Here is a 62058-nt window from a genome sequence, read left to right as displayed (position 1 = left end):
TCTGTAAATTAAAACCACCTGTTATTTCAGATTAGATAATTTCTTCTTTTACATAAGGAACCTTGGACATTTATTTTTAGACAAATAACATGGAAACTTGTACATCTTTAAAAGTCTGGTAGATTATTTATATCATTTCAACCAGAAAAAGACACTAAATAAATACAAATGTTTATTATAAATGCAACAGGAAATAATTTAACAATGACTGCAGTGTGATTGTAAAGTAGGATTTCTGTGACATAAACCTCATGATGATTTTTTTATATATATATATATATATATATATATATATATATAGTCATTTAAACTTGTAATTTCGTCAAAATATGTAATTGCCTTTAATGTTATCAGGACAGAGTCATTTCTAAAATATGAATTTGAGCACAATAAGTGCTGAGCTTCTACCTGTGAAAATGTCTTTTGATTTTGATTCGTGGACATTTTTAATGATCCGTTCATTTATTGTTAAAATATAAAATGAAACAGCTTTTTAAAAAATAATAAAATAGTTGCTGTTGAAAGAGCCTTTTATTTAGAAGCAGGTGATGTTCTGCTGGATTCTCGGGACCAGATGAAGGTCTCTTCTGCAGCTTTGACTTCTGGTGGTGTTGCTGAAGACACGTTTGTGCTATTTTGAAGAGCAGAGATGTTTTCTTTCGACTGGACTTCATGGTGTTCAGCTCATCAATGGAAGTTTGGTTGTCTGCACAGCAAATGTTCTTGATTGGGACAAATAAAAATATTTTTTAAATATAAAGAAACACTAAACAGTTTATATATAAAAAAGGAAAAAAACGGCAAAAAAAAAAAGATGGAAAAAAACACCCCAAAAAATAAGTTATTAAAAGTTAAGCTTTTGTGGTGTCTGAAAAAAGCTGTAGCTTTATTTGGTAAAAAAATAAGAAAGACTGAACCATCTACAAATTAAAGTGTTCACTCAGATCAACTGTGCTAAAAGGCTAAGCTAACGTTAGCTGATCATTAAACTTTCACAGCATTACAGAAACGTCATGTTTTACTTTTATTTTATCCTCACCTCGATAAAGCTGCAGAACTAAACTCCGATGGGCAAACTGGGACTTCACATATATCCAAAAAGTGGGAGATTTCAGACTGAGTGGGTTTGCTTCATCACACCGGCTGCCTGCCTCGCTCTGCCCAGTGATGATGCCTGAAGGCCGGCTTCTCTGTGTGGGTCGGCCCGCTGTCGCGGTTCGATCGATATCCCACCAAGTCGTCAGTCCTCCCTCGGTCGGCGTCACTCCGAAAAGTACCTGAAAAAAAGCTTCTCCCAGCAGGGTGATGGGAGAATCGTTCTACTGCTGTTTTTTAAAGCTTTTTTGTGGTTCAGGTGACGCAAATTCAAGAAGGCGATCGCTGAACTTTTTTCAGGTTGTGGAAACAGCCAGAGTGTGACGTAGCCGCAATCTCTGCCCCCTTGCTGCTTCCGAAGCAACGCATCTGACATCACGATGCGTTGGAACGCATCGGCCTGACGCGCTAGGGGGCGTTAAAGCGTCACGCTAAAGCTTGCAGTGTGAAGGGCCCTTTCGGCTTGAAGCATTTGATGCTATTAGACTCGTGTGTTGCAACCAAAGTCCATATATGAGCATTTTGCTGTGTAAGACACACCCACTGAGTTGGTTTAAACTCCACAGACTGTTCAGCCAATAGATTTTTGCTGCACCCTGTTGCTTAGCAACATGCACATGTAGTTTTAGTGTCACCATTTTCTCCTCCGAATGTTAATGTCTCTTAAATTTGATTGATTACTTATGGTCTCTGGGACACTGGCGAGGGACATTTGTAGTGTCATATGACCAGCAAAGAAAGTAATATCTACAGTCAAATAGGAAATGTCGCTATGAGAACGATTGACCTTACATTTATGGCTACGTGATAAGTGAGTGTTTACAGTGCATTAGAACTTCACAGACATGCAACCAGTGACTAAGGCACAGTTGAGTATTGTGTTTGAGTATGGAAAGGATTGGGCAAAATCAAACTCTAACAAACCTTTGTATTTTACCCACATTAAGCTAATAGTAATAATCGTAATAATGCCAGCCAAGATACAGTATTGTATATTTTTATTGGACTACCCAGCAGTGGGGAATAAGTTTCATTACAGTAGAAGTCTTTCAGAAAGCGCTGTAACTAGGTTAAAGGATAAGATTCCTTCTTTATGTTCTCCAATGCCATATACCAACACAGGGCAGAGTAGCTACCTAAACTCTGTGAGTCTATCTATCTCGTCAATAGTTTTATATCCTCATTGAGGACAACTTTGGATGCTGTAGCTCCTCTGAAAAAGAGAGCCTTAAATCAGAAGTGCCTGACTCCGTGGTATAACTCACAAACTCGCAGCTTAAAGCAGATAACCCGTAAGTTGGAGAGGAAATGGCGTCTCACTAATTTAATAAGAACAACCCCAGGTTTCTTTTCAGCACTGTAACCAGGCTGACAAAGAGTCAGAGCTCTATTGAGCTGAGTATTCCTTTAACTTTAACTAGTAATGACTTCATGACTTTCTTTGCTAATAAAATTTTAACTATTAGAAAAAAAATTACTCATAACCATCCCAAAGACATATCGTTATCTTTGGCTGCTTTCAGTGATGCCGGTATTTGGTTAGACTCTTTCTCTCCAATTGTTCTGTCTGAGTTATTTTCATTAGTTACTTCCTCCAAACCATCAACATGTCTATTAGACCCCATTCCTACCAGGCTGCTCAAGGAAGCCCTACCATTATTTAATGCTTTGATCTTAAATATGATCAATCTATCTTTGTTAGTTGGCTATGTACCACAGGCTTTTAAGGTGGCAGTAATTAAACCATTACTTAAAAAGCCATCACTTGACCCAGCTATCTTAGCTAATTATAGGCCAATCTCCAACCTTCCTTTTCTCTCAAAAATTCTTGAAAGGGTAGTTGTAAAACAGCTAACTGATCATCTGCAGAGGAATGGTCTATTTGAAGAGTTTCAGTCAGGTTTCAGAATTCATCATAGTACAGAAACAGCATTAGTGAAGGTTACAAATGATCTTCTTATGGCCTCAGACAGTGGACTCATCTCTGTGCTTGTTCTGTTAGACCTCAGTGCTGCTTTTGATACTGTTGACCATAAAATTTTATTACAGAGATTAGAGCATGCCATAGGTATTAAAGGCACTGCGATGCAGTGGTTTGAATCATATTTATCTAATAGATTACAATTTGTTCATGTAAATGGGGAGTCTTCTTCACAAACTAAGGTTAATTATGGAGTTCCACAAGGTTCTGTGCTAGGACCAATTTTATTCACTTTATACATGCTTCCCTTAGGCAGTATTATTAGACAGCATTGCTTAAATTTTCATTGTTACGCAGATGATACCCAGCTTTATCTATCCATAAAGCCAGAGGACACACACCAATTAGCTAAACTGCAGGATTGTCTTACAGACATAAAGACATGGATGACCTCTAATTTCCTGCTTTTAAACTCAGATAAAACTGAAGTTATTGTACTTGGCCCCACAAATCTTAGAAACATGGTGTCTAACCAGATCCGTACTCTGGATGGCATTACCCTGACCTCTAGTAATACTGTGAGAAATCTTGGAGTCATTTTTGATCAGGATATGTCATTCAATGCGCATATTAAACAAATATGTAGGACTGCTTTTTTGCATTTGCGCAATATCTCTAAAATTAGAAAGGTCTTGTCTCAGAGTGATGCTGAAAAACTAATTCATCCATTTATTTCCTCTAGGCTGGACTATTGTAATTCATTATTATCAGGTTGTCCTAAAAGTTCCCTAAAAAGCCTTCAGTTAATTCAAAATGCTGCAGCTACAGTACTGACGGGGACTAGAAGGAGAGAGCATATCTCACCCATATTGGCCTCTCTTCATTGGCTTCCTGTTAATTCTAGAATAGAATTTAAAATTCTTCTTCTTATTTTACAGGCTCCTCTCCTGTGGAACCAGCTCCCAATTCGGATCAGGGAGACAGACACCCTCTCTACTTTTAAGATTAGACTTAAAACTTTCCTTTTTGCTAAAGCTTATAGTTAGGGCTGGATCAGGTGACCCTGAACCATCTCTTAGTTATGCTGCTATAGACTTAGACTGCTGGGGGGTTCCCATGATGCACTGAGTGTTTCTTTCTCTTTTTGCTCTGTATGCACCACTCTGCATTTAATCATTAGTGATTGATCTCTGCTCCCCTCCACAGCATGTCTTTTTCCTGATTCTCTCCCCTCAGCCCCAACCAGTCCCAGCAGAAGACTGCCCCTCCCTGAGCCTGGTTCTGCTGGAGGTTTCTTCCTGTTAAAAGGGAGTTTTTCCTTTCCACTGTCGCCAAGTGCTTGCTCACAGGGGGTCGTTTTGACCATTGGGGTTTTTACGTAATTATTGTATGGCCTTGCCTTACAATATAAAGCGCCTTGGGGCAACTGTTTGTTGTGATTTGGCGCTATATAAATAAAACTGATTAAAAAAAAGATTGATTATATTACAAAAATGACAATGTACCACAGAGAAAAAAGAAATGGGGATAAACATAATATATGGTTAACTTGCTTAAGAGAAACTTATGTTAGCAGTCAAGGCTAAGTACCAAATATTGGCAGCCATGTTGACACCTTCAGCATCTGTGTTAATGAATTAATATTTAGAGGGAGTTTTGTTTATCAGTCTCCCATCATTACTTCAGACATGGACTTCTGTGACATATGTTGTGCAAGTCCAAAACAAGTCATTTTAGGCCTAAAGTTTGCTTATGGCACGGTAGCATCTACATACACAGATGTAGGCTTGTGGGACTTGGAGAAAATGTAAGCTCAAACCCCAACCATATTTAACTTTCTAAGGCAGAAAAAGCTGATTTTACACCAAATGGCCTCTTTAAAAAATCATTTTACTTTATAAATAAAGAAAAACTATTTAAAAATACATGCGTAAGCCTCTGTGAAAGACTGGCAGCCTGTCCAGGGTATACACCATCACCCCAATCACCTCTAGGATAGGTGTCAACATCCCCATGACCCCTATGCGGAATAAGCAGCACTAGAAATTGAATGAATGAATGTCTGAATAAATGAGTATGTCAGCCTTTATCTGTTATCTTGATGAAAAGGTGCATGATATGACATATTTAATGCATGTTTATGTTTAAAGCATGTTATTTGCTATTTCTACCATTAAGACTCAGGAGACTGGAGACTGTTAAACATTTATTCCATAGATATAAATTTTTACAAATGAAAGACATTTGCTGTGGCCAGTCACACTCCTGACAACATCGAGGTACATCAAACTCAAATCCTGCCATTGGAAGAGGGCAGGGTGGAGTCTAAAATCCAGCATCAGACAGGGACCAACTGGTGGTAGGGTGGAGGAAGCAAAGTCCCAGGCAGCGACTACAAACTGCAGAGAAGTGAGTTAGGAGTGACATCTTTAAATGGTTTTAACATTTCCTTTTGGTTGCAGTCAGTTACTAAATTATGGACCACATGCTTCTGATTAGAGATATAGTTGTTACTGATTGGCAGATGTGAATGAAACATGAGTCTTAATGATAGAACTTGCACTATGCTACATTTGTCATACAACTCATTTCATTTTTTGTTTACTTTAAAAATGGCATTGACTTTTTCTGTGTATGAATGTTTCATCTATAAAAATAGTTAATTTCTTTAAATTGTCAAACCTAATTAAAATACAGCAATGCTGAATTCACCCCTTGTGCACGGACAGAGTTCAATGACAAAAGACATAAAAAGAAAATTAATTTATATTACGTTTGCAACAGCAAGACAGTGGGAAATTGATATAAGATGTTCAGAGGAATTGATCAAAATCAAAGGCAGTAAAAATAATCTCTGGTCTTGCAAAAATATCTTCCTTATGACACAACTACAGGATTCAATCTAGAGCATGAATGCCCTTACCAGCACAAACATGTTGCCTTGTGATTGTTTAAGGACCCTTCACACATAGCACGAATAAGTAGGAATCAGGGCGAATCACAGCGAAACAGCTCGAATGAACCACGAAAACATTGAGCCTATAACAGGAGCATAAAATGCCTAAATTCAACAAGGAGATAAACATATTTGCAAAAAGAGAAAAGAGCACCGCATTTTATTGAATCCTTCTTGAGCGGACAATACAAGTATGAACCATCTGTTCCTCTGTAGATGACCCATGGTCACAGACGTACAGTCATGTAATGACATGAATGAAGCAGTGTGCTCCTATCATGTCCACATCTGCTGGCCCGGCGTCTCCAGCTGGCCCCACACACATGTCCAACCCGACACGCATGTCCTGTGGATGGCACGCTGCAGGACAGACACCGCATTATGTGCAACAGAGCTCACGTGAGTGATGTGACATTCAGATCGCCCGTTGCGTGTTATGATCTGACGGTCCATTTCACGTGGGACAGCCTGTCAATGGGCGCGCTGTGCGCTCGCTCGCTGCAGCCCGTCGCAACAGCGATATATGTTTTTATGTATGTCCATGTGAGAACAGCAAGCAGACAGATGCGCCACAGTGGACAGCTGTAAGTTCATATCCTTCAAAACATGGTACGTGTTCCCCAGCTGGGACGTCCAGAACCAGAGATCTCAGCTGCTGCTGTCAGTGGACACGCCCCCTGTCAGTTCAACGCACACACCAATGTGCCACTCTGTTTCTGTGTTATGTGATCATTAGTTTTTAGTTATTTGTTATGTAATTGTGTATGTAGGTAGTGTTGTACTTGATATACCTGTCCTGGCTGTGGTCTCTGTGTTTTTAATGTGACACGTCGTGTGCACTGAGCTGGCATTTGCAGCAGTCATTGAGTCTCTGGTCAGCAGCTGGGAGGCGGCTCGCTGTGCTGTGTGCGCTCTGACATGGTTGCCCGCTCCCCATCTATACATCCATATCAGCAGTTCATGCAAGTGCACTCCCACCCCCCTTCCCCAGCATGCCACATGTATTGCGGATGGGGGGGAGTGCAACGCACACGCACTGTACATGTGTTGCGGGGGGAGCCGACACTCTGGTACACCACGTGTGTGGCTTTTTGCAACACCACACACGGGGGCACTTAGACAAATTTCACATCCAGCTCGAACGTGATCGTCTGCTCACTATTTTCATGCTAACAGTGCGAATGGCCACAAATTTTCTAAGTGTCCAGTGAGCGGTGTTGGATGTTCATTTGTGTCACCTGGAATTTGGCTGACACCTGCCGCGAGAGGGATCGAATGGGCTCTCACAGGGCACTCTCTGTCTTTTGGCTGGTGGTGTGTGTGAATAGTTGTAGCGACAGGTGTACGAGGCGTTGGAGGCAGGTCCGATTTTTCATGAATGGCATGTAATTCCTCCTTTGTGCGCTAGTCGGCTTCAATCATGTGTGAAGGGGCCCTTAGATTTGTTTGTCTCATTAAGTTTTCCATTTATTTATGAAATGATTTTCATTATTTTTTTGTAGTTGCTGTCAGTGAAGGTGCATCATCACGGTCAAACAAAAGGGAAACAGATGTTGAATCTAGAGATAAAAGTTATTTTGAACTGTTTTTCTTCTTTCCTAGCAGGGTTTCTGTGTAGCTTTTCTTTTTCAGATCCAAGTTGAGTGAAAGGTTGTTCTGCACTGAATGTGAAAACTGCTTTATTGTACATACTGTATGTATAATATTTTTTAAAATTCTTGTTTATCACACTAACCAAATTTGTATGTGTCATTTTATGTATTTGCTGGCGTCTAACATTTCTTGTCATTTGGATTATTTTTAAGGGGAAAAAAGTTGAATATATATATACGAGGGCTGTCCGTAAAGTATAGGTCCTTTTTATTTTTTTCAAAAACTATATGGATTTCATTCATATGTTTTTACGTCAGACATGCTTGAACCCTCGTGCGCATGTGTGAGTTTTTCCATGCCTGTCGGTGACGTCATTCACCTGTGAGCACTCCTTGTGGGAGGAGTCATCCAGCCCCTCGTCGGAATTCCTTTGTCTGAGAAGTTGCTGAGAGACTGCCGCTTTGTTTGATCAAAATTTTTTCTAAACCTGTGAGACACATCGAAGTGGACATGGTTCAAAAAATTAAGCTGGTTTTCAGTGAAAATTTTAACAGCTGATGAGAGATTTTGAGGTGATTCTGTCGCTTTAAGGACTTTTCACGGTGCGAGACGTCGCTCAGCACTCTCAGGCAGCGTCATCAGCCTGTTTCAAGCTTAAAACCTCAAGCTTAAAACCTCCACATGGACGTCCTGGCTCTATTGATCCAGGACGTCGTGAGAGAACAGAGAAGTTTCAGAAGAAGTCGGTTTCAGCATTTTATCCGGATATTCCACTGTTAAAGGAGATTTTTTTAATGAAAGACGTGCGGACGGGTCCGCGCGTCGGGACGCAGCCGACGCGGTGCGGCGGCACAGGAAAAACACCTCCGTGTTGATAACCATTTGTAAAATCCAGGCGGCTTTTGATGGCTTTCAGTGGAGTGAGTATATGAGAAATTGTTTATCAGCTGGAGATGTTCCAACTTTTCCTCAAGTCTTCCAACAGAGGTGTTTTTCCTGTGGCGGAGCGTCGTGGCGGCTGTGAGCCGACGCTGCAATCCGCGTCTCCCTTCCGGATCCGAGAATGACAGCCTCAACACTGCATTTAATCTATTATTAGACTCTATTGGCTTTGCTCAAAAAGTAAATGAGTCCACCCACCACTTTAATCATATCTTAGATCTTGTTCTGACTTATGGTATGGAAATAGAAGACTTAACAGTATTCCCTGAAAACTCCCTTCTGTCTGATCATTTCTTAATAACATTTACATTTACTCTGATGGACTACCCAGCAGTGGGGAATAAGTTTCATTACACTAGAAGTCTTTCAGAAAGCGCTGTAACTAGGTTTAAGGATATGATTCCTTCTTTATGTTCTCTAATGCCATATACCAACACAGTGCAGAGTAGCTACCTAAACTCTGTAAGTGAGATAGAGTATCTCATCAATAGTTTTACATCCTCATTGAAGACAACTTTGGATGCTGTAGCTCCTCTAAAAAAGAGAGCTTTAAATCAGAAGTGCCTGACTCCGTGGTATAACTCACAAACTCATAGCTTAAAGCAGATAACCCGTAAGTTGGAGAGGAAATGGCGTCTAATTTAGAAGATCTTCACTTAGCCTGGAAAAAGAGTCTGTTGCTCTATAAAAAAGCCCTCCGTAAAGCTAGGACATCTTTCTACTCATCACTAATTGAAGAAAATAAGAACAACCCCAGGTTTCTTTTCAGCACTGTAGCCAGGCTGACAAAGAGTCAGAGCTCTATTGAGCTGAGTATTCCATTAACTTTAACTAGTAATGACTTCATGACTTTCTTTGCTAACAAAATTTTAACTATTAGAGAAAAAATTACTCATAACCATCCCAAAGACGTATCGTTATCTTTGGCTGCTTTCAGTGATGCCGGTATTTGGTTAGACTCTTTCTCTCCGATTGTTCTGTCTGAGTTATTTTCATTAGTTACTTCATCCAAACCATCAACATGTTTATTAGACCCCATTCCTACCAGGCTGCTCAAGGAAGCCCTACCATTATTTAATGCTTCGATCTTAAATATGATCAATCTATCTTTGTTAGTTGGCTATGTACCACAGGCTTTTAAGGTGGCAGTAATTAAACCATTACTTAAAAAGCCATCACTTGACCCAGCTATCTTAGCTAATTATAGGCCAATCTCCAACCTTCCTTTTCTCTCAAAAATTCTTGAAAGGGTAGTTGTAAAACAGCTAACTGATCATCTGCAGAGGAATGGTCTATTTGAAGAGTTTCAGTCAGGTTTTAGAATTCATCATAGTACAGAAACAGCATTAGTGAAGGTTACAAATGATCTTCTTATGGCCTCGGACAGTGGACTCATCTCTGTGCTTGTTCTGTTAGACCTCAGTGCTGCTTTTGATACTGTTGACCATAAAATTTTATTACAGAGATTAGAGCATGTCATAGGTATTAAAGGCACTGCGCTGCGGTGGTTTGAATCATATTTGTCTAATAGATTACAATTTGTTCATGTAAATGGGGAATCTTCTTCACAGACTAAAGTTAATTATGGAGTTCCACAAGGTCACATTTGGGTCACCTTTCTGTCTTTTTCCGAGTATACCGTTGGCACCAGCCTACTGGTGGTTGGCTCTCACTGCGGTATTGTATCACTTCCTGTTCCGGAGCACAGCGGTGTTTTTCTGTATCTGTTAGCTGTTTAATCTGCACAGTTAGATTGATCTAGTTATCTAGATTACGATTTGTTTCCCAGTGTAATCTTTACGTGCCTTAACTAAAGCACTCCTTCTGCTGAATCACCTCTAAATTATTTACACATTATTCACTTTGCGTGTTTTTAGGAATCCGCTAGCTTAGCGTAGCTACTAGCTCTTAGCCGATTTAGCATGGCGGCTTCTCCTGTCTCTCCCGCACTTTTCTGCTCTGGGTGTGAAATGTTTAGTTATTCCTTGGCCTCCTTTAGCAGTAACGGTACTTGTAATAAGTGTAGCTTATTTGTAGCTTTGGAGGCCAGGCTGGGCGAATTGGAGACTCGGCTCCGCACCGTGGAAAATTCTACAGGTAGCCAGGCCCCTGTAGTCGGTGCGGACCAAGGTAGCTTAGCCGCCGTTAGTTCCCCCCTGGCAGATCCCGAGCAGCCGGGAAAGCAGGCTGACTGGGTGACTGTGAGGAGGAAGCGTAGCCCTAAACAGAAGCCCCGTGTACACCGCCAACCCGTTCACATCTCTAACCGTTTTTCCCCACTTGACGACACACCCGCCGAGGATCAAATTCTGGTTATTGGCGACTCTGTTTTGCGAAATGTGAAGTTAGCGACACCAGCAACCATAGTCAATTGTCTTCCGGGGGCCAGAGCAGGCGACATTGAAGGAAATTTGAAACTGCTGGCTAAGGCTAAGCGTAAATTTGGTAAGATTGTAATTCACGTTGGCAGTAATGACACCCGGTTACGCCAATCGGAGGTCACTAAAATTAACATTAAATCGGTGTGTAACTTTGCAAAAACAATGTCGGACTCTGTAGTTTTCTCTGGGCGGGAGTGACATGTTTAGCCGCATGTTCTCCTTGAATTGCTGGCTGTCTGAGTGGTGTCCAAAAAATGTGGTGGGCTTCATAGATAATTGGCAAAGCTTCTGGGGAAAACCTGGTCTTGTTAGGAGAGACGGCATCCATCCCACTTTGGATGGAGCAGCTCTCATTTCTAGAAATCTGGCCAATTTTCTTAAATCCTCCAAACCGTGACTATCCAGGGTTGGGACCAGGAAGCAGAGTTGTAGTCTTACACACCTCTCTGCAGCTTCTCTCCCCCTGCCATCCCCTCATTACCCCATCCCCGTAGAGACGGTGCCTGCTCCCAGACTACCAATAACCAGCAAAAATCTATTTAAGCATAAAAATTCAAAAAGAAAAAATAATATAGCACCTTCAACTGCACAACAGACTAAAACAGTTAAATGTGGTCTATTAAACATTAGGTCTCTCTCTTCTAAGTCCCTGTTGGTAAATGATATAATAATTGATCAACATATTGATTTATTCTGCCTTACAGAAACCTGGTTACAGCAGGATGAATATGTTAGTTTAAATGAGTCAACACCCCCGAGTCACACTAACTGTCAGAATGCTCGTAGCACGGGCTGGGGCGGAGGATTAGCAGCAATCTTCCATTCCAGCTTATTAATTAATCAAAAACCCAGACAGAGCTTTAATTCATTTGAAAGCTTGACTCTTAGTCTTGTCCATCCAAATTGGAAGTCCCAAAAACCAGTTTTATTTGTTATTATCTATCGTCCACCTGGTCGTTACTGTGAGTTTCTCTGTGAATTTTCAGACCTTTTGTCTGACTTAGTGCTTAGCTCAGATAAGATAATTATAGTGGGCGATTTTAACATCCACACAGATGCTGAGAATGACAGCCTCAACACTGCATTTAATCTATTATTAGACTCTATTGGCTTTGCTCAAAAAGTAAATGAGTCCACCCACCACTTTAATCATATCTTAGATCTTGTTCTGACTTATGGTATGGAAATAGAAGACTTAACAGTATTCCCTGAAAACTCCCTTCTGTCTGATCATTTCTTAATAACATTTACATTTACTCTGATGGACTACCCAGCAGTGGGGAATAAGTTTCATTACACTAGAAGTCTTTCAGAAAGCGCTGTAACTAGGTTTAAGGATATGATTCCTTCTTTATGTTCTCTAATGCCATATACCAACACAGTGCAGAGTAGCTACCTAAACTCTGTAAGTGAGATAGAGTATCTTGTCAATAGTTTTACATCCTCATTGAAGACAACTTTGGATGCTGTAGCTCCTCTAAAAAAGAGAGCTTTAAATCAGAAGTGCCTGACTCCATGGTATAACTCACAAACTCGTAGCTTAAAGCAGATAACCCGTAAGTTGGAGAGGAAATGGCGTCTCACTAATTTAGAAGATCTTCACTTAGCCTGGAAAAAGAGTCTGTTGCTCTATAAAAAAGCCCTCCGTAAAGCTAGGACATCTTTCTACTCATCACTAATTGAAGAAAATAAGAACAACTCCAGGTTTCTTTTCAGCACTGTAGCCAGGCTGACAAAGAGTCAGAGCTCTATTGAGCTGAGTATTCCATTAACTTTAACTATTAATGACTTCATGACTTTCTTTGCTAACAAAATTTTAACTATTAGAGAAAAAATTACTCATAACCATCCCAAAGACGTATCGTTATCTTTGGCTGCTTTCAGTGATGCCGGTATTTGGTTAGACTCTTTCTCTCCGATTGTTCTGTCTGAGTTATTTTCATTAGTTACTTCATCCAAACCATCGACATGTTTATTAGACCCCATTCCTACCAGGCTGCTCAAGGAAGCCCTACCATTATTTAATGCTTCGATCTTAAATAAAATAACCATAAAATTTTATTACAGAGATTAGAGCATGTCATAGGTATTAAAGGCATTGCGCTGCGGTGGTTTGAATCATATTTGTCTAATAGATTACAGTTTGTTCATGTAAATGGGGAATCTTCTTCACAGACTAAAGTTAATTATGGAGTACCACAAGGTTCTGTGCTAGGACCAATTTTATTCACTTTATACATGCTTCCCTTGGGCAGTATTATTAGACGGTATTGCTTAAATTTTCATTGTTACGCAGATGATACCCAGCTTTATCTATCCATGAAGCCAGAGGATACACACCAATTAGCTAAACTGCAGGATTGTCTTACAGACATAAAGACATGGATGACCTCTAATTTCCTGCTTTTAAACTCAGATAAAACTGAAGTTATTGTACTTGGCCCCACAAATCTTAGAAGCATGGTGTCTAACCAGATCGTTACTCTGGATGGCATTTCCCTGATCTCTAGTAATACTGTGAGAAATCTTGGAGTTATTTTTGATCAGGATATGTCATTCAAAGCGCATATTAAACAAATATGTAGGACTGCCTTTTTGCATTTACGCAATATCTCTAAAATCAGAAAGGTCTTGTCTCAGAGTGATGCTGAAAAACTAATTCATGCATTTATTTCCTGTAGGCTGGACTATTGTAATTCATTATTATCAGGTTGTCCTAAAAGTTCCCTAAAAAGCCTTCAGTTGGTTCAGAATGCTGCAGCTAGAGTACTGACGGGGACTAGCAGGAGAGAGCATATCTCACCCGTGTTGGCCTCTCTTCATTGGCTTCCTGTTAATTCTAGAATAGAATTTAAAATTCTTCTTCTTACTTATAAGGTTTTGAATAATCAGGTCCCATCTTATCTTAGGGACCTCGTAGTACCATATTACCCCATTAGAGCGCTTCGCTCTCAGACTGCGGGCTTACTTGTAGTTCCTAGGGTTTGTAAGAGTAGAATGGGAGGCAGAGCCTTCAGCTTTCAGGCTCCTCTCCTGTGGAACCAGCTCCCAATTCAGATCAGGGAGACAGATACCCTCTCTACTTTTAAGATTAGGCTTAAAACTTTCCTTTTCGCTAAGGCTTATAGTTAGGGCTGGATCGGGTGACCCTGGACCATCCCTTGGTTATGTTGCTTTAGACGTAGACTGTGGGGGGTTCCCATGATGCACTGTTTCTTTCTTTTTTTGCTCCGTATGCATCACTCTGCATTTAATCATTAGTGATCGATCTCTGCCCCCCTTCTCGGCATGTCTTTTTCCTGGTTCTTTCCCTCAGCCCCAACCAGTCTCAGCAGATGACTGCCCCTCCCTGAGCCTGGTTCTGCTGGAGGTTTCTTCCTGTTAAAAGGGAGTTTTTCCTTCCCACTGTGGCCAAGTGCTTGCTCATAGGGGGTCGTTTTGACCGTTGGGGTTTTTCATGGTTATTGTATGGCCTTGCATTGCAATATGGAGCGCCTTGGGCAACTGTTGGTTGTGATTTGGCGCTATATAAGAAAAAAGTTGATTGATTGATTGATTGATTAAATATGATCAATCTATCTTTGTTAGTTGGCTATGTACCACAGGCTTTTAAGGTGGCAGTAATTAAACCATTACTTAAAAAGCCATCACTTGACCCAGCTATCTTAGCTAATTATAGGCCGATCTCCAACCTTCCTTTTCTCTCCAAAATTCTTGAAAGGGTAGTTGTAAAACAGCTAACTGATCATCTGCAGAGGAATGGTCTATTTGAAGAGTTTCAGTCAGGTTTTAGAATTCATCATAGTACAGAAACAGCATTAGTGAAGGTTGCAAATGATCTTCTTATGGCCTCAGACAGTGGACTCATCTCTGTGCTTGTTCTGTTAGACCTCAGTGCTGCTTTTGATACTGTTGACCATAAAATTTTATTACAGAGATTAGAGCATGCCATAGGTATTAAAGGCACTGCGCTGCGGTGGTTTGAATCATATTTGTCTAATAGATTACAATTTGTTCATGTAAATGGGGAATCTTCTTCACAGACTAAAGTTAATTATGGAGTTCCACAAGGTTCTGTGCTAGGACCAATTTTATTCACTTTATACATGCTTCCCTTAGGCAGTATTATTAGACGGTATTGCTTAAATTTTCATTGTTACGCAGATGATACCCAGCTTTATCTATCCATGAAGCCAGAGGACACACACCAATTAGCTAAACTGCAGGATTGTCTTACAGACATAAAGACATGGATGACCTCTAATTTCCTGCTTTTAAACTCAGATAAAACTGAAGTTATTGTACTTGGCCCCACAAATCTTAGAAACATGGTGTCTAACCAGATCCTTACTCTGGATGGCATTACCCTGACCTCTAGTAATACTGTGAGAAATCTTGGAGTCATTTTTGATCAGGATATGTCATTCAAAGCGCATATTAAACAAATATGTAGGACTGCTTTTTTGCATTTACGCAATATCTCTAAAATTAGAAAGGTCTTGTTTCAGAGTGATGCTGAAAAACTAATTCATGCATTTATTTCCTCTAGGCTGGACTATTGTAATTCATTATTATCAGGTTGTCCTAAAAGTTCCCTAAAAAGCCTTCAGTTAATTCAAAATGCTGCAGCTAGAGTACTAACGGGGACTAGAAGGAGAGAGCATATCTCACCCATATTGGCCTCTCTTCATTGGCTTCCTGTTAATTCTAGAATAGAATTTAAAATTCTTCTTCTTACTTATAAGGTTTTGAATAATCAGGTCCCATCTTATCTTAGGGACCTTGTAGTACCATATCACCCCAATAGAGCGCTTCGCTCTCAGACTGCAGGCTTACTTGTAGTTCCTAGGGTTTGTAAGAGTAGAATGGGAAGCAGAGCCTTCAGCTTTCAGGCTCCTCTCCTGTGGAACCAGCTCCCAATTCAGATCAGGGAGACAGACACCCTCTCTACTTTTAAGATTAGGCTTAAAACTTTCCTTTTTGCTAAAGCTTATAGTTAGGGCTGGATCAGGTGACCCTGAACCATCCCTTAGTTATGCTGCTATAGACGTAGACTGCTGGGGGGTTCCCATGATGCACTGTTTCTTTCTCTTTTTGCTCTGTATGCACCACTCTGCATTTAATCATTAGTGATCGATCTCTGCTCCCCTCCACAGCATGTCTTTTTCCTGGTTCTCTCCCTCAGCCCCAACCAGTCCCAGCAGAAGACTGCCCCTCCCTGAGCCTGGTTCTGCTGGAGGTTTCTTCCTGTTAAATGGGAGTTTTTCCTTCCCACTGTAGCCAAGTGCTTGCTCATAGGGGGTCGTTTTGACCGTTGGGGTTTTACATAATTATTGTATGGCCTTGCCTTACAATATAAAGCGCCTTGGGGCAACTGTTTGTTGTGATTTGGCGCTATATAAAAAAATTGATTGATTGATTGATTGATTGACTTGCGCCAGGGAAATTGATGACGATCTCCCATCAGTTTCCAGCTCTGCCTGTATTACAGAGGGCGCTCCAGTCTGATGCAGGAATTCCTCTAAGTGCTCCTTCGAGTGCCCAATTACCTCCTCAGCTGAAATCAACAGAGTCCCATCCTTACTGTACACAACTTGGATGGTTCCATGTTGTCCTCTCCTGAGATGCCTCACGGTCCTCAGGAAGCACCTTAGTGGCGACCAAAAGTCGTTGGTCACCACCCCTGCTGCATGAGTGAAAAAAATATGTTAATTAATAAACTAGAGAGGCACTCAGTTCACCAGGAGGAGAAGAGGGAGGCCAAAGGCAAGGTTTATGGATGTGCGACAGGTTGAGATGGAAATGACTGATTTGCTCTGGCGACTCCTGAAAAAGTAGATGAAATTTGCATGGTAAGATCTTCATTAACTGAGAATATTTGTGGTACCATCTTTGATTTGGAATGTTCATCCATAAATCAGTGGTACACCTCAACGTGTGCACCACCTTTTATAGCAACCAAGCCACCGTTTCATGCATGCCTGACCAACATCTGACAACGTTTCGGGAGTCACCGAAGCACACGCATTTCTGTTGCGTTCTTCAAGCGTTGGGAGATCCCGAGACCTTCTTCCTTAGACTTTCAACTTGATGTAACCCCAGAAGAAAAAATTACAATGGTGGGAAATCAGGTGAACAGGGAGCCCATTCCACAGGACCACGATGACCAGCCCGCTGATCCGGGAACTGCTCATCCAGGAACACACGAACTTGACGCGAATAATTCACACAAACAAATTACTTGCTGAATGTTAGCTACAGCTGACAGTTCGGAATCACAGAATTCCTGAAGCATACGGAGGTAAATGTTGCCATTGACATTCACAGAAGAAGAAAGGGCCAATTAAGCCAGCTGAGGAGAAAGCACACCAGAGGATTAACTTAGGCGTATTCTGCTCATGCTTGTGGATTTGCACAGCATTGGCAGGTCCCCATATGCGAGTATTATGGCAATTGCAATGACCAGAAAGGTGGAAGACAGCTTCGATGCTGAACCACATCTGCTCCAGTATGGAAGCGTCTCTCTGGAAAGGATCCAACAGAGTTTCACACACTTCCACGCGGCTGTCGTAGTCTTGCGGTTCAAACTTTTGGACAACATGGATCTTGGAAGGAAAGAGCCTGAGCTCACGCTGCAAGATCCTTTGGATAGAAGTAATTCTGAAGATGCTCCCCGATTGATTTCCTTGACTGAGATCAAAAGTCTCCCAGAGAGCTGCAACATTCTCCTCACTCTGCTGACTTTAGGGTCTTCCTGAACGAAGTCTGTCTATCATGGATCCAATCTCTATGAACTTCCTGTGGGTGTTGAGGATGGTGTTTCGGTCTGGTGCGTAATAAGGTCCACAGAGTGCCCGAAATCATCGTTGCACTGCCGTCACAGATTGAAGCACCTCCATCCAAACAGTGATTTTGCACCTCTGTTCTAAAGTAAGCATGAAAACAACAGAACCCTACAAATTTGCACTTGAAAAAATTCTCAGTCACTGAAGAGGGCAACAGCACAAGATTAATATCCTACATCATATACCTGCAAAGAAAAGAGAAAATAAAAACAATGAGTGACTTTTGAAACACCCTGTATACACACAGGTGCTGGTCAGATAATTAGAATATCATGAAAAAGTTGATTTATTTCAGTAATTCCATTCAAAAAGTGAAACTTGTACATTATATTCATTCATTACATTACACACAGACTGATATATTTCAAATGTTTATTTCTTTTAATTTTGATGATTATAACTGACAACTAATGAAAATCCCAAATTCAGTATCTCAGAAAATTAGAATATTACTTAAGACCAATACAAAAAAAGGATTTTTAGAAATGTTGGCCAACTGAAAGGTATGAACATGAAAGGTAGGAGCATGTACAGCACTCAATACGTAATTGTTGCTCCTTTTGCCTGAATTAGTGCAGCAATGCAGCATGGCATGGAGTCGATCAGTCTGTGGCACTGCTCAGGTGGTATGAGAGCCCAGGTTGCTCTGATAGTGACCTTCAGCTCTTCTGCATTATTGGGTCTGGCATGTCGCATCTACAATACCCCATAGATTTTCTATGGGGTTAAGGTCAGGGGAGTTTGCTGGCCAATTAAGAACAGGGATACCATGGTCCTTAAACCAGGTACTGGTAGCTTTGGCACTGTGTGCAGGTGCCAAGTCCTGTTGGAAAATGAACTCTGCATCTCCATAAAGTTGGTCAGCAGCAGGAAGCATGAAGTGGTCTACAACTTCCTGGTAGATGGCTGCGTTGTCCTTGGACCCAAAAACACAGTGGACCAACACCAGCAGATGACATGGCACCCAAACCATCACTGACTGTGGAAACTTTACACTGGACCTCAAGCAATGTGGATTCTGTGCCTCTCCTCTCTTCCTCCAGACTCTGGGACCTTGATTTCCAAAGAAAATGCAAAATTTACTTTCATCAGAGAACATAACTTTGGAGCACTGAGCAGCAGTCCAGTCCTTTTTGTCTTTAGCCCAGGCAAGGCGTCAAGTCAGCAGTCTTCTCCATGATTGTGTAGTCTACAGAACTAGACTGAGAGACTAGTTAAAGACCTTTGCAGGTGTTTTGAGTTAATTAGCTGATTAGAGTCTGACACCAGGTGTCTTCAATATTGAACCTTTTCACAATATTCAAATTTTCTGAGATACTGAATTTGGGTTTTCATTCGTTGTCAGTTATAATCATCAAAATTAAAAGAAATAAACACTTGAAATATATCAGTCTGTGTCGAATGAATGTATACATTATAAAAGGTTCACTTTTTGAATGGAATCAGTGAAATAAATAAACTTTTTCATGATATTCTAATTATGTGACCAGCACCTATATTATATATATACGAGGTCTGTGATGAAAAAAGCGTTCCTTTTTATTTTTTTCAAAAAATAAATGGATTTGATTCATATGTTTTTACGTCAGACAAGCTTGAACCCTCGTGCGCATGCGTGAGTTTTTTCACGCGTGTCGGTGACGTCATTCACCTGTGGGCAGGCCTTGAGTGAGGAGTGCTCCACCACGCCCGTCGGAATCTCTTTGTCTGAATAGCCGCTGCGGACGACGCGCGTTGCTTTATCAACATTTTTTCTGGACCTGTGAGGAATATCCGAGTGGATACTATTCGAGAAATTAAGCTGGTTTTCGGTGAAAAGTTTAACGGCTGATGAGAGATTATGGGGTGTTTCTGTCGGTGTAAGGACTTCCCACGGAGCGGGACGTCGCACAGCGCTTCCAGGCGCCGTCGTCGTCCTGTTTCGACCTGAAAACATCCTAATTTAAGGCTTAATTCACCCAGGACATCGTGAGAGAACAGAGAAGATTCAGAAGAGGCCGGCATGAGGACTTTATGCGGACATTCCACTGTTTAAGGACATTTTTTAATGAAAGACGTGTGCGCAAATTTGCCGAGTCGTTTCCGTGACGACTCGGCGAATCTGTGTGCGCCGCGACAGGAAAAACACCTCCGTGTTGAAAACCATTTGTAAAATTCAGGCAGCTTTTGATGGTTTTCAACAAGTGAGTAACTGAGAAATTGTTTAACAGCTGGGCATGTTCCAACTTGCCCGTTAAGGTTTCCAACGGAGGTGTTTTTCCTGTCGCGACCCCCCGCGGTCGGGTCCGGCCCGACATGCGACTCTGCCCACACGTTCTTTCATTACAAAATGTCCGTTAACAATGGAATGTCCGAATAAACTCCTCATGCCGACTTCTTCTGAAAGTTCTCTGTTCTCTGATGACTTACTGGATCAACAGAGCCTGAAATGTGGAAGTTTTCAACTTGAAACGGCGAGACGCTGCCGCCTCGAAGCGCAGATCGCCGTCAGGCGCCGTGGGCCATCCTTACGGCGACACTACCAGACCAAAATATCTCATCAGCCGTTAAAATTTTTAGCGAAAACCAGCTGAATTTAACGAATGGTGTCTACAGTTTTGAAAAAATTTTGATCAAACAAAGCAGCAGTCTCTGAGCCATTCCTAAACAATGAAAAAATCGATGAGAGGGTGGGCGACTCCTCACTCAAAGACTGCCCACAGGCGAATGACGTAACCGACAGGCGTGAAAAAACTCTCGCATGCCCACGAGGGTTCAAGCATGTCTGATGTAATCACACGTGATTCAAATCCATATGGTTTTTGAAAAAAATAATAAGGTCCATTACTTTTATCACAGACCTCGTATATATATTTGAAATTACTGTAAAAAAGCAAAATCTAATCAGATTTCTAAGGCGAAAGTATAGTAATTGGGTCTCCAGAATGCATCAATTAGGGTCTATTGTTTTTTTTTGTTTGTTTTTTTTTGCAAAATTTTCAAAGCTTTGAAAAAATTATAGGCTTCTGTGGATGTGAGTGGGAATGGTGCAACATTTGCATGTTGGAGTAGAGAAGGATTGCAAAAAACTAAAACAGGTCAAATTTAGGCTTATGTTTCCCTACGTGCTTTCCGGCAAACAGCAGCTGAAATTTCACACCTTATTCTTAAGGAAATCCTCCTCTGTGTCACTTAATCATGAAGCTGTAAAACCAGAGATGTAAGTAGCAAAAGTTGCACCGTGCAGTTTTTCCAACCACAAACACAGAAGCCTGTAACTACTTCAGTGTTCTCAGCATGTCTGTCAATGTCATGGTAATTTTGGGCTTTTAATGATGTCTTTGATTGTACAGCATCAATCATTAATGAGTTTAAAAAACAAGAATTGGGTGCACAAGTTTGCATACAAGTAAACATACCACTGTCCCAGCTTTTTTGAAACTTGTTGCAAGCATCCATTTCAAAATGAGCAAAAACAATGTTTATCAGTTTGAACATGAAATATCTTGTCTTTGTGGTGTATTCAATTGAATATAGATTGAAGAGGATTTGCAAATCATCGTATTCTATTTTTATTTACATTTTATACAATGTCCCAACTTCATTGTAACTGGGGTTGTATAATAAGTGGTGCTGAAGGTTCTCCAGTGTCTTTTAACATGACGATAAACTCCTCGTTGGTGATCGTGATTGACCTCAACTGGTACTTTCTCTCTGCCAGCATAAAAATAATGTATTTGACAGCAATCATTGGACTGGCCAATACTCAGTAAAGTCCAAGGAACTCAGTGAAGATCTCAGAAGGAGAAATGTAGATGTTGGGAAGTTCTCTTGGAGTCCTTTTTAAACAACTGCAGATTCCAAGATCATCAATTCACACAGTTATACGCAAGTACAAGTTAGTCAGATGTGCCACCAGTTTGTGAAGGTCTGGAAGAAGACCCAAACTGTCAACATCAGTTGAGAGGAAATTGGTGAGGATATTCAGGGACAACCCAGGAACCACAAAGGGTGGAATACCAGCATCACTGTCCACAGTGAAGCGAGTTTTACATCATCATGGTGCCAACCAAGAAAGAAGCCCCTGCTCCAAAATTGACACCTTCAAGCTCGACTGAAATTTACAGCTTACCACATGGACAAGCTAAATGTTTTATGATCAGACAAGACAAAGACTGAGCTATTTGGCCACAATGACAAGAGGTATGGTTGAAGGAGTAAAGGTGAGGCTTTCAGACTTAAGAACACTATGATGGGTGGGTAGCGTCATGCTCGGGGGCTATTTTGCTGCCAGCTGTACTGGTGCATTGTACAAAGTGGACTACCTTGAAATTCTTTAACATCACCAAAAATCAGCAGCTAGTGGATTGAATCTTGGCCGCAATTGGAAGCTCTAACAGGATAATGATCCCGAACAAACATCAGAACTGGTTGTGGGTTGGATAAAGCAGGTAGGACCTTCCCAAAACCTGATCTCAACTCTATTAAAAATTTGTGGACTACACGTAGAAGCCGTGCCAGGAAACCAACTAGTTTAAATGAGCTCTACCAATTCTGACAGGAAGAGTGGGCAAATGTTCATACTTCACCCTGACATGAGTGGATGGTGTGAAAGTTCCTACAAACCCAGTTGACGTTCAGCACTCTGACCGGAATCTTGTGGTTTAACTTCTTGTCTGTAGTGTTTTGTACATGGGCTGTCATGCACTCCCCACCCCCCACCACCACCCCTTGCATGTGATGTGTATAAATGTGCAGAGACACTCACATTCAGATATCCTCGCTTGCTGTGCAATAATGGAAACATCTCCAGTCCTTCTTGTGTGGATTCTGATAACGTGTTCTGGTGAGTCACTGGAATTGATACAGAATGTGATAATTTGTCTTTTTTTTCCCCTTTTGATATAAACTTGAAAGTAAATCTTTCATTATTTCAATGTGTTACAGTGTGGATGGTCCAGAGCATGCGCTTAGAGGTTGACATTGATGATCATGTGGACACAGAAATCTCAGTGGAAGCAAGCAAGGTGGTTGATTTAAATAACAATATACAGAATGGAACTTTATGGGGGGGGGGGGGGGGGGGGGGGTCCAGTACTGTTGCAGTTGATCATTGAACTGTGACTTTCTCACTTTAACAAATATTAATCCAGTGTAAAACCAAGGAGAAAAAAAAAAATAATAATAATAAAAAATGCTTCCAAATACAGAAAATTCAACAACAGCTAGTAGCAGGGGTGCTGCCAGGGATTTTTGGGGCCCAAGAAAATAATTATCTTACTGGGCCACCCCCCATATTATTTTATCAGTACAATAATTGTATTAGGAGCCTCTTTGTGCCCCTCTCAGTCATCTCAAAAAAATCTTGCAAATACAGAAGATACACACACACACACACACACACACACACACACACACACACACACACATACGTAAGGTTTAATTTGATAAAATGTCAACAGCAAATTCAGACAACACACTCAAAAATAAACAAATAAAAATATACTTTGAAAAGCTCCACAACGCAAGAGGAGCATTAACAACACAAAAAGAGGACTTTAATTGATGAACAGAGTGCTCCATTATAATGATTGCTATCTGGTCAGCAGTCGAGTATGTTGATTTACTTTATTGATGATTTTACATATAAACTAGCTAATTTTTTTACATTTTACTTTCAATGCATCTTACAGTAGAACCCCATGTAAAGCCCTCTGGGAAGAAACCTGTTTTGTGTTGTTAGTACTTCTGTTGTGTTGTGGAGCTTTGCAAAGCATTTGTTTTTGGGTGCAAGGTCTAAATTTACAGTAGATGCATTATATTAAATTGCTACATGTGATGTGCTGTCAGTTATATTTCTATTTTCTGTTTTTGCAAGTGTTTTATAAATTTTCAAGATTTTTTTTTCATGCAATTCTGTTGTTGAAGTTTTGCTGTTTGTTTTTCTGGCGTCATCTTAATACATTAGGCCATATGATCCTACATTTAAGATTAAATTCAGATCTAAAATTAAACCATGACACAATTAATATTTTGAATACTTTTGTGATTAGTTACATACACACATTTCACCTCTATAATGTCAGCAGGTGGATGGTCACATGCAGGCAAGTTTGAATTTCAATTCTGAGAAGCAGGCTAAATAAAAAAAAAAAAATCTACATATCTCAGCTTCCAGGTTTATGTTGGGCTTGCAAGTGGTCTTTGAATAAGGTGAAAAAACTGGCCGGACCGAACGCCACCGCAGAGGTAAAAACATCTACAAAGCTGACGACAGTGGCATTCGGGATGTACTTCCTGGAGTATTTTAAAACATTTTCTCTTGCAGGTGCTGAAATCAAAGTTGTTGTCCATCTGCAACCAGATCGGCCTCTTACAACCTTTGTGCCGCTCGTTTGTGAAGAAGAACCTCGGAGAACTGATTGAAGAACTAACTACCACTGATGATGTGAGGACAATCTGCGTCAACACCAAGGCCTGCATGTGAGTTACACATTTGAACAGAAGCACATGTACAATATTAGAGATTTAGCAGCTGCCAACTACTGTACACATCATCATTTGCAAAAAAATGATAGGAACAAAATAATTTTTGTACCATGTAATCAAAAACTTTTGTTCTCTCTCACTTTTTTTAAAATTTGCTCTCTATAGGCCAAAGGAGATGTTGCAGCCGCCACACTACGAAGATGCACAGATTCACCTGTGTGGAAAATGCTGTCTCCACGCAAGCAACGGGAATAACAATTAAAACTGAAATGTCTGCAATACTTTTAATGTATAAGTTCATGAATAAAATTTTGCATTTCAAGATTTGTCTGTGATGTTTTGTCCGTCACTTCAGTAGTGTTCAGAATAATAGTAGTGCTATGTGACTAAAAAGATTAATCCAGGTTTTGAGTATATTTCTTATTGTTACATGGGAAACAAGGTACCAGTAAATTCAGTAGATTCTCACAAATCCAACAAGACCAAGCATTCATGATATGCACACTCTTAAGGCTATGAAATTGGGCTATTAGTAAAAAAAAAAAAGTAGAAAAGAGGGTGTTCACAATAATAGTAGTGTGACATTCAGTCAGTGAGTTTGTCAGTTTTGTGGAACAAACAGGTGTGAATCAGGTGTCCCCTATTTAAGGATGAAGCCAGCACCTGTTGAACATGCTTTTCTCTTTGAAAGCCTGAGGAAAATGAGACGTTCAAGATATTGTTCAGAAGAACAGCGTAGTTTGATTAAAAAGTTGATTGGAGAGGGGAAAACGTATACGCAGGTGCAAAAAATTATAGGCTGTTCATCTACAATGATCTCCAATACTTTAAAATGGACAAAAAAACCAGAGACGCGTGGAAGAAAATGGAAAACAACCATCAAAATGGATAGAAGAATAACCAGAATGGCAAAGGCTCACCCAGTGATCAGCTCCAGGATGATCAAAGACAGTCTGGAGTTACCTGTAAGTGCTGTGACAGTTAGAAGACGCCTGTGTGAAGCTAATTTATTTGCAAGAATCCCCCGCAAAGTCCCTCTGTTAAATAAAAGACGTGCAGAAGAGGTTACAATTTGCCAAAGAACACATCAACTGGCCTAAAGAGAAATGGAAGAATATTTTGTGGACTGATGAGAGTAAAATTAAAAAGTAAAAATCTTTTTGGGTCCAATGGCCGCAGACAGTTTGTGAGACGACCCCCAAACTCTGAATTCAAGCCACAGTTCACAGTGAAGACAGTGAAGCATGGTGGTGCAAGCATCATGATATGGGCATGTTTCTCCTACTATGGTGTTGGGCCTATATATCACATATCAGGTATCATGGATCAGTTTGGATATGTCAAAATACTTGAAGAGGTCATGTTGCCTCATACTGAAGAGGACATGCCCTTGAAATGGGTGTTTCAACAAGACAATGACCCCAAGCACACTAGTAAACCAGCAAAATCTTGGTTCCAAACCAACAAAATTAATGCCTCGCAGATGTGAAAAAATCATGAAAAACTGTGGTTATACAACTAAATACTAGTTTAGTGATTCACAGGATTGCTAAAAAAGCAGTTTGAACATAATAGTTTTGAGTTTGTAGCTTCAACAGCAGATGCTACTATTATTGTGAACACCCCCTTTTCTACTTTTTTTTTTTTACTAATAGCCCAATTTCATAGCCTTAAGAGTGTGCATATCATGAATGCTTGGTCTTGTTGGATTTGTGAGAATCTACTGAATCTACTGGTACCTTGTTTCCCATGTAACAATAAGAAATATACTCAAAACCTGGATTAATCTTTTTAGTCACATAGCACTATTATTCTGAACACTACTGTAATATTCTGAATAGAAATATCTTCAGGCATTAGTTTTTTCTAAAACCTGAAAGAAAACCAGCATTGCATGCACAGTAAAAACTATTTCTTTGGCCACATAATTCAGACATTTAGAAATGAGCTGTGTTTTCAAAGTATGTAAGACTTTGGTACAAACTGAATTATTACACTTAGAAAAAAAAATACAAGAAATTGTTTGTGCATTAGCGTTCTGTTTTCAGTATGCCTAAAACTATACATCTTCAAGATAAAATCATTTTCCCCCAATTCAATTCAACTTTTACCAACAAAGAACTGCCAGTGCCGTCCTGTGGCATCGTGGATGCAGCGATGCAAATGTTCCGCGACTTGATTATTACATGGGACAGAAAATTTCTGAGTAAATATAAAATTCTTGAGGCTTTTGCAGCGATACGACTGACAGACGTCTTCACGGCAACACTTAAATTTGAGATTTGTGGATTATAAATAAATAAAAAGTCAGAAAGTTTCTGTGAAGGCTCTCAGTTGTCCAGGTGGTTTCCATAGTAGAGAAGCTTGAATCTTCGACTGGACTGGATTGCTTGACGTGAGGACGTTTCGCTTCAAATCGCAGAAGCTTCCTCAACTCAAATTCTTGCTGTGGTACTCTGACTTCTGTCTTGACCCAGTGTCAGGGCGATCTGAAGTGAAACGTCCTCGCGTTAAGCAACCCAGTACAGTCGAAGATTAAAGCTTCTCTACTAAAGTCAGAAAGTGTTTGTGTATTGTTATAAATAAGCCACAGAATGAAATTGGACCACAGACCAGCAAAAAACTGGTCTAACATCCAGCTGCTACTGATATGGCACTAAAAGTAGATATGCCTTATATAGGCGGATTCACAATGCGCTTACATCTGCTAAGATAACCAATGAAACAAAATGGAAAAGAACCATTAAATGCAATAAAACACAAATGGGAAATTGTAAAGCTTCACTGCTTCACCTCAGGGAGCTTTGGAGGATTTTGGCAGCAAAGACCTGTAAAATGGCCAGAGAACCTCTCTCACTTGAGTCTGTGAGAAACCTGGCTCACTCTGGCTCTTAAAGGTGATAACAGACCGGTTGGTTGATTTCATGCTATGTCGAATTATCAAAATAAATACATCTGGAGTCATTCAGACATAATTCGGATATAATTCACCATGTAACTCTCCACTCTAAGTTGTTCACACGTAAATGTCAGCCACTTCCAATTACACTGGGTTTCCTGCCTCACACAGCTTGATGAGACAAACCGTGGTATATTGATACCACAATACCACAAATGAGTGGGACCTGCCCCATCAAGTGTCAAGGTGGGGCAGAAAGTCTTGGTGATCACATCAAACCAGATTAAAATTGAGATTAAAACTGGGTCACTGAAAAACAAACGAGCAACCAATAATCAGTTGCTTTAATTATAATTACTTTAAATCAAAACACAAACATTTTTCTCTTTACATGCTACACAGATAAGACGCACAACAGATATGACTCTAATTCCATATAAACCAAGTCCACAGATATACTGTTAGCAGCTGTTTTTGTTTCAGGCAGTATGTTGATCCATTTGCAGATATGTGCTAATGGGGCCTTAAAAAGGATCGTTCTCTGACACTAAAAGCTGTGTGCAGGCTTAAATACGGCACACACTGGGACAGCAAAAACAAAGACCTGCCATCATCCTGAGGTTTTCTGTATGTGAAGGGATGAGGAGAAGACAGTCTTCACGAAGAGGCGGAAGAAGACAAGAAGCATTTAGTGTTTCGGTCTAAGATGAGTGAGTTCTGGTGGTCCAGATTCTGTTTTAAAGCCTGACGGTCCAGTTTGTTGAGTCCCTGTGAACAGAGGCGGAGATCTCTGACTTGGTCTGATAAACCCTCCAGATCGGTGCTGTTCCAGGGTCCAGATATTCGACAACCTGAAAGAGATGCAGCAGCACATGGCATTCCTGTTTGTTCTACCCTAAAAAAGAAGGTACGTCTTGGCTCATATGGCTGTCAACAGAAACAAACCGTACCTTGGAGGTTCAGGAGTTTCAAAGGTCGAGAAGCCTCTCTGAGGGAGATCAAGATGCTGTGAAGCCCTTCTGAGGTAACAGATGGATTCCCTGATAGGTTCAGACTCACTAGAGTTGGACAGAAAGGCAGGGACCTAGACAGAGGTGCAGACAAGTTAAAAAACGAAAGAAACACGCAAAATCATCATGACGTCTGGCTGCACTCTTAACAGAGCTCAAACCACCATGTTACAGCAAAAAAAAAAAGACACAGACCTGGCCAGTGTGGTGACACTGCTGTCTGTCAAGCCGTTTGCTGCCAGGCTCAAGTGTGTCAGTGAACATCCACCCTGTCATGGAAGATTAATGAACTCATTCAGAGTGACAACATAAAAATCTGACGTACTGCACGTGTTTTGCGCACCTGAGATACAACTTTGGCGATGTGTTCCAGCGCCGGGGCATCAGACCCTCTGCGGACTGCAGACAGGTCGAGGTGTGTGAGACAGTGCAGCGGCAGCGTCTTTAACAGGAGCTCGAAGCCGGTTGAGCCCAGTGTATTGTGGGATAGACTAACGGACTTCAGGTGACCTGTGCCTGAAGGGTCAAAGGACGGCATTAAATTAGAGCTACAAATGAAACATCATGCATCAGCAGCTCTATAACACCCAACAGTTCTTCATGCAAATGAGCGATTAACAGAGGACGTGGCGCCATCTGTTACCTGCTAAAGCGTCGGCCAGCAGTAGTCGATGCTGCTGAAGAAATCGAGCGGTGAGGCCACACGCCTGCAGAGACAGTGTGGCCAGCAGAGGGCAGCAGGACAGCAAACAGGACAGAGATTCAGCTACACAGTCACCTAGTGGGTTCAAGCTGAGGTCAAGCTCCTCCAGGCACTGGAACAGAACAAACAACAATCGGTGAGGGGAATCCTCAGTCAGGTCTCATGCACGTTTGTTAACTTTGTGCACATTAGCTGAAGCAACATTTTAGAAGGGACCTTCTTGCTGCAGGTCAGATCTGGGACCATGTGTTAGTGCCGTATGTTGCAGCATCCACCACGACAGGTCTTGACTAGTGACTAAACAATAGCAATAGCTAAACAATAGTCTAATAAACTAAACAAGTCACTAGCCTATAGCAGTCTGCCTCTTGGTAGGAGGGGTCTGGTTAGGTTTAAAACTCCAGCTTTTGTGACTTCTTGATTATTCTTCTCTACAAGAGTCAAGACAGAAGTCAGACCACCAGAGCAAGAATTTTAGCTGAGGAAGCTTCTGCGATTTGAAGCGAAACGTCCTCGCGTCAAGCAACCCAGTCCAGTCGAAGATTCAAGCTTCTCTACTATGGAAACCACCTGGACAACTGAGAGCCTACACAGAAAGATTTTTAGACATGACTTTTACAGTTCACGTCAGGACTTTTTTTTTTTTTTAAATGTGACTTTTGTCAGTCACCTGACAGCACGCCACATGTCAGATGTTTTATAATATATAAACTTAAAAATATAAATACAGAGCATCCGGAAACTATTTCACAGTGCTTTACTTTTTCCACATTTTGTTATGTTATACAGCCTTATTTCAAAATGGATGAAATTCATTCAAAAGGCAAAGCGCTGTGAATACTTTCTGGATGCACCACAGATGAATACACAGAAACTCACCATAACCTTTGTTTTATTTTTATAATTCATATCCTGTGTCAGTCAAAGAGCTCTGTGTGGGTTTAGCTGCAGTGTTCTGACACGAGTCATGTGTTTATTTCCACGTTTTTTACTTTGATTAATGCAGCAACCGAAAAGAAAAATTCATTCATTCACTCAATTCAAAAATCTTTTTCAGCTCATGTGTTTACCGGGAACACAGGATGGCTTTGTCCCTTTAAAGCATTCGCTGCTTTCTCCAGCCCCTCCCCTGTAATATGATTGGCAGAGATGTTGAGCAAGCGAAGATGAGGCATGGTGGCTGTTGCGGCAACCAGTTCAGGAAGAAGGTCGTCATGGAGACGGTTGCCACAAATCTGCAGCTCGGTGAGGCTGGCCTGCAGCTTCAGGGCTCGAAGGAGTGGGTGGAGAGAAGATGGCGCCAAGCCGAGGCTGCACACTGCCATGGAGGAACTCCCATCATGCACCTCACACAGGTGGGTGACACGCTTGTTCTCATCTGCAACCGTCATGACAAAGAAAACGCATCTCAGATGTATTATCACGCCATGTAGACGTGCACCTTTGTGTGTGTGCATGTGTGTGCGCATGCATTCCTCACCTACTGCCAGGCTGTCACAGGCCTTCTTGTAGCGCTCCGGCAGAGGAGGCAGATCCCAGGAACACACTTCAGCAAGCACCTGAAATTAATTGCACCATGACAACACTGCTCTAAAACCCAGTGTAACAGTTTATCTCGAGATAAACTGTTACACCGGGCTTCGGGTACGAGTCAGTCCCCAAACTGGCCTGACCTCTTCGTTACTGTGCAGGACGGCAAGCAGCAAGTCGTGAGGTGAAAGGAGAGCACCTTCCTTCTGCAGAGAGAGGCGCGGCAGGAGGCCACACTTCTGGTAAAACCGCTGAGCTGCCTGTTGGCACAGCCACGACACGGTGCACGAGTCTGCCTCACTGCAACACAGCGGAATGAATTGTGGGTTAAAACAAAAGTCAGAAGTGTGAAATCGACTATTTCCCCCAAATTGAAACGAGTGCCGTGGTGGCCTAACAGGTTAGAGGAGTCGGTTTGCGATGTGAAGGTAAAAAAAAGCCAAATCAAGAAAAAGTCGGGACAATATGGAAGCAAAAAATAAAGACAGTACATAAAAACTGCTGTGATCCTTACATTGATTTCTGTTTCACTGCGGACCATATGAAGCCAAGATATTTGATGTTTTATGTGGTCAACTTCATTCTATTTGTTAATATACATCCATTCCTGCAACACATTGCAAAAATGCACCATTCGCAATTTATTCACTTACATCCACAGAAGCCTATAATTCCTTGAGAGCTGCCATGGGTGTCTTGTGGCCTCCCTCACTAGCCTCCTTCCAGTATAGTCATCCAATTTTTGAGGTTTACGTAACACAGATTTACCCCCACAGTACCATACTTAGAAATGTTCATGTATCCATCACCTGAATTGACAAGAAAACTAGTTGTAAACGTGATGATTTAATCTGTGTATGTAGAATAAATATGGAGTGTATCGCAGTCCTTAAATGTACACATAAAGGACAAGAACATTCAGGCTGTTACGTTTATATACAGCAGGCTAGTTAATAGTCAAATCTAATCCAATTACATTTTTTCCGCGAATCTGATTGGTTAATTGTGTTAGATTTCAGACCATAAAATATCACGTGAACAGTGGCAAAATGTTAAAACCGTTTCACATATGATGTGCTACTCCGCCCTCTGACCACGTTGCTGTGCAGGTGTCAACAATGACGCTGTCACCTGAGACCGGCAGAAACTAATGCAGTGACGACGATCCCAAAATGTGTGGATGTAATGGATTTAACTGGACTGATTGATGGATTTACGGTGGATTTAACTCAATGAAGCTGGTCTGCTCACGGATTTTACAGTTTGGCATGAAGACGTTGTTGCGACAGTAAGCTTTGACGAGCCAACCACACCCTTTCACAACAATGCGCTGACCGAATTACTTACAGAAAAATAAACTGTGCAAACGATGGAATTGGATTAGAATGGGAATAATCCTGTTGGGTCAGATGATTCGCGGACGTTCATGCTGGATTACAGTCATAAATAGCCATTTTAAAACTCCTTTTTACCAGCTCCGCTAACATGAATGTCCGCAAATCATCAGACACAACAGAGTTATTCCCTAATTACAGTGTAGCAGTAAAATGCATAATTGGTTATCTAGTGTGTACAACTATATTAAAATCATTAGTATTTTTCAGATAGATTTTCAGATCAGATTGCCCAAAATGTGAACATTTTGAGAGAGTTCTATCTCTCAACATAGGTGTTGCCTCATGTCTGTTATAGCACAACCATCACTGTCATTACCCTTTGATGAGGACTAACAGGCTTAAACCACCTCAGCTGAGTGGTCTAAATGTTAGACCTCTGCACTAGAGTTAGATGGGTTTAACGTCCCTAGTCTGTCCCCACAGCATGCCACCACTTTTAGTCTTTGACAAATGTTTGAGTACCGAGCCTTCGTCTCACTCCATCTCCTTTTGTACCGCTTCATAAAAGAGGACCCAGGTCTCACAGCCATACAGTAGGGCAGGAAGGAAGCATCAGGACTCTGTCTAAACACTTGGACCTTCACCCTCCTGAAAAGACTTTAATATCTCCAAACTCTTCTTTCCAGGAACCGCATGACTCCATAAGCTTTTCTTCTCTCTATCTCAAAGGTCAAAATCCCAGAGCCGTGAAAGTCATTTCTGGGGTCATTTCTGAAAACTTTCAACTCCAGTTATGGATCACTAGATGAAGGCCGATAGAGATGAAAGAGGAAGTATCCTCAATTAATGCCCCGTTTACACTGGACTGAGACCTATATAAGACCTACAAGATCATGACATTTTGTCAACTCTCACAAGTCTTGGCTGGTCTGCATTTTGATCTGTTATTTGCTTGCATTGCAACCAAATTGTGCAAGTGTAAAATATGTTAATACCCATGATCATTAATGCAACCCCATGCAGGACCAATTGAGAGTCTATTACGACACATAGGATCAAATGAGGGTCAGTTAAGACGCGAGAGTTTATCACGACCGATTATGGGACCCATGTATCTGTTAACTGGTTGCACAACTTGTGCAAGTATTGTACACAGTGCAATACTTGCACACCTGTTGGAGACGAATGAGGAGTGATGGCAACGAAGAGGGATCTTTTTATCCGATCATGGAGACCCCATTGTGACCAGCCTGCAACCCCAGTGGGAGTCAGTGAGAGTGACAGTGAGCAGAGGCCATTTTTCAATCGCAACTCTGCCATGGGCTCGGTTTAAACAGGGTGTAAGTGTGTGGATGCAAAAAAGCCTTCTATATCATTGGTGGAAGACGCTAAATGAGACCTAAACCAAGGTGGAAATGTTTAAGTTAAGCATACGTTTTTAAATTAAACAGGTGAACACGCAGACTGCCACACTCTCAGAACCAATCACATCACCCTGTTGAGGCTAAGGTCATTCACAGAGAAACTTCATACTGACCTTTGTGGAATTGGGATGAGAAAGACATCTTCCTGAACTCTGACCCTCAATCTGATTGGAGTAGGAAGGGATGTGGGAATGGGAGCAGCCAATGCTTGAGCTGGACCCTGAAATAAAATTTTACCATATATAACAAGAAGGCATCTGGAGAGCTCACCCATCCACATCATCTGTGTCTACTATTAGTCATCTTGGTACCAGTGTGGATCACACACTGGTGACAGTATGAGTGCTACACTGATACAGCTCTAAATAAATAAACAAATAAATGAATGAATGAATGAATGATCATACATATCTGGAAAATTGGAATATACCATGAGAAATATATAGGATTTTTTGAAATTTTGATATGGTCTTAGACATATTATGACTTTAGAACAATGTTTTGGTGAGTTGATAACATTCATCATGTCGCTGAGAAACGCCGCTGTCAGCACATATTTGTCTATTCCCAAAAACCTAAAGTGAACATTAAAAAAATACAATCAGCCACCTTTAAATTAAATTACAATCCTCTCTCATTAATACAGCATGAACATAGATTCCTGAGAGTGACATTCCTCTGATGGCCCATGGTGAATCGCTTTCTAAAGTTTTAGAGTCTTTCACATTACAAAAGAGGACACAGATGTTCTCCTTCACCTGTGTTAGTACTTGTGGTTGTGGCGAAGGCGTCTCAGATCTCGTGTCGTAGTTGTCGTCTGTAAAGGTGGGACTGTGTGACCTGCTGACCTCTCGTCTACCCAGTCTGACCATTCCAGGCATCTGAGTCATTTTGACTTGGTGACGCTTCAATGAGCCACTGTTTTTCAGAGAACGACCTCTACTGGAAGATGAAGGACCTGCAGAACCTGATGACAAAGAAGAGCAAAATGAATCAGTGAAACCAAAGTATCATTCATCCAATTTCTATACCTGCTTACTCCAATTAAGGGTCACAGGTGGCTGGAGCCTATCCCAGCAGTCATAGGGTGTGAGGCAGAGTACACCCTGGTGTACCCTGGACAGGATGCCAGTCTATCACAGGACCACATATAGACAGACAAAGACATTCACACCCTCACGCACACCTATGGCTATTTTAAAGTTTCCAATTCACCTAACTTGCATGTCTTTGGATGTTGGAGGAAGCCAGAGCACCTGGAGAGAACCCACGCAAACATGGGGAGAACATGCAAACTCCACACAGAAAGGCCCCAGGTGTGAATCAAACCCACAAGCTCCTTGCTGTGAGGCAACAGTGCTAACGACTCATCCACCATGCTACCAAAGTATCAATGACACCATGTTTCATGTAGACTCACTCTGCCAACATTTAAACCTGACTATGAGTAAGACCTTCAGCACAACTTTGGTGCAGGACCACCTGAGGAACACTGTGTGGAAACATAGTCCAAATCAGACTCCAATTTGTAGAAGTGATATTTGTGAAACTCATGAAGTGGCCATAGAATCCGAGCTTTGACCTTCAATAGGACCTTCCACATAATGTTGATGCAGGATCCACCTGAGGAACAATGTGTGTAAGATTGGCCCAAAACTGATAGTAACTGAATAGTGCAGCAGATAAGAGAATTATTTAGAGTGGAATCCTGCAAATGGTGATAAATGCAACAAATTCGGCACAAATACTCCTTAGACATTCCTCTTTTGAAAAAACTGATTGGCCACTTGAATTTTCAATCGGCAGTCAGGTAGGGGTCAATTGAAGAATTACACAGGGGTCAAAATTAAAAGATGCTCAATCATATTGACAACTATATCACATTATTTGCCTGATCATAAAGATTCCAATAAGGTATAGTTTGGACAATCTGTGACTGAATGTTATAGAGTTATGGCGTAAAAACAGCAAGAAAGGTGACAAAGGTCAGTTTAAAAGTTGCTCCAATTTTGGTATAAAGTGATGGAAATTATTAGTTGAGTTAACAGGGTTTTAAAAAGGAATAGTTTGGACCATGTATCATGCTTGGTAATCATGTTACAGGGTAACATGTCACATGTCATAGAATCCAATGGACGTTGACCTTGTTTGGAGACCAAAACATTCAACACAGTTAAAACTATTCCATTTATTCATCCTTTTATTTCAACCAATAATTTGCATCACATTTTTACCAAAATTGGAGCAACTTTAACTTCTGACCCCTGTACAAACTGAAAAAGACCTTTGTCACCATTCTTGCTCTTTTTACCCCATAACTCCAGAACATTCAGTCACAGATAATCCAACTATATATTTTTTGGAATCTTTATGATCAGAAAAAAATAATTTGGAGTAGTTTTCAATTTGATTGGAACATTTTTAAATTTTGACCCCTGAGTAATTCTTCAATTGACCCATATCCGGCTGCCTGTTGAAAATTCAAGTGGCCAGTCGGTTTTTTCAAGAGGAAAGTCTAAGAAGTATTTGCGCTGAATTTGTTGCTTTTATCACCATTTTCAGGATTGTTTCAGTTACGTCCTGCACTAGCAGGACAGGATTCTTTTTTTTGGAAAATTAATTAAATGGGCCATAGAACATGAACATTGTGTGCAGTTGTGATCCAAATCAAATAGTAACTGCAGGAAGAGAAGCAATTTTTTGAATTGTGGATGATAGCAGGGTGGACGGACACCAGCACCATGGCGTCGCGTGAGGAAATTTAGTTGAACATGTTGCAATAATCGTTCTTTTCAACACTCACTTCGGATATCTGGATGACAGTAATGTCTGGCTGCAAAAGACGAAGCAGCGGTCTCTGCTCTCATGTCAGTCTCCTCCTCTCGTAACCTCTTCTTCTTAGGTTGGATTTCCCCGAAGTCATCCTCCAACCAATCATCAGCCAGATACTCCTCAGGAACCAGTGCCGATGTGGTAGTGGATGACGCTGCAGGTGTGCTGGAAAACTGCGGTTGTGACGAACATTGAAAAAGAGTTTTCGCACTGCCCAAGCCACGAACAGCATTGTGGTACTCCTCCCGAGCAAAAACAGACGGCACACTAGGGTCTGCGACATTTTCCCAAACACAGTTATGGTTTGAGTTCCCTGCTTTGTTTTGGGGGGCTTCCTTTTGGCTTGAATCTGCTGGGAAACTGGGTCTCAGGCGGACGGGACGCAGAGGACTGACTGAACAGTCGGAGTCGCTTTCATCTGAGCTCGTGCTCTCAGTCTGAGAAACAGAAGGAGAAATAATAATCCATAGAGAAGATGGTTCACTTTTGATTATTTATTTCGAGCTTTACAAAATAAGCATTTCTTTCTCATTTACATTTACCCACATTTGGTTGAAAGGAACAGGAAATACATACGTACAAACATACATACATACACGCGCATTTAGCCCGAAAAGGGGTGGGAAGAAGACAAGCTTATTTAATCCCACCCCCAAACACCCATACATTATTACCACTACCAAGTGTGACCAATATTCCTTTTTTATTATTATGTAATTGGTGTCATATATTAGTGAATATCTATAATAATAATAAGAAGAAGAATTCCCACCATAGTAGTTAGTAATAATGACAATAATAATATTATTATTATCGTCAATCAATTTTTTTATTGATATAGTTTTTTTTATTGATATTGATTGATATTGATATTGATATGAACACTTTCAAAGCAACAAACACTTAAGTGGACCATTCCCAACTTCAAATTTTCCACGGAATCATCCCACAGCATTTATAAGATAAAACAACATTACCCCATAGAGAACGGCAGCGTCTGTTCCTCTGGCTCTGTGCCGCTGTGATGAGCCATTACACTTCCACCGTTTGGGGCTGGCAGACACTGCGTTTGCCTCAGAGGTCCTCCTGTTCCTGGGCCCATCGTGGTTGGAGGAACAACCCCCTCCAGAGGACATCAAAGGCTCTGAATTTTCTGCATCAAACAGCTGGCTGTCCTGCAGGGCATCAAATGGCTTGGCTGGCGCTGGAGCAGCAGGCACTGTGGTAAAAAGAGAAATAAGAGAGAGAGAGAGAAAAAAAACAGAGTTAACAAAGCCTGATATGAATAATAATGAAGCAGAGTTGGTGGCGAAGGTGGGTGGAAGGGTTCAATAGCCTGACTACCAGGCCAACAAGAGAATCCAAGGGCCAACACTGCACCTGGAGCCTCGACACATATGAAGACAGTCTTTGAGATCTAGTCACCATTACCAGGAAATATTCTAACGCACAACTGTTAAAGCAAACAACCATATACACTGATCCAATGTGCATCAACATGGTTACTGTTCAGGGAGATCCAAATCTAGCAGATCCACCACAGAACCAGAATGACACAGTGGCTCTTCACAAACCTGTTGAGCTGCTTTGGAATAAAATGACTTATTTGGGCTCACACTAACAAGGGTGGCAATGACAACAACTTGAACATCTCTCTGTGATCTTGAAATAGACCTCAAGGACACTGTAATTGACTGCTCGTAGCACGGGCCGGGGCGGAGGATTAGCAGCAATCTTCCATTCCAGCTTATTAATTAATCCAAAACCCAGACAGAGCTTTAATTCATTTGAAAGCTTGTCTCTTAGTCTTGTCCATCCAAATTGGAAGTCCCAAAAACCAGTTTTATTTGTTATTATCTATCGTCCACCTGGTCGTTACTGTGAGTTTCTCTGTGAATTTTCAGACCTTTTGTCTGACTTAGTGCTTAGCTCAGATAAGATAATTATAGTGGGCGATTTTAACATCCACACAGATGCTGAGAATGACAGCCTCAACACTGCATTTAATCTATTATTAGACTCTATTGGCTTTGCTCAAAAAGTAAATGAGTCCACCCACCACTTTAATCATATCTTAGATCTTGTTCTGACTTATGGTATGGAAATAGAAGACTTAACAGTATTCCCTGAAAACTCCCTTCTGTCTGATCATTTCTTAATAACATTTACATTTACTCTGATGGACTACCCAGCAGTGGGGAATAAGTTTCATTACACTAGAAGTCTTTCAGAAAGCGCTGTAACTAGGTTTAAGGATATGATTCCTTCTTTATGTTCTCTAATGCCATATACCAACACAGTGCAGAGTAGCTACCTCAACTCTGTAAGGGAGATAGAGTATCTCGTCAATAGTCTTACATCCTCATTGAAGACAACTTTGGATGCTGTAGCTCCTCTGAAAAAGAGAGCTTTAAATCAGAAGTGTCTGACTCCGTGGTATAACTCACAAACTCATAGCTTAAAGCAGATAACCCGTAAGTTGGAGAGGAAATGGCGTCTCACTAATTTAGAAGATCTTCACTTAGCCTGGAAAAAGAGTCTGTTGCTCTATAAAAAAGCCCTCCGTAAAGCTAGGACATCTTTCTACTCATCACTAATTGAAGAAAATAAGAACAACCCCAGGTTTCTTTTCAGCACTGTAGCCAGGCTGACAAAGAGTCAGAGCTCTATTGAGCTGAGTATTCCATTAACTTTAACTAGTAATGACTTCATGACTTTCTTTGCTAACAAAATTTTAACTATTAGAGAAAAAATTACTCATAACCATCCCAAAGACGTATCGTTATCTTTGGCTGCTTTCAGTGATGCCGGTATTTGGTTAGACTCTAGAAACAGCATTAGTGAAGGTTACAAATGATCTTCTTATGGCCTCGGACAGTGGACTCATCTCTGTGCTTGTTCTGTTAGACCTCAGTGCTGCTTTTGATACTGTTGACCATAAAATTTTATTACAGAGATTAGAGCATGCCATAGGTATTAAAGGCACTGCGCTGCAGTGGTTTGAATCATATTTGTCTAATAGATTACAATTTGTTCATGTAAATGGGGAATCTTCTTCACAGACTAAAGTTAATTATGGAGTTCCACAAGGTTCTGTGCTAGGACCAATTTTATTCACTTTATACATGCTTCCCCTAGGCAGTATTATTAGACGGTATTGCTTAAATTTTCATTGTTACGCAGATGATACCCAGCTTTATCTATCCATGAAGCCAGAGGACACACACCAATTAGCTAAACTGCAGGATTGTCTTACAGACATAAAGACATGGATGACCTCTAATTTCCTGCTTTTAAACTCAGATAAAACTGAAGTTATTGTACTTGGCCCCACAAATCTTAGAAACATGGTGTCTAACCAGATCCTTACTCTGGATGGCATTACCCTGACCTCTAGTAATACTGTGAGAAATCTTGGAGTCATTTTTGATCAGGATATGTCATTCAAAGCGCATATTAAACAAATATGTAGGACTGCTTTTTTGCATTTACGCAATATCTCTAAAATCAGAAAGGTCTTGTCTCAGAGTGATGCTGAAAAACTAATTCATGCATTTATTTCCTCTAGGCTGGACTATTGTAATTCATTATTATCAGGTTGTCCTAAAAGTTCCCTAAAAAGCCTTCAGTTAATTCAAAATGCTGCAGCTAGAGTACTGACGGGGACTAGAAGGAGAGAGCATATCTCACCCATATTGGCCTCTCTTCATTGGCTTCCTGTTAATTCTAGAATAGAATTTAAAATTCTTCTTCTTACTTATAAGGTTTTGAATAATCAGGTCCCATCTTATCTTAGGGACCTCGTAGTACCATATCACCCCAATAGAGCGCTTCGCTCTCAGACTGCAGGCTTACTTGTAGTTCCTAGGGTTTGTAAGAGTAGAATGGGAGGCAGAGCCTTCAGCTTTCAGGCTCCTCTCCTGTGGAACCAGCTCCCAATTCAGATCAGGGAGACAGACACCCTCTCTACTTTTAAGATTAGGCTTAAAACTTTCCTTTTTGCTAAAGCTTATAGTTAGGGCTGGATCAGGTGACCCTGAACCATCCCTTAGTTATGCTGCTATAGACGTAGACTGCTGGAGGGTTCCCATGATGCACTGTTTCTTTCTCTTTTTGCTCTGTATGCACCACTCTGCATTTAATCATTAGTGATCGATCTCTGCTCCCCTCCACAGCATGTCTTTTTCCTGGTTCTCTCCCTCAGCCCCAACCAGTCCCAGCAGAAGACTGCCCCTCCCTGAGCCTGGTTCTGCTGGAGGTTTCTTCCTGTTAAAAGGGAGTTTTTCCTTCCCACTGTAGCCAAGTGCTTGCTCACAGGGGGTCGTTTTGACCGTTGGGGTTTTACATAATTATTGTATGGCCTTGCCTTACAATATAAAGCGCCTTGGGGCAACTGTTTGTTGTGATTTGGCGCTATATAAAAAAAATTGATTGAATTGATTGACTGGTGTCCTGGGATCACCCAAATACACCCTTCTGCTAAATTTATGAATGAGATTGGTCAACTAGTTCTTGAGATATCGCGCCAACAAGGGTGGCAAAGACAATATCTTGAATATCTCGCTGTGATCTTGAAATAGACCTCAAGGACACTGTAACTGACTGGTGTTGGGGGATCACCCAAGTACACCCTTCTGCTAAATTTATGAATGAGATTGGTCAACTAGTTCTTGAGATATCGCGCCAACAAGGGTGGCAAAGACAATATCTTGAATATCTTGCTGTAGTACAACCTTATGCTAAATATTAATGAAATTGGCCAACTGGTTCTTGAGATATCACACTAACAAGCAAAAATAGACGGACGGACAGACAGACAAACATGCTGATCGTAATATCCCCCCCCCCGCTCCCCATATTTCATACCGGGGGGCATAAAAATGAAATAGCTGTGACACTTGGTCTGTTAATGTCTCCAGCAGGGACCTGGTGCTGGGCTTATGTACTGGGTTTGCATACTGAATAAAAAGCTTCTACAAAATGCTTTTATTTAATGAACGTTTTGACTAAGTCTTTTTTGAGGACAACATAGTTGGAAAAAACTGTGCTTTGATCATTTATGTCCTGTGCGATAGCGTTAGCTCATGTGTCTATGTACAAAGTAACTCAGAATTACATGAGGAGAACATGACACAAATATTCCTTGGGTACTGTCAAATGTCTCCAGGTGATTAAAATCCTGTTCTTTCACAGATATGCATCCTGGAAGTTGATGGTTTGATACATTCTTACCTTCTAAAAACTTAGAGAGCCCAGGAAGATATCTATTATGAACCTGGATAACCAGTCACAGTGATGCTGTTTGGTTTAAACAATGGTAGCATCCTAAAGATGTTCAAGAATTGCTTTTCTTCCCCCTCATTTCAAACTTTGACATACTTTTGTAAACTCTCTGAGAAGCCCGAAACATTGTCATACATACTGTGGCATCACAGGGAGGTTTTCTGGAAGTACCAAGTTTGCACTGAAGTACAATTAGCCCATAGTTGTTTTTGTATGTCACATGGTACAAAGCTGGCAGAGTACAGTAGTGTTCAGAATAATAGTAGTGCTATGTGACTAAAAAGATTAATCCAGGTTTTGAGTATATTTCTTATTGTTACATGGGAAACAAGGTACCAGTAGATTCAGTAGATTCTCACAAATCCAACAAGACCAAGCATTCATGATATGCACACTCTTAAGGCTATGAAATTGGGCTATTAGTAAAAAAAAATAGAAAAGGGGGTGTTCACAATAATAGTAGTGTGGCATTCAGTCAGTGAGTTTGTCAATTTTGTGGAACAAACAGGTGTGAATCAGATGTCCCCTTTTAAGGATGAAGCCAGCACCTGTTGAACATGCTTTTCTCTTTGAAAGCCTGAGGAAAATGGGATGTTCAAGACATTGTTCAGAAGAACAGTGTAGTTTGATTAAAAAGTTGATTGGAGAGGGGAAAACTTATACGCAGGTGCAAAAAATTATAGGCTGTTCATCTACAATGATCTCCAATGCTTTAAAATGGACAAAGAAAAACAGACGCATGGAAGAAAACGGAAAACAACCATCAAAATGGATAGAAGAATAACCAGAATGGCAAAGGCTCACCCATTGATCAGCTCCAGGATGATCAAAGACAGTCTGGAGTTACCTGTAAGTGCTGTGACAGTTAGAAGACGCCTGTGTGAAGCTAATTTATTTGCAAGAATCCCCCGCAAAGTCCCTCTGTTAAATAAAAGACATGTGCAGAAGAGGTTACAATTTGCCAAAGAACACATCAACTGGCCTAAAGAGAAATGGAGGAACATTTTGTGGACTGATGAGAGTAAAATTGTTCTTTTTGGGTCCAAGGGCCGCAGTTTGTGAGACGACCCCCAAACTCTGAATTCAAGCCACAGTTCACAGTGAAGACTGAAGAATGGTGGTGCAAGCATCATGTTTCTCCTACTATGGTGTTGGGCCTATATATCGCATACCAGGTATCATGGATCAGTTTGGATATGTCAAAATACTTGAAGAGGTCATGTTGCCTTATGCTGAAGAGGACATGCCCTTGAAATGGGTGTTTCAACAAGACAATGACCCCAAGCACACTAGTAAACCAGCAAAATCTTGGTTCCAAACCAACAAAATGAATGCCTTGCAGATGTGAAGAAATCATGAGTTATACAACTAAATACTAGTTTAGTGATTCACAGGATTGATAAAAAAGCAGTTTGAACATAATAGCTTTGAGTTTGTAGCATCAACAGCAGATGCTACTATTAGTACTGAATCTACTGGTACTGTTTCCCATGTAACAATAAGAAATATACTCAAAACCTGGATTAATCTTTTTAGTCACATAGCACTACTATTATTCTGAACACTACTGTACCTCAAATGGTGTGCTTGATTACTTTTGTAGGCAACTGTGAATATCACATGTCTGTTTGTGATTGTTACTAACCATTATCTTCAGGGATGTGCACCCTTGGAAGAGATAATCAGGCTTAGTTTTTGGAGCAGATCAAAGGTCAAGGTAATGAAAAATACAGTCTGAAAAACAGGAACCAATAGGGCTAGAGAGACAATGTAAAGCTCAATCAATAAATCATTTATATCAAATGCTGGTAAGAAGAACACAAAAAGGACTGCATTTCTATAGCACTTTCCATTTAGCAGATGCTCAAAACGATTTACAATAATGCCACCTACTTCCCCAGTCATGGCCCAATTTACAGATAGGTGGACTGAGATTAAATATTTTTAGATTAGATAGAACTTTATTGATCCTTTGGGAAGACTCCCTCAGGGAAATTGAGGTTCCAGCAGCACTGTATGCAGCACACAGTGTAAGAAGCACACAGAGCATCAAAAGTGAAAGTAAAAAAAAACAGTTTACAAATATAAATATAAATACACAAATATATATTCCAGACATACTGATCGCTTCTGGTTTACTGGTTACTACTCTTCCTCTCATTCCCGTCCTGTCTTCCTGTTACTCCTCCTCCCCGAGTGAGGAGTTGTACAGTCTGATGGCCTGAGGGACAAAGGAGTTTGTCCTTTGTTTGTCCAAGGACACAGACAGGTAGACTGTAATTTCTCCCAGTTCTTTATGTAATTTACTGCCCCTTACAAAGAACCAAATCAATATATTCCTCATTTTGAATTTATTGAAGGTCACGTTGAACATCAGGCCTGGGTCTTCACCGACAGAGTCCACCTTGTGAAAGACCACGAACGTGGCTTACACAATACTTTTATACAATGTGGGCGTTACAGTGGGTGTGGTTGTCTGTATGTTACTGGCTGTCACAGATAGGGGGAGCCCTCCCTGTATCTTTAACTTGCACATGTGTGATGGAAGTGAAACTTAACTCGTGTTTAAACTTGAAACCAGATTTCAGAAACTTCCAATCAGATAACAAAGGTAAATACTTGATCACTAACATAAAATAAGGAATTAGCACAGATATTATCTAACATAGACCGAGCGGGATTTAAACCTAGGTCTACATGTTGGCAGACCAGCTCCGTATCCACTCAGCTACCTGCTCTACATTCTTGATGTTATTTTATGATAAAATATTGCAAAATAATACACAATGCCTTTGTGCTGCCACTCTTCTATACTCCTGGAAATCTCTGTAGAGATAATGGTCAAATCTTTGAGAAAAATCTGCATAGTTGACATTATAATGTCATAATCCAGCTCCCAAACATTTGGAAATATAAGCCCGACAATTCTGCAATATTTCGCATCACAACACATCATGTTTAATTTAAAGGCCTTACCTCCTCCTGCCAGTGCCTTCCTCAGAAGTTTCTCTGTAGCTGTGCATTCCTGCTTAGTGTCCTCATCCAGCTCTCTGCTATACATCCTCCGCCACATGCGCAAGGTGTCCATGGCGGTTTCACCCTGAGATAGCAGCGAAACTCCAAGATAACTTACACACATGCTCTAGAAGTGTAAATGTTGGAAAACTGTCCCCGTAAGTACTCACCTTCGAGTTACGCAAGGTGACAGACGCCCCGCGTTCCACCAAGAGTTGAGCCACTTTGAAGTTGCCGCAAGTGAGCGCATCATGGAGAGGAGTGACTCCTTCACATAAGGAGCCACCAGCATCATTGATGTTTGCGCCACGCTCCAGCAAGAAGGCTACAATGTCTGTAAGGAGAAGCAGGAAACAGGTGAATCTTAAAGAAAATTGATTATGGTTTTCGTAAACTTGTCTTAAAGGCAAGCAAATAGTTACCATAGTGTCCGTAGTTGCAGGCTTCATGGAGGGGTGTCCAGCCACAGTAGTCCCTGGGATTCACCGGGTGACCCTAATAACCAGTACAGGCGGGAAAATAGTTCATTATGAAAGAAGCTATGTTGTGTGATGTTACAGTAAGAGCAAATTCACACCTACAGTTCACATCTTTGGACCCAGCTCGGTTTGCTTTCACGCGATACGTCTAACCAAAATATGCAAATCAATCAATCAATCAATTTTTTTTTATATAGCGCCAAATCACAACAAACAGTTGCCCCAAGGCGCTTTATATTGTAAGGCAAGGCCATACAATAATTATGTAAAACCCCAACGGTCAAAACGACCCCCTGTGAGCAAGCACTTGGCTACAGTGGGAAGGAATGAAATCCACAAGTGAGCGCTGTCCAAAGTGCCGTGTTTATTATTGTGGTGTACGTCACAGCTGCAATTTCAAGAAGCTGCTAAAATGAGGTGCTAACATCACAGCCATGTTGCTGAAGGCAGAGCAGGAGTGGGAGCTTTTCATCTCCGTGGGTCCATGTGATCAATGAGTATGTGATATCTTGACTAAGATTTTTTTTTGTGTGTGTGTATCAAAGTAAAATTTAGTACATAAGGCCACATACTCAGACTTCAGAAAACTTCGACACTGACCGTTTCAATTGTGATAGTGGCCACCAGCAGGCAGAATCTCTGAAACATTGATGTGTGATGTCTCCAAAAAGATGTGTGCATCAAGGAGAAACTTGGTAAACAAGATCACATCACGAAGACCTCAGGAGTTGACGTTTGGTTCGGAAACACAGTACTGTTGTTTTTTATTATTTTAGATTTAAAAACACACGTTTCTACTCAACATCAACCAACTCATTTTGCAGCATCTTTTGGGAACTTGTGCTGCACTTCTCACCTGTTCCACCAGATACTGGACCTGCTTCAGGTTCCCATCTATACATGCTCTGTGGAGTGACGTCTCACCCTTCTCATTTTTCCTGTTCCACTAAATCAGAAAGTTTACACAAAGACACATAAAGTAAGTGCGGTTGACAGTAACACAGTGAAGACATAACACAGCATTTCAGAGCTAAAGTTCAGCTCCAGGAACTGGTACAACACTGTAATTTAACTCTTACCCTTCCCACTTTCCTCCTCCCTGACACGATTTTGTCATAACCCTCCAGGTCATCATCTGGAAGCAAGAAGAAGAGTTGCATGTAAAAAGTAGTACTGATGGCAAAAAGCCATACGGTCAGCTCCTACAGGACAAACCAAATATTACAGCCGACCTGAGTCTGAGAGGGTGATGTCGCTGTCCTCCATAGGTTCACTGTTGTCCATCTCTTCCCTCTCATCCTCTTCGTCGTCACTCCCATCCACACTCCAGCCTTCTGACACACACAGCTCCAGTAGTTTCGCCTCAGTGTCATCAGCATTCAGTGAGCCGGTCCGCCTCTGAGCCACCAGACAAAGTCTCAGCACACGCTTCTAGAAAAGAAAACATGATCCTTTATATAACATTTACACAGTTTTAGAAAAAAAGGGAACTTGTTTTTTTAACAAGAAGTCCCCAAAGAAATCATAATGTTTCTCTGACATAAAATAATAAATATGTATGGTGAGCCCTGTGGGCTTCCTGCTACTGTAAACAGATCAGCTGTTTAAATCCACATCATTCAGGAGGTGAAGACGCCTCACCTGCAGCGTCGCACTTCCAGATCTCTGAGCGCAGCTCAGGGCCATGCTGTAGCTGCCGTCGATGTCCTCAGAGGCACAGCAGCTGTCCTCCTGGGCCGCCGCGATGTTCAGCCACGTGGTACACTCCTGGTGCACAGACACACAAACTACAGCTTACATATTATGTGTTAGAACTCATCGTTTAGTGTAGTATTATTGTTATCCTTACAAAAAATAAGGACAATTCTTATCCCACAAGTGCAGGACATGATTGCATCTTGTCCCCATTTCTCAGAGTACCTACTCTACATACACCCTATATTGGGGTAAACCTTTGCCTTTGGTGAGTGGCTTTAACTTTTAACTGATTTTTCTTCCAAAATAACTTACTTTAAATGACTTGTCCTTGTCTGATCATCAAATATTTCACCAAGTTTGGTCCAAATTCGATTGAAACTCTTACAGGTTTTGTTAACATTCAGATAGACAGCGAATGGATAGTCAGGATAGACAGAATGGATAGTCAGGACTGGAAATCTTACCCCGTGCACGTGATTGTTGCAATCAAAGTGTGTGTGGGCTGAACATGCAGGCGCCCTGTGCATACCTCGGTAAGGTTGCCCTGTCGGAAGGCCAGCTCCTGTCTGTAGTGCTCCACCGTTTTGTTGTACTGTTTCAGGTCTTTGAAGGTTTCAGCCAGGGACACGTGGATGACAGCCAGTTCTCTGGCAGGCTTCCCCAAAGCCTCTGCACCAGCCAGCTGGAACGACACGTTTTAAAGTTTATAGGCACGGTGTTATACAACGGGGCTGTTAAAGTAAAAGTGGTAAAGAGGTCAATGGCAGGTCATTACATGAGAGTTACAGAGCTCATTTAAAGACCTAAATGTCTCACCTGCGCCTGATATACATCCAAAGCTTTGCTGTAGCAGTCAACTTTACAGTAGAGGTCTCCGAGCTGCTCTGCCAGCCCCACGGCCTCATGGGACTTCAACCCTTTGATGAGATCATCCCCCAACTCTTCTTCTAATTTACAGCCCTTGTCCGCTATTAAGGGGGGGTACAGTGAAACATAAAATGATAATGAATAAATAATAAACAGTGTTAGCCTAAGCGGCCACCAGGTCTAGGCTTTGGAAATATCAGAAACTGGCAAATGTGTGTAACTTAAAAATCCCTCATGTTGAGAGACAGAGAGAAATCCTTTTTGGAGATCCGTTGGTAATCAATCAGAAATAACGCTTTATTTTTCCAATTGAGAATATTTCTGTGTGGTAAAGGTCTCACTGTCCTCATTCACCCCATGTGTTGATCAACCACCTCCCTCTCTTTTCCTCCTTGATTCAATTCATACAACATACTTTCTGCTGGGCTGACAGTGGAATGACAGTGCTGAATTTTAGAATGAAACCAATGTGAAACAATAGGAAAGTAAGTTTACTTCATTTCTCTGCAGACACGGTCCTTCTCACTGGCAGCCACACCTGCCCCTAATTTTCATCATCTATCCAGCATACATTAACCACACACCAGGTGGCAGTGTTCGGCAGATGGCAGGCATGTTTATGGAATATTTATTCTTGTTACATGTTCTTTTAATGTGGTGAGTTTGAAGATGATAGGCTTTATTGTGCTTGTGTTATTGTGAAAACAATCTGAAGAGGATGAGGTCAATCATTTATCCACCTATTCACTCAATGCATTTTTCCAAAACCAAAAAGAATGACAATTAAAAAAAAAAGTTTGGTTATTTTAAAAATTTAATATTTTAAATGAAATTGGAAACATTAAAACAAAGCCATGGAACTTAAATTATCAACCAAATTTGCGATTAAATGTTTTAGGTGGGCTCCAGACATTTTTTTGATTTTTAAAATGGGCCCTGGCTGTCTTAAATTTGGGAATGGCTGTTCTTGAGGTTTTGTATACTACAACCCCTGGAATTATGGAATCACCGGCCTCGGAGGATGTTCATTCAGTTGTTTAATTTTGTAGAAAAAAAGCAGATCACAGACATGACACAAAACTAAAGTCATTTCAAATGACAACTTTCTGGCTTTAAGAAACACTATAAGAAATCAAGAAAAGATTGTGGCAGTCAGTAACGGTTACTTTTTTAGACCAAGCAGAGGAAAAAAATATGGACTCACTCAATTCTGAGGAAAAAATTATGGAATCACCCTGTAAATTTTCATCCCCCAAACTAACACCTGCATCAAATCAGATCTACTCGTTGACACTGACCCTATGCCATGACATTGACCACCAAAGGGTTAGGGTTAGGGTTAACATTAACCCTAACCCTAACCCACCAAAGATTTTCAATTGGATTAAGATCCGGACTATTTGCAGGCCATGACATTGACCCTATGTGTCTTTTTACAAGGAATGTTTTCGCAGTTTTTGCTCTATGGCAAGATGCATTATCATCTTGAAACATCCCCAAACATCCTTTCAATTGTCCAAAATATCAACGTAAACTTGTGCATTTATTGATGATGTAATGACAGCCATCTCCCCAGTGCCTTTACCTTACATGCAGCCCCATATCATCAATGACTGTGGAAATTTACATGTTCTCTTCAGGCAGTCATCATTATAAATCTCATTGGAACGGCACCAAACAAAAGTTCCAGCATCATCACCTTGCCCAATGCAGATTCGAGATTCATCACTGAATATGACTTTCATCCAGTCATCCACAGTCCACGAATGCTTTTCCTTAGCCCATTGTAACCTTGTTTTTTTCTGTTTAGGTGTTAATGATGGCTTTCGTTTAGCTTTTCTGTATGTAAATCCCATTTCCTTTAGGCGGTTTCTTACAGTTCGGTCACAGACGTTGACTCCAGTTTCCTCCCATTCGTTCCTCATTTGTTTTGTTGTGCATTTTTCGATTTTTGAGACATATTGTTTTAAGTTTTCTGTCTTGACGCTTTGATGTCTTCCTTGGTCTACCAGTATGTTTGCCTTTAACAACCTTCCCATGTTGTTTGTATTTGGTCCAGAGTTTAGACACAGCTGACTGTGAATAACCAACATCTTTTGCAACACTGCATGATGATTTACTCTCTTTTAAGAGTTTGATAATCCTCTCCTTTGTTTCAATTGACATCTCTCGTGTTGGAGCCATGATTCATGTCAGTCCACTTGGTGCAACAGCTCTCCAAGGTGTGATCACTCCTTTTTAGATGCAGACTAATGAGCAGATCTGATTTGATGCAGGTGTTAGTTTTAGGGTGATTCCATAATTTTTTCCTCAGAATTGAGTGATTCCATATTTTTTTCCTCTGCTTGGTCTAAAAAAGTAACCATTACTGACTGCCACAATCTTTTTTTCTTGATTTCTTATAGTGTTTCTTAAAGCCAGAAAGTTGCCATTTGAAATGACTTTAGTTTTGTGTCATGTCTGTGATCTGCTTTTTTTCTACAAAATTAAACAACTGAATGAACATCCTCCGAGGCCGGTGATTCCATAATTTTTGCCAGGGGTTGTAGTTGTATCTTTATGAAGCTGTCCCAAGAATCTAACCTTGACCTGGTTTACTGAAGCCAGTACTAAACCACTGCAAAATACCCGGACCTGATCCACACTGATCCAGGGTGAACAGTCATACATAAAAATAACAAGCAACCAATAGCAGAGTAGCTCCTTCACCATTTTGGAAAGCCTTCTTTGTTGCCTGTCTTTCCTGCGGGTGCTGGGAACCCAGTAAGAGAGCCTTCTTAAAAGATCGTCGAGCTGCCACAAAATCCCCCAGAGACAGCTTCACCTGCAGACAAATGTGACTGAATGAATTAATTTATTCAGCACACACAGACTCAAAAATAGCAAAAAAAAAAAAGCTCATAAAGAAAACAATTTAACAATGTACCCGTGCTCAAAAAGGGTGTAGGTAGAAACATTAACTTATAAATGCCCACCCCTTTAACCATAAAAATGTATACATATACATATATAAATACACATAAATGTCACAGAAACATGTATTACACAGGTGGATGAATGCACAATGCTTTCTGGACTATTACTCTGACAGCGCTCAATGTTTGGGACAAAGTAAATTTTGTTATTTTAGCTGCTGAACACATTAAATTGGATTCACGTGGAGTGATTGATTTGGTTGTTTGGACACATTTTTGTCCTAAAATATCAAGTTGCCTTTACAATATGCTTCAGGTCGCTGTCTTCCTACACTGTGAATGTTTCTTTGAAGCATTTGCTTAAATATAAGCAGATTACATCATCTGAAATACGGCACAACTCATCTTGCTGCTCATGTGAACCAGTCACACATCTCCACACCATAACACAACCTCCAACGTGACAGATGAACTACTATGTTTCTGATAATGCCCACTTCGGTTTGTTTACCTTTGTAGCATTCTTCTCCTGGTGCACGTTAATATTTGTGTCATGTGTCCATAAGACGCTGTTCCATAACTAAACAAGATTATTTAAATTTTTTTGTTCCTCTCTGTTTTCCTATTTGTGAGATTCACTTTTTAAAAAAAAAATCTCGTTGTAAACCCTCAAGGCTAAGCTCCAGCCTTTCAATGACTTCCTGGATTCGCTCATCAGAGGTGTACCTGTATAAGTGTTGAACTTCTAGATACACTCATCTCAGCAGTGACATTCGTGTCTTTGGGTCCTGAGGATCTGCGATCTAGAGATGCCTGGGAAGACCTCATGGAGTCATGAGATCGATAGACAGAAGTGTTTGGTGACGGTGATATCTTTGCAGGAGAACGCAGGTCTAAGTCTTTATAGGATCTTGGTGATTCCTGTCTTACTGCATGACTGTGAGACTTGAACACTAACCTTCTGATGTCTTTGGCAGCAGGTCTCTGGAATGACTTTTTTTCAAATGAGCAGTAATTTAAGGAGACTAAGATGAGTCGAATCACTTGAATGGTGAGGGAGTGTTAGCTCATAGCTAACACTTTAGCTATGTGGTGTGTTTCTCTGGGCAGGATCCTTCATGCAGGTATCCCAGTGTTAAGGCTGGAGAAGGTCAAGGAGACACTCATGATTCACCTGACTATGGCTGATCTATGGTTACTTTCAAGAGGTGGGGATGGACTGGTTGCTGACACCCAGGACCCAAGGCGGTTCCATGGAGTTGTGATGCAGCAATGTACAGACTTGACGTGATATGTGTATGTACAAATGGGCTATGTGTCTGAAATAAACCTATATTACACATTTAAAGCCATAAGTCGAGATTTTTATATCAAGAAGAAGGGTTAAGTTTCTATAGCACTTTTCCATCTATCAGATGCTCAAACTGCTTTATCACAATACCTCATATTTACTTTCCCAGCCAAGGTTGTTACCCATTTTTACAGTCGGTGGATTAAGACAATGCAGACTAAGAGTCTTATCCAAGGACACAGAAAGGTAGTATGAGTGGGATTCAAACACAGGTCTACATATTTGCAGACCACCTCCTTAGTCACTAAGCTATATGTCTGACTTATTGCTTTCTGTTGTTGTTCCTCAAATTTTGCCTACCACTGCATGTTCGGCAGCTAAAATAAGTTTTTCTTCAGCTCAAACATTATGGATACAGGAATACTGTGCTTAATGAAGAATGAATAAATACCTTGCCGATCCAGTAAAAGCACTCGCTCTCGCTGAACTTGTCTTTCATTTTTCTGGCGCATTCTTTGGCCTGTTCCAGGCAGCGCATTGCGTTAGAGTGCTGCCCATTACGGAAGCACATATCGCCCAAGTGGAAATTAGCACGGAAGAGGTCTTCTAGCAGCTGGCTCTTCCTTGACACGGTAAGAAAGCATGGAGGCAGCGTAAGTATCACGACTCTTAGTTTACTGTCTATTCTCACTGCGACTGTGGGTAAAACACAAAACTGTACTATCAAAACAAAGAGGTATGAATGAATGCTCTTACTCTGCAATAAATGTACTGCGTCTGATAAATTCGGTGGCACGCTTGGGGTCCCCCATATAACCATACGTCAAACCAAGATTTAGGGAGAGACGCGCCCTCATCTCGCCAATCTCTCGCTCCGACACTGTTCCTGAAGAACAGAGAAGAAGGTGCATATTAAAATAATATATGAGAAACAACTTAATAAGCCAACAAATAATCTAAAAACAAACTGTTCCCTGGTGCAAAAAGAGCAGGAAATCTCCCCGAAAACTAGGGGTGTGACAATACACTCAGGTTACGAGATGATTTTGTGTTCAAAAGAACGAGGCGAGACAATATTTTTTATCTGACCTTGATAACGTCCGTGGTTCAGTCCCACACAAAATCTCATGGACGGCCTTCAGCTATTTTGGAGTAACAAACCACATCACAGACTTGGTCAAGAGCTACTTTCAGGATCTCCAGTTCTGTGTAACATCTGAGAATGACACCACTGCCTGGCAGCATCTGGAGATCGGCATCATGACAGGCTGCACAATTTCCCCTCTAGCATTTGTCATGGCATTGGAGTTGATCGTACGGGCATCTCGGTGGGTAGTGGGGGGCGAGAGGACCAATAGTGGCCTGCGTTTTCCACCAATTAGAGCCTACATGGACAACATGACCATCATTACAACAACAAAACCATGTATTTGATGTTTGCTTCAGAAACTCCAGGAAAACAAAAATGGAGTTCAAGCCAGGCAAGTCACGCAGCATCTCTGTTGTTAAGGGCCAATTAACAGGCAGTTTTACATCAGCGATGAATAAATTCCAACAGTTCTGGAGAAGCCCATCAAGAGCCTCAGATGATGGCATAATGCAGACCTCAAAAGATACCCAGCAACTTGAGCAACTCTGGCAAGATATGGCTAATGGTCTTGAGCAAACACTGCACTACTGGGGAAACTGAAGCTTTAGTGTTACCAGTTTGGGCTGCTACACAGACATCTGTGGCCACTGACTATGTATGAGGTCTCGGTCAGCCATGCCAATCGAATGGAAAGCAGCTCAGACATCCCAAATGTCTCAGTGGCGTTGGACTTTACAGTGACGGAGCCCTGTCACTGCCAATTCCTGGTCTGGTTGAAGAGCTCAAGTGCACCAAGGTGAGGCTGGACATGTCGCTCACTGACTCCCAGGACCCTGTGGTGATAGGCACTGCTCTGACCCCAGCAACAGGGAAGAATTGGACTCCAACCACAGCTGTGCTACATGCCAATTCTGCCCTTTTCCATTGTGACATAGTAGACCATGTCCAACAAGGCAGATGAGGCTTTGGCTTTGTAGCTGTAACACCTCTTTGGCAACAAGGCATCTGCAACCGAATGTCAAATTATGGTGGTAGAGAAGGTGCACCGGCAGGAGGAAGCAGCCAGATGCTCAGCATAGCAATGAAAAGCAATCCCAAAACACCACAGAATATGCCCAAGGAGTGCTAAATAAAGGGAGAAAAGCAGGGGGCCCAGGATGGATCCCTGTGCAACCCAGAATTTCAAGTCACTAAGGTTAGAGGTAGTGTTATTGTACAAGACACAGTGAGAACGACTGAACAGGTATGACGTCAGCCATGCAGGGGCACTTCCAGTAATCGGAAAATGATTCTTCAGCCTATCGAGTAAAATATGATGATCCACGGTATCAAATGCAGCACTAAGATCTAACAGCACCAACACCATAGTGGTGTCCGAGTCCATTGCTCACAGAAGCTCATTCACTACTTCAGGAAGCACTGTCTCTGTGGAGTGATATTTTCTAAAAGCAGACTGTAATGGCTCAAAAAGATTCTTCTCAGTAGGGTGATCCACGAGCTGCCATGACACCACTTTTTCCAGAATTTTAAAGTAAAATGATAGATTTGATATTGGCCTACAACCCCTGGCAAAAATGATGGACTCACCGGCTTCGGAGGATGTTCATTCAGTTGTTTAATTTTGTAGAAAAAAAGCAGATCACAAACATGACACAAAACTAAAGTCATTTCAAATGCCAACTTTCTGGCTTTAAGAAACACTATAAGAAATCAGGAAAAAAAATTGTGGCAGTCAGTAACGGTTACTTTTTTAGACCAAGCAGAGGGAAAAAAAATATGGAATCACTCAATTCTGAGAAAAAAAATGATGGAATCATGAAAAACAAAAGAACGCTCCAACACATCACTAGTATTTTGTTGCACCACCTCTGGCTTTTATAACAGCTTGCAGTCGCTGAGGCATGGACTTAATGAGTGACAAACAGTACTCTTCATCAATCTGGCTCCAACTTTCTCTGATTGCTGTTGCCAGATCAGCTTTGCAGGTTGGAGCCTTGTCATGGACCATTTTCTTCAACTTCCACCAAAGATTTTCAATTGGATTAAGATCCGGACTATTTGCAGGCCATGACATTGACCCTATGTGTCTTTTTGCAAGGAATGTTTTCACAGTTTTTGCTCTATGGCAAGATGCATTATCATCTTGAAAAATGATTTCATCATCCCCAAACATCCTTTCAATTGATGGGATAAGAAAAGTGTCCAAAATATCAACGTAAACTTGTGCATTTATTGATGATGTAATGACAGCCATCTCCCCAGTGCCTTTACCTTACATGCAGCCCCATATCATCAATGACTGTGGAAATTTACATGTTCTCTTCAGGCAGTCATCATTATAAATCTCATTGGAACGGCACCAAACAAAAGTTCCAGCATCATCACCTTGCCCAATGCAGATTCGAGATTCATCACTGAATATGACTTTCATCCAGTCATCCACAGTCCACGAATGCTTTTCCATAGCCCATTGTAACCTTGTTTTTTTCTGTTTAGGTGTTAATGATGGCTTTCGTTTAGCTTTTCTGTATGTAAATCCCATTTCCTTTAGGCGGTTTCTTACAGTTCGGTCACAGACGTTGACTCCAGTTTCCTCCCATTCGTTCCTCATTTGTTTTGTTGTGCATTTTTGATTTTTGAGACATATTGCTTTAAGTTTTCTGTCTTGACGCTTTGATGTCTTCCTTGATCTACCAGTATGTTTGCCTTTAACAACCTTCCCATGTTTTTTGTATTTGGTCCAGAGTTTAGACACAGCTAACTGTGAACAACCAACATCTTTTGCAACATTGCGTGATGATTTACCCTCTTTTAAGAGTTTGATAATCCTCTCCTTTGTTTCAACTGACATCTCTCGTGTTGGAGCCATGATTCATGTCAGTCCACTTGGTGCAACAGCTCTCCAAGGTGTGATCACTCCTTTTTAGATGCAGACTAACGAGCAGATCTGATTTGATGCAGGTGTTAGTTTTGGGGATGAAAATTTACAGGGTGATTCCATAATTTTTTCCTCAGAACTGAGTGAGTCCATATTTTTTTCCCTCTGCTTGGTCTAAAAAAGTAACCGTTACTGACTGCCACAATTTTTTTTCCTGATTTCTTATAGTGTTTCTTAAAGCCAGAAAGTTGCCATTTGAAATGACTTTAGTTTTGTGTCATGTCTGTGATCTGCTTTTTTTCCTACAAAATTAAACAACTGAATGAACATCCTCCGAGGCCGGTGATTCCATAATTTTTGCCAGGGGTTGTATAATTTTTCAATACACCAGGGTCAAGATTAGTTTTCTTAAGTAATGGTTTAATCACTGCAGATTTGAAACATTTGGAAACAGATCCAGAGGTTAGTGAGAGAGTAACAATTTCTAGCACAGTCGGCCCAAGAATGGGCCACAGGTCCTTAAACAGTTTAGTTGGTATAGGATCAAATAAACAGGTTGTGACTTTTGTAGACGTCAAGAGTTTCGACACATTGTTGTGCTTTAATACTGTGAGATCTCGTGGCACCAGTTCTCATCACACCCCAACCAAGAATATACTAAGCTGTCGGGAAATAATTTGGCACTTTCCAAATATATGTCAACCCAGCGAAACTGCAGAACGCACCTTCCAGACGGTCATCCACGATGGCCAGACTCTTCCTGAAAGCCTCCTCGGCTTGCTCTAAAATGTTCCTTGATTTGTCCGATTCGTAACAATAGAGGAAGGTCCGGCCGATAGTGGCCAGCGCTCTCTGCTCCTCGATGTGATCTTTAACCAAGCGAGCCAGGTCCAGGTGACGTCGCTGATGCTGAAGGACACAAACACGCAAGGATGATTAAAGTCTGCTTTTGCAATGAAGGTGGCAAAGAATGCATAGTGTTGATTTCCAGAAGCTGCAGAATGTGGCTGGTGGAGCAACAGAGCATTTTGCCCAGACTCACTTTCAAAGCATCCTCGATGTTTCCCATCTCTGTCAAACACTCTCCAATCTTTCGATTGGCCACGGCTTGTCCAATCACATCGCTGATGGCTTCACAGAGAGCCAACTCCTGCTGGTGCTCTCTCAGCGCAGCTTCATAATCACCTGCAACACAGACTGATCAGACACCGGTGCACAGATGGTGGTGCTTCCTGTTTCTACAGGGGTGATGTACATATGTGACCAGTCACATATGTACATCAGATCAGTAACAAACTTCACTCACACTCAGGTATGCAAGTAGATGAATAGTGGCACTTTTTTTTGCCTCTATACACCACAATGGAATTGAAATTTCAGAAACAAGATGTGTTGCTTTAAGAATAAGATCAACTTTATTTATCCCAAAGGAAATTATTTGCCAGAGTTCTGAAACAGAAACCATAAACAGTGACAATTTTTTAAGACATTTGCACAAGATATTCAACAATATTGCACATACCGTAACTCTGAGTAACTGAATAACTCTGTTCAATTACATATTCATCATGTAGAAGGGGGAGGAGTTACACAGCCTGATTGCCACAGGTAGGAAAGACCTCCTGTGGAGTTCTGTGATGCACCTCGTGGTCTCAGTCTATGGTTGAAAGTACTCTGGAGGAGATCAGTGTGGCATGCAGAGGGTGGGAGGTGTTGTCCTAGATTCTGAGCAGTTTCCTCAACATCCTCCTATTTGACACGTCCACCACAGATTGTAGCTCAACCTCCAGGACAGTGCCAGCTTTCCTGATGAGCTTGTTGAGTCTGTTTATGTCACCTGCCTCAACAAGCTCATCAGGAAAGCTGGCTCTGTCCTTTAGTCCACCATCAAGCTGCATCATATTAAAGTTGCACTTTGCGGACAGACGCTGATGACCTCTTCAGATTTGTCTGGGTGTCTTGGTGGCTTCCTTCAGTAGTCTCCTTCTTGCAGAGTCGCTCAATTTTTGAGAACTGCCTACTCCAGACAGATTTAGCATCGAGTACTGTACTGTTTGCGTTTCTTAATGGCTGAAATGTTTGTGTATCCATCCTCTGACTTGTCTGAACAAAACTTACTATAAAATTTATGATCTGTGTTACACTAAAGGGTGCTATTACTTATACAACTCATCATTTTGGTTTTTATCACCCCACGTTAATAAAGCGGCGAGTAGGATGTTATGTTGTTTTCACTGGCCTGTGTGTCTTTGGACAAGAGCAAATTTCCTTCAAACTTGGTGGGTATAGTACTTGGATAGATCATTAAATTCTGGAGTACCGGTAGTTTGGTCAAAGCAAAATATTTGCGATTAACTGATATGAAAAGCTTCATAATGAATTCACACAGAAATCATAGTCAAAGGCACCATTACACATGCACACACACATGGTGTATGCATGCATCAGCCCTCTGATGCCTTTCATATTTTAATTTAACTTACATCATGTTGTCAAGATTAGTTTTCACTGAGTTTAAAGAGTATAATTTTTTTAAATTTTTCCATGCAGAAGTCAGATTTTTTTGTATGCCATTTCAACATTCACACGTGGAACTACAACACCACGCTCATAGAGTGCAAACTTCCGTCAAGACTCGTTTCCAATTCCACAAATTTTTACCTTGCAAGACATTTTCGAGAACCAAGTCTTGTTAGAAGTGGCTTTTCAGAAGCATCAACAGGGCTTTTTAATGTTAATATCAAATATATGATAAATCCGCAATATGGATCAGATCTGGATCAAACTTAGTCTATTCACTGAGAGTGCCAGTTTGCACCTCATTGTCACAAATGAGAGTGATTGAGGTACTTTTGATTTAGATATAATGGAAAATGTACACCATATGGGCTTTTCAATGTGAAATTCAAATGTCCACAAAATCCACAAACCGGATCAGATCCGGATCAAACTCTGTCAGGTGATAATGAGTGCCAGTCTGCATCTCACTTTCAAATATGAGTGTGATTGGGGCACGTTTGATTAAGATATAATGTAACATATACATTAAATGTGCTTTTCGATATTAAATTCAAATGCCCACAAAATCCACAACCCAGATCAAACTTTGACAGGTGACAGTGAGTGCCTGTTTGCACCTCACTTTCAAATATTAGAATGATTAGGGCATGTTTGATTAAGATATAATATAAAATATACATAAAATGGGTATTTCAATGTTAAATTCAAATGTCCATAAAATTGACAATCCAGATCAAACTTGGCCAGGAGATCATGAGTGCCAGTCTGCACCTCACCTTTAATTATGAGAGTGATTGGGGCACATTTGATTTAGATATAATGTAAAATATACATGAAATTAGGTTTTCAATGTTAAATTTAAAAGGACACAAAATCTTAATCTGGATCAAACTTTGTCAGTCGATAAAGGATACCGTCCTACATAAAGCTTTCAAATATGAAAGAAATTTGATCTTTTTTGACAGAGGTATGAATTTTTGATAATTTGTTCAATGTTAAAGATGGGGATTGTTCCTGAGTTAGACCTTTGACCTTGAAAACTGAATCACTTCTTGCCTATTAGGATATGAATCTTCAGTAAAAAAAAATAAATAAATAAAAATTCATAAATATATATGAAAAATTTTGGGTTCCAGGTTTTTCACAAACAAACAAACGGTGCGAAAACATAACCTCCTCCAAATTCGTATTTGGAAAATGTAACTTTTAACCTTAAACTGCGATTTCCTTTGTAAGTTTATGAGAGCGGATCTGTGCAAAGGATGGATCCCTCACAGCCTCACCGTGTCTGGACAGCAGAGCCCCGAGCTGGTTGCAGATGTTCGACTCTTCTCTGATGTTGTTGCTGTTTTGCGCTTTACTCTTTGCTTTCCGCAGTTCTGTGTATATTGGAACAAGAGGCAGACAGGTCGCGGGTGAAAATGGGAACAATCAACAGATGTCATTCATCTGTGAAGTTGCCAACTGAGTGCAGATGATCCAAAAACCTACGTTTTATCTCCCGTGTGAGACTCATCTCTCGACGGGGCTCTGGAAGCTAGCTAACCCAGAAACAAGGTAGCGCTTATTGCTAACTGCTAATTAGCAAAACACCACCTTTTCTTCATCGCCGACACGCGTCTGTGATATTCCATAAATACATCCGTGTCATTTGAAGCCGATCGCGATTGAATACAAATAAACAACAAACATATCAGTATGTAGATCTTTCAGTAAGCATATCTTTTAGCTTCCGTAAACTTTACATTAACCCGCCACACTCACTGCAACACGGGCTGTGTTTGACCTGAGTTTTGTATTCAGGCTATTCATATACCACCATTGTTCCATTTTTTAATTTTCTTTTATGTTTAGTCTGTCTGAGCTTCAGCTAGCTAAAAAAAAAACAAAAAACATTTTTTAATAATAAGTGATATTTACATTGTTTTTGAAATAGGCGTAGAAGCGTGGGCTGGTATCACTCGTCTGTACAACATTATGGTGCATTCCAGTTGCATCCGGAAGTTATAATTTCACAGTTACCCCAGAATATATGTACATAATATGGCAAATGATTGACTAAATCTTATTTCCATTATGTTCTTTGAAAAAGGGGTAAAATTAACTAGTGAGACTCCAGACAATCATGGCAAAGACAAATAGACTAAAAACCACAGGTAATTGGAAATTTGTTTGCTTGTATTATGTTTGTTGTCATTATTGCTGTGTTGCTTTCTCGGCCAGGTCTCTTGTAAAGACATATTAATCTCAAAGAAACCTTGCCAGGTTAAATAAAGGATATATAATAAAATTTAATCAGAAGGCAAGAAAAAGCTATATTCCTTACGCACCTAACTAAATTAAGATCACAGTAGAGATTAGTAAGTAAAGACTGATAATATATAAAATGTTTGGCTAATGTGTTGACGTTCCAATTATGTGTAATGATAGATGGCGGGATACCTGTCAGACTGTATTTAGGGCTTTTTTTTAAGTCGACACAAAACAACGACCGTTCATTGGCTGAAGCACAAACTTGACGTCACACCACATGCCAGCCCCGTGACAGCCTGACATCTAGTGGCTGCATCTTCAAACTGCGGCATCAGCGCTTCATAATACGTATTTAACTAAATAATTTTGAACTAAAATAAATTATTGTACCTCGTTAAATAATTAAATATAGTTATCCCCCCTTTCTGTAGCTAAACATGCTATTTGTGTATCAATAAATAAAATGGCTTTGTCAAATAATTTTATAGCAGTCAAAGATATACATTTGGATGTGCGTAAATAGAATTTTAACATGTTTAGAACAAAGTTGGACATAAAGCTGGAAAAAAAAACACACAAAAAATTATTATTTAAAAAACAACTATTTTGGAAACCAGTTCATATTTCCAGACATACTTTGAGTGTTTCCATCTTTTAAATTCTAAAAATTTGCTTTTATCAGGTTTATGTCAGCTACTTACTGAGTCTAAAGGATTCATATATTTATGTTATGTTATTTTTTTTCTTGACTTTTAACCCCTTGTCTGTATATATATATATATATATATATATATATATAAATCAGTCGAATATAGGTCACAGCTGACTCGTGCCATGAGAGAGATATATAGTTTATATTTTATTTTATTGTTCTTCATTTTCATGTAGGAATTTTCTTCGTACGTTTAATGGAAAATATACAATATGAATTCAAAACAAATGTGTTACTTGGAGATGCTAAAAAATTCAAACTTATTATTTTTGGGGGTTTTATTTTATTTATCATTGTTTATTTTCATAAAGGAATTGTATTCCACACTCATAAGTTTAATTAAAAAAAAATAAAATCAACAACAAAGAAGAATCTGCTTTAACCCTTGTGGTCATGTCAAATATGTTAAGGTGAAATAAATAAAATGATTTAGATACATATAGACAGATACAGAACAACATAAAATCAAATTTTAAAGTATAAAATTATATGTAGTTAGGAATACAAAATTAAATAACTGTCACATGCAATAGAAGTTAATGATTTTTAGACAGAGGAGACAGTTTGCTGTGTGAAAAGTTTATTTATATATTTATTTGAAAATTCAGAATTGACATACTTTAGGAGCTGTAAGGTTGTTGTACTTACTCATCGTAGAACCATAATAACTGTTATATTTATTTGCAAATTAATGTATTTAAAAAGTTGCAAATATGGAACGATGGCTGACACTGCTTAGACCAATTTTCAGACTGACGTCGATTCATGATCTTGTAATCCAACTGTTCAGTCAGCTGTGGAACAACAACAAAAAAACAAGGATAAGACTGCTGACAGTGATGTTAGTGCCGAGGCTTTTTCTCATTGGCTTTCTGGGATGTAACACACTTCTTGACTGACAAATACTGATGCTGCCTCCACTGCAGGGTTGAAGTAAATGAAAACACCCATCACCAACCAGTGATGAATTATCAGGCTGTCTGATGGGTGCAAATGCATGCTTCCTTTATTCTTCATTCCACGCAATAGCAAAATGGAATACATAACAAACTGCACAATGTTGAGCAGTACGTACAGTACATGGCAAGTATAACGGTTTTTTTTTCCTTATTTTTATGCCA

General features: G+C 40.6%; 2 protein-coding genes across 3 annotated transcripts; one reads left to right on the top strand and one right to left on the bottom strand.

Moving 5' to 3' along the window:
• Nucleotides 1-22269: 22269 nt before the first annotated feature.
• On the top strand, nucleotides 22270-24479 carry nkl.4 (NK-lysin tandem duplicate 4). The gene is made up of 5 exons (XM_034195643.1): nucleotides 22270-22558; nucleotides 22660-22739; nucleotides 23884-23961; nucleotides 24041-24195; nucleotides 24367-24479. The coding sequence occupies exons 1-5, from the start codon at nucleotides 22405-22407 to the stop codon at nucleotides 24461-24463; spliced, it is 564 nt and encodes a 187-aa protein (XP_034051534.1). The 5' UTR covers nucleotides 22270-22404; the 3' UTR covers nucleotides 24464-24479.
• Nucleotides 24480-27426: 2947 nt separating this feature from the next.
• Nucleotides 27427-59744, bottom strand: tonsl (tonsoku-like, DNA repair protein). 2 transcript variants are annotated; one of them, XM_034159494.1, is made up of 28 exons: nucleotides 59464-59744; nucleotides 59256-59351; nucleotides 56495-56637; nucleotides 56178-56361; nucleotides 52241-52370; nucleotides 51936-52107; nucleotides 49988-50102; nucleotides 47228-47379; nucleotides 46941-47093; nucleotides 46355-46480; nucleotides 45946-46144; nucleotides 45793-45848; nucleotides 45570-45659; nucleotides 44657-44729; nucleotides 44405-44568; nucleotides 44196-44319; nucleotides 36914-37155; nucleotides 35908-36373; nucleotides 33863-34071; nucleotides 33218-33324; nucleotides 30487-30643; nucleotides 30294-30372; nucleotides 29884-30191; nucleotides 28754-28925; nucleotides 28454-28626; nucleotides 28306-28379; nucleotides 28051-28184; nucleotides 27758-27951 (listed from the first exon to the last, which is right to left on the bottom strand). In XM_034159494.1, the coding sequence occupies exons 1-28, from the start codon at nucleotides 59486-59488 to the stop codon at nucleotides 27758-27760; spliced, it is 4317 nt and encodes a 1438-aa protein (XP_034015385.1). In that variant the 5' UTR covers nucleotides 59489-59744. The 2 variants fall into 2 exon arrangements, with proteins under 2 accessions (XP_034015384.1, XP_034015385.1); XM_034159493.1 differs by having other exon boundaries at nucleotides 27427-27951; nucleotides 29884-30372.
• Between the last annotated feature and the right edge of the window lie 2314 nt (nucleotides 59745-62058).

This window comes from Thalassophryne amazonica, chromosome 19 (genome assembly GCF_902500255.1).
Source record: "Thalassophryne amazonica chromosome 19, fThaAma1.1, whole genome shotgun sequence".
Taxonomy (NCBI): Eukaryota; Metazoa; Chordata; class Actinopteri; order Batrachoidiformes; family Batrachoididae; genus Thalassophryne; species Thalassophryne amazonica.
This window is presented reverse-complemented; position numbering and strand designations above follow the sequence as displayed.

Bases quoted from the DNA above. Each gene is read 5' to 3' on its own strand.
- nkl.4 (XM_034195643.1), top strand. From the start codon at position 22,405: ATGGGCTGTCATGCACTCCCCACCCCCCACCACCACCCCTTGCATGTG. The intron at 22,559-22,659 runs GTGAGTCACTGG...AATGTGTTACAG, and splicing joins GATTCTGATAACGTGTTCTG to TGTGGATGGTCCAGAGCATG. The intron at 22,740-23,883 runs GTGGTTGATTTA...TACATATCTCAG, and splicing joins TCTCAGTGGAAGCAAGCAAG to CTTCCAGGTTTATGTTGGGC.
- tonsl (XM_034159493.1), bottom strand. From the start codon at position 59,488: ATGAGTCTCACACGGGAGATAAAAC. The intron at 44,730-45,569 runs GTGAGAAGTGCA...ACTGGTTATTAG, and splicing joins TCCAGTATCTGGTGGAACAG to GGTCACCCGGTGAATCCCAG. The intron at 34,072-35,907 runs GTGAGTGTTGAA...CTTTGTCATCAG, and splicing joins CTGTCATCCAGATATCCGAA to GTTCTGCAGGTCCTTCATCT.